Raw genomic sequence first — 69,865 nt, forward strand, 5'->3', positions numbered from 1 at the left:
TCCTGGCAAGTGCATTGAATGGAGAAGAGCTGTCCCTTAATGTAAAAGCCCCATGAGATTGTTCACAGTTTTCTTTGATATCTGCAATGTCTCTATGATAAACTGCTTAAATTTGCTCTTTTTTATTTTTTAGGATTAAGACTTCTTTAACCTTTTTATGGCAGAAGGCAATGGCAAGCCACTCCAGTACTCTTGCCTAGAAAATCCCATGGACGGAGGAGCCTGGTAGGCTGCAGTCCATGGGGTCGCTACGAGTCAGACATGACTGAGCGACTTCACTTTCCCTTTTCACTTTCACACATTGGAGAAGGAAATGGCAACCCACTCCAGTGTTCTTGCCTGGAGAATCCCAGGGATGGGGGAGTCTGATGGGCTGCCGTCTATGGGGTCACACAGAGTCGGACACGACTGAAGTGACTTAGCAGCAGCAGCAGCAGCAACCTTTTTATGATTGACTGGTAAGGATTTTTATGTTATTACAAAGTGATCATGAAAGTCAGCTTATGATTATGTGACAGGTTATTTTCAAATTCAAGGCTCAGGACAAATCAGAAGGATCTTAGGAAATGGTGCTCAGTGTTTGGACATTTATTACACAGTTGTCGGAGGAACCAGGTAATAAGTGAGGAAGTGGTTTTTAAACATGAAAGTATTGTTTTACTCTGCTCACAAAAATCGTAGATGTGAGACCATGGGTTTAGCTTCTCTCACCTTCTGTTGTTCAGTTGCTCAGTCGTGTCCGACTCTTTGCGACCCCATGAACTGCAGCCCACCAGGCCTCCCTGTCCATCACCCACTCCCAGAGTTCATCCAAACTCATGTCCATTGAGTTGGTGATGCCATCCAACCATCTCATCCTCTGTCATCCCCTTTTCCTCCAACCTTCAATCTTTCCTAGCATCAGGGTCTTTTCCAGTGTGTCAGTTCTTCCCATCAGGTGGAAAAAGAATTGCAGTTTCAGCTTCAGCATCTGTCCTTCAATGAATATTCAGGTCTGATCTCCTTTAGGATGGACTGGTTGAAACCTTAGCCGCCTCTTTTTCTCCAGTACCAGCGGCAGGATGGAAAGTCACCTGGCGTGCATCCATGACGTGGCCTGAAATGCCTCCATCTCGTGAACAGGATCTGTCGGCTCATCTCTGACCCCTGGGGGCAAATGAACTTGCTCAGGGACTGTGGACGGTCAAGCACTGAACGGGCCTCTGACCACAGACCCTGCAGTGCAGACCCAGCAGCTCGGGGATGGACTTCTCCCGGTCTGGGTCCACGGCCTCCCCTCTTCTGCTGGTTTCTGGAGGGCTCTCCTTTGGGGGTCTCTGAGGCCCACTCCCCCTCCCCACGGCTGCCGTAGCCTCTGGTTTGCTCTGTTCTCAGGAGCAGGGCCACTGAGCAGAGGAGACAGGGAAGCCCCGCTCATCCTTCCAGGCCCGGAGCAGACAGCACTCTCCCCGAGGGCCTGGATGGGGCGGGCGGAGGGAGGACCCAGAGAGCAGGCAGCCAGTGCTCCTGACCGGCGGGACCACCGAGTGCCCGCCTCCGATGGCAGCTGCAGCTCTGAGAAGGCACAGGACACAAGGACACAGAAATACACACACACAGGCGATCTCGATCAGCCCTTTATTTGTGGACCTTGCCAAGGTCACCTGGGGTTCCAGCTCTTTGCAGAAATCAGGGAGAGCAGTGAGCAGCACGGGGGGCCCCACCTCGTCATGGCGAGCAGTAGCGGCCGCAGAACAGGATGGCCCCGGTCTTGCCGTGCTGGATGAAGAAGAGGAAGGGGCGGTCGGCACAGAACCGGGGCAAGATCCTCAGGATTCTCGGGGTGATCCTGGCCACTGTGGCGGCCGCGGCCTCCGTGCCCTCCTCGGTGACCTCCACGAAGGACTTGTGCACGATCTTGGACAGGTGCAGGTCTTGCCCGGACGACATCCCGCTGAAGTCGGCCTGGGCCGCCTCAAAGGCGTCGGTCATGCCCAGGTCTCGGAGGACGGCTTCCATGTCGTAATTCTCCTCCAGCGTGAACCGGGGCAGAAACACCTCCACCTCCTCCTCGGCGATCACATCCAGCTTTGTCCAAGTGATGAATTTCTCATAGGTCAGGGCCTTCTCCACCTGGAGGAGAAGATAGAAGATCTCAGGGTCTACAGCAGAGCTGCCCCAGGGACCATCCGCTGTGACCCACACTCTGCGCCTAGCGGGCCCGGGGCGACCTGCCGGCTGCAAAAGTTCCCGGAGCCCAGTGCCCGGCAGGGATCTGGACGAGACCCCGGGCCTTGGAGCCACGGCTGCACAGTTACCGTGTTCAGGTCAGTGCTTTCACCAGGCAGCAGAATGACCATGTTCAGTTCTTTGCCGACATAGGGAAGCACGAGAATCTGGGTGCTTATTTCTCCAATGTAGGTCATTTTAAAGGTGGACTTCTTAAACATCATTTGCACAGGTTTCTCCACGTTCTATAAAGGAAATGGATAAACCTTAAGTTGAAACAAGACCCATGGACACGCTGGACGAGTCATCAGATCCGTCCACCTGCGCCCACACACTCTGTCCTGTCTTCCAGACCCACCCCACCTCCATGTCCTCAGCTTGTCTGATCGGCTCCAACTCCCACCCCTGGTTCCCACCTCTCAGGCCTCAGGCTCCTGTTCTCCTGCTGACCCAGGAGGTCTCCACTCGGACATTCCCGGCAGGACCTCTCCCACAGCTCGCGCCTACCTGACATGTGCATCTGGATGCAAAGGAGCCTTCAGTTCGGCTCGCACACTGGCGGCTCGTGTTGCCCTCTACACCTGCTCACTCTATACTTTCCCATTTCTGCTCATGGCGACACCACACATCCCACAGTCAAACCCGGGAGTGTCCTGGGCCCCTGTCCTTCCCACCCACAGCTGACCCATGAACAACCATGTTGGCTCTACTTTTAAAGACAACAGGGCTTCCCTGGTAGCTCAGGGGTAAATAATCCGCCTTCCAATGCAAAGACGCAGGCTCCCTCCCTGGTCTGGGAAGACCCCACAGCCCAGGGGCTCCTAAGCCCACACGCCACAACTACCGAGCCTGGGCTGAGCACCGGGAGCCGCAGCTCCTGAGGTCACGGGCCTGGAGCCCGAGCTCTGCCCCAAGAGAAGCACCAGCTGGGGAAGCCCGAGCCCTGAGCCGAGAGGGCCTCCGCCAGGGCAGCGTCAGGAAAGGCTTGCGGCAAGAAGACCCGGCACAGCCAGAAATAAACAGATGCGATTATTAAAAGAAATGCGAACCAATCTGACTTGTGCTTCCTACGCCCACCACTCTCAGCCCAGCCACCGTCATCAGGAAAACTTCCAAGTAACCTCCCTGGTCCTGCACTCGGGCCCGAGGGGCTCTGGGAGATCAGAGCCACAGTGAGAGGCCATGGGCTCTGTGAGAGCTCAGAGGAGGGACACAGGAAGCAGGAACCCAGGCTGGGGAGACCGCTAGGGAGGCTTCTGGACGGCCCTGCAGAGGAAGGCATCTGTGTAGGTAGCTACGGATGGGCTGGGGACAGACGGTGGGATCCAGGCCCAGAGAGTGTCACAGCCACAGTCTGGAGTTTGAACTGGATCTCGGGAGATCTGGGGAGCCCAGAGACCTGGGAGATGCCCCGTGGGATATGTGCTACAAGATGGAACCCCCACAGCACAGAACGCCCCTGATGATACAGCAGAGGAGGAGCAGGGGCAGAGGAGGCCAGGGTTTGCCTGGATCCACCTCTGGGCTGCCAAGGCCACGAGAGGCACAGGTTCCCTGAGGTCAGCCTCCTCGCACGCTCCGTAAACCAAGGGGACCCAGGGACCGTTTCCAAGAACCTCCCTCGCTTTATGAAACATTCTTGTTCACCTTGCTGACTTTGAATGGCCTTTCCTTGGTGTGCTCTTTGTTAAACTGTTTAGCCCAGTTTCCTTTGAAGTAGATGGCGTTCACGAGAACCAGACGTGTCATGGAGTTAACTGAATTTTCAGAGAGCAAGTCTCTAATTTTATCTGCAAAGAAGATTTAAAGAGCCAGTTAGCTAACGGTTTCCTGGTGGAGATGCTGGGCACAGTGATAATGGTCTGTCCTCTGGAGGAGTCAGTGGGCAGAGCAGAGGGTTCACTGTCGCCCAGACAACCATGAACAGGGAGTTGTCTGGTTACTTGCTAAGTTGTGTCTGACTCTTTGTGACCCCATGGACTCCAGCCCACCAGACCCCTGTGACCATGGGGTTCCCCAGCTAAGAATACTGGCAGGTTGCCATTTTCTTCTCCAGGACATCTTTCCGACCCAGGGATCCAACCAGCCTCTCCTGCACTGGCAGGTGGATCCTTTACCATCTGAGCCACCAGGGAGACCCATACAGGAGCCTGGCCCCTAAAGGAAAATCAGCAAGAAAAACCTTAAAATCACTGCTCAGAAAAATACCATGAGTTGCATAAAACACATAAAATGAACAAATAATAAGAGCAGAATAATTCACAGTGACAGAAAAATGAATGTTCGGTCTACAACGTGAGGGGACTGTCCTGAAGGGGAAAGGTCAAAGCCAGTGTGGAGAGCATGAAAACGAAGAACCGCAGGTGGACCAGGGCTTGACCGAGTGTCCTGCGGTGATGCTCAGCGACCCGCGGACAGGCAGGGAGGTGGAGCCCGCATCCAGAGTTTTCCTTCCACCCTTTGTGAAAAGGCAGACTATATGAACATTAACTGCAACAGCCCAGAATCAAAGTGCGATTGCTCTGGAAGAGGTGCACCAAATATTGATGAGGAGGGGAAAAGCTAGAGAAATGGATTACTGACTACATTTCAGAAGTGGATTTGAAAGCTTGCAGTTCTTTAAGATAAAAGCCCTTTCTGTTCACATGTGATGGTCTTGGGAAGGAACTGATGGATAATAAGGCTGATTCAAATACTGTGCAAACAGAACTTGTGACACGTCCTCACCTTCTGTCTTTTCGGCTACCCAGGTGTTTATGTGCTTCCTGGCCTCCTCCGAAGCGCAGACAAAGTCCAGCTCCTCCATCTCTGCTTGGTAGAATATGCGGCACGAATCTTTGAAAGCCTAGGAGAGACGGAATGAGAGAATCACATGGCTACAGAAGCAGACAACGCCAACAGGTTACTCCTTCACTGCGCCAAACCTCAACACTGATCATTTGATGGTTACTTGTGTAATGTACAAACGAATGTGCCGAATTAACCTTCAATCCGGTTTCTCAGTTTTCAGCTACATTGAATAAATAACTGTGTAAAATAACAGGCTTCCCAGGTGGCACAGTGGTAAATAATTCGCCTGCCAATGTTATAGACGAGGGTTTGATCTCTGCGTGGGGAAGATTCCCTGGAGAAGGAAATGGCAACCCACTCCATTATTCTTGCCTGGACAATCCCATGGACAGAGGAGCCCTGTGGGCTACAGTCCATGGGGTCGCTAAGAGTCAGACACAACGTAGCGACTAAACAACAAGAAAACAACCTTTCAAGTGAGGCAATCTGGCAACACTGCCCCCAGCACAAGTTCTGGGCTTCACTCCTGTGTGACCCTGGAAAGGCTGCTGCGTCTCTCTGGCTTCCTTGCCCCCGGAAGCAAGGACACAGCAGCAGCGCCGTCTCAGAGGTGACTGAGGACCAGGAGAGCTTGGTCTGTCCGGGGTCTCGTGACTGAGCTCTCCCCACACCGTGGACGCCGTACCTCGTGGTCCAGGCGCCTCATTTCATAGAATCCTCACACCATTCAGGCTCTGCCAACCTGCTGCTCCGCTTCTCAATCGGGGCTTTTGAACAGATGTCAGTCTCTCAGTCTAAGAAAATAGTCTGGAAGCAAAGTGGTCACCTACAAGTCGACACCTCCTCAGACCCTTGGTGATTTCAACAGCTTTTAATAAACACATCTGAAAACAAGCACCTGCTTCTTAAATTACTATTTAGTAAGTAATGACCAGTCAAAAACAAAGGAATATCTAATTATACACTGCGATTGGTATTGGATTCTTGGAATACTCAGTCACTATGAAATAACTGACAAATATTTCTCATCTTTTGATTTTATATTCCTCATCAATATAACGTTTTAAATATCAATGCTTTTCTTGGGGCAGTCCTAAGACGGCAGAGGAATAGGATGGGGTGACCACTTTCTCCCCCACAAATTCATCAAAAGAACATTTGAACGCTGAGTCAATTCCATAAAACAACTTCTGAATGTCGGCAGAGGACATCAGGCACCCAGAACAGCAGCCCATTGTCTTCAAAAGGAGGTTGGGAAAATATATAAAAGATAAAAAGAGAAACAAAAGAGGTCGGGATGGATATCCGTCCAGTGAAGGGAGTCTTGAAAAAGAAGTTTCCAAACACTAGGAAACACTCTCAGTGGCGAGTCTGTGGGGAGCCTTGGAACCTCAGAGGGCAACTAACCAGGAGGAAAAATAAATAAATAATTAAAACCCACAGATTACGTGCCCAACGGCAACTCCCAGTGGAGAAGCAGTGCAGATGCCCGCATCCCCCACTAGCAAGCGGGGGCTGGGCAGGTGGGCACGGGCTGCATTGCTTAGAGTAAGGACCAGGGCTGAATGTCCCGAGGGCAATCTGAGGGAGCTAACTTGACATAGCAAAGCAGACTGTGGGATAGCTACCCTGCGAAAGGTCCTAATCTAAGACACAGCCAGGGCTGCTCAGAGAACAAAGGACTGAGTGGAGCTGGCCGGCTGCGGACCAGCCTATCCTCCACCCGAATCAGGCAGGGAAGGGCAGCCAGAGCCAGAACGGGACAATCATGGCCCCAGAGAGGCATCATTTACCAAACTGCAAGCAGGCTTTATTCCTAACCAAGACTTCTTGGGATTCTGGATGGTTGACATCTGCCAGGAGGGTCGCAGCCAGAGATCAGCTCCCCAGAAGAGACACACGGCACACCTGAGAAGGTGTGCCGGTTTTACACCCAGAAAGCCGAGTGGCAGGGGTGCGGGAGGTGATAAATCACAGCCTTTAACTGGGTGCAACTGTGCTCACCAAACACCTGGTTACCTGAACTGCCCGGACCTGGGAAGGGCACAGAACGCAGGCCTAACCAAGTCTGCGCCTTTGAGGAGTACCCGAGTACCCGAACCTGAGCGGCTTAGACCTGGGAAGTGCACACAACCCAGGGCCAGCCTCAGACACTTCCCGGCAGAGCGACCTAGAGCCTGAGCAGTATAGACAGGGAAAGCACACATGCCGTGAGCAGGGCAAACCCAGTGTGGCCAAGACACTGCAAGCAGTCCCCACACAGGCCAGTGATATTTGTTTGCAGCGTTCCTCCCTCCCCACAGCACTGCTGAACAAGTGAGCCTAAAAAAGTGACCATCACGCCCCCTTGTGTCCCGGCGGAGATTAGACACTGAAGAGACCAGCAAACAGAAGAAGCTAAAACAAACAAAGGGAACCGCCCTGGAAGTGACAGGTGCAAAAGATTAAAACCCTGTAGTTATCACCGACTACATAGGAAGGGGCCTATAAGCCTGATCCAGGAACTATCTGAAAATGAACTGACCCCACACTGTCCACAACAACACCAGAGGAAGTCCGAGATATATTTTTACTATTATCATTCTTTAAATTAAAAAAACATTAAAAAAATTTAAGTCCTCTATTACTGCTTTAATTTTCATTTTTATAACCTACTATTACTTTTCAAAAAAAGGCCATATTTTTTAAAGCAAATTTTAGATATATATATATTTTATAATTTTTGTGACTTTGTTTTTTTCTTCTTTAATACTGTATTTTTGAGAATCCAACTTCTACTCTAGATTTTAAATCTTTGCTTTTTGGTACTTGTTATCAATTTTGTACCTTTAAGAACCCAGTCTTCAGTACCCATTTTCACTTGGGAGCGAGATCACTGGCTTGACTGCTCTCTCCTCCTTTGGACTCTCCTTTCCCTCCACCGGGTTGCCTCTCTCTCCCTCCTCCTCTTCTCTTCTCCATGTAACTCTGTGAACTCTCTGGGTGTCCCTCACTGTGGAGAAACTTTCCATATTTAATCTAGATGTTTCATAATTGGTGCTGTATGGATGGAGGCTACTGTAAGAGTAAGACTGAAAACCAGAGGTAGAGGCTTCAGTCCAAATCCTGAGACACCCGAGAACTCCTGACTCCAGGGAACATTAATTGATAGGAGCTCATCAAACGCCTCCATACCCACAGTGAAACCAAGCACCACCCAAGGGCCAACAAGTTCCAGAGCAACCACACATATTCTCCAGCAACACAGGAACATAGCCCTGAGTTTCAATATACAGGCTGCCCAAAATCACTCCAAACCCATTGACATCTCATAACTCATTACTGGACATTTCAATGCACTCCAGAGAGAAGAAATCCAGCTCCACCCACCAGAACACTGACACAAGCCTCCCTAACCAGGAAACCTTGACAGGCCACCTGTCCAACCCCACCCACAGCGAGGAAACTCCACAATAAAGAGACCTCCACAAACTGCCAGAAGACGGAAAGGCCACCCCAAACACAGCAATATAAACAAGATGAAGAGGCAGAGAAATACCCAGCAAATAAAGGAACAGGATAAATGCCCACCAACCCAAACAGAAGAGGAAGAGATAGGGAATCTACCTGATAAAGAATTCCGAATAATGATAGTGAACATGATCCAAAATCTTTAAAACAAAATGAAGTTACAGATAAATAGCCTGGAGACAAGGATTGAGAAGATGCAAAAAAGGTTTAACAAGGATCTAGAAGAAATAAAAAAGAGTCAATATATAATGAATAATGCAATAAATGAGATCAAAAACACTCTGGAGGGAACCAACAGTAGAATAATGGAGGCAGAAGATAGGATAAATGAGGTAGAAGATAGAATAATAGAAATAAATGAAAAGAGAGGAAAAAAGAAAAACTAATTAAAAGAAATGAGGACAATCTTGGAGACCTCTGGGACAATGTTAAACGCCCCAACATTCGAATCATAGGAGTCCCAGAAGAAGAAGACAAAAAGAAAGACCATGAGAAAATACTTGAGGAGAAAATAGTTGAAAACTTCCCTGAAATGGGGAAGGAAATAATCACCCAAGTCCAAGAAACCCAGAAAGTCCCAAACAGGATAAACCCAAGGCAAATCACCCCAAGAGACATATTAATCAAATTAACAAAGATCAAACACAAAGAACAAATATTAAAAGCAGCAAGGGAAAAACAACAAATAACACACATGGGGATTCCCATAAGGATAACAGCTGATCTTTCAATAGAAACTCTTCAGGCCAGGAGGAAATGGCAGGACATATTTAAAGTGATGAAAGAAAATAACCTACAGCCCAGATTACTGTACCCAGCAAGGATTTCATTCAAATATGAAGGAGAAATCAAAAGCTTTACAGACAAGCAAAAGCTGAGAGGATTCAGCACCACCAAACCAGCTCTCCGTCAAATGCTAAAGCATCTTCTCTAGACAGGAAACACAGAAAGGGTGTATAAACTCGAAACCAAAACAATAAAGTAAATGGCAACGGGATCACACTTATCAACAATGACCTTAAATGTAAATGGGTTGAATGCCCCAACCAAAAGACAAAGGCTGGCTGGATGGACACAAAAACAAGACCCCCATATATGTCGTCTACAAGACCCACCTCGAAAGAAGGGACACATTCAGACTGAAAGTGAAGGGCTGGAAAAAGATATTCCAAGCAAATAGAGAAAAAAAGAAAGCAGGAGTAGCAATACTCATATCAGATAAAATAGACTTAGAAACAAAGGCTGTGAAAAGAGACAAAGAAGGACACTACACAATGATCAAAGGATCAATCCAAGAAGAAGATATAACAATTATGAATATATATGCACCCAATATAGGAGGGGGGTTCAGGATGGGGAACACATGTACACCTGTGGTGGATTCATATCAATGTATGGCAAAACCAATACAATATTGTAAAGTAATTAACCTCCAATTAAATAAATTTAAAAAATAAATAAATATCAATGCTTTTCTTCATATATCCACCAGAAAAGAAAGAAGTGAAGGAAAATTAGCCAATTCTCTGTGTTTATTGGAAATTTTGCTCTTCTGTATATCTAAGGCTTATGCAAAGATGACAATAAATTAGCATATAGCTGAGACTGATAAAAACAAAGAAACCAGGTTGTAAAAAAATTCACACCATGCTGTACAAACCTACAAATATTTGACCTCATGCTGACTATATTCACTTTACACCACCTGTTTTAAAACAGTTAGAGTCTGAAACAAGTGTGAAAAATAATGAAAAAGTTATATAACAGAATAAGATCACTATCCTAAACATACAAAAAACTCATTAAAAAAAAAAGACCTAAAGCCCGAAAGTAAAACTACACAGAGGACATATAAACAGGCAACTTTCAGAAAAGATACAAATGATTGATCAACATGAGAACTGCTCCGTCTCATGAGCAATCGGAATGTTCAGACTCAGCCCCTGCGGCGCTGAGCAGAGGGGGGAAGGGCACCCACTCCCCTTCCTGAGGACGACGGGAAGGGCTGCAGCCGTCGGGGCGGGAATGAGGCCGAATTCACTGAGATCTGAGAGCCTCCCTCTGTCCCTTCCTTCCAAAGTCCATCAGGAGTAGCAGGCACGCACAGGACAGAACCACACACACATCGTCCCTGCCGGCTCGGCCCTGGCCGGGCTCCACCCACGCCCACCCCGGGGGCAGGCGGCTGCGTCTCGGTAGAGCCACCCCTGAGGACGCCGCCACCACCGTGAGAAAGGCTGAGGCGGACACACACTGTTGCTGAGGCTGAAGCTCCAACACTGTGGCCACCAGATGGGAAGAGCCGACTCATTGGAAAAGACCCTGATGCTGGGACAGACCGAAGGCAAAGGAGAGGGGACGACAGAGGGTGAGATGGTTGGAGGCATCACCAACTCAATGGACACGAGTCTGAGCAAACTCTGGGACGCAGCAGAGGACAGAGGAGCCTGGCCTGCTGCAGTGCACGGGGTCAGACAGAGTCGGACACGGCTCAGCGGCTGAGCAACAGACACACGTGGAGTGAGACGCAAAGACTCTCTGTGCACAGGGGACACGCCTTACACTGAGCGTGGGGACAGGGCGTGGAAGAGCGTTTGGGAGGTCTCTGGCTCTGCCTGCATTTTTATACAATGAGAACAGGTTACTTGAGCTGTTTATGAAAAAATTTTTTAAAAATGAAAGCATTGTAATTAAATAGAACAGAGTAAAAAAGACAAAAACTTTAAAAAAAATTCTGCATAGGAAAAGAAAATCAGAATATTTACATGTATAAAAAATTGAACAAGTCTCACAATGCACAAAAAACTTCCAACATGTGAAAAACAACATCAGAAATATTCTATTGGATCACTTCTTTGTTTGGGCCAACTCATCTGCAACTGGGGTATGACCCGTGTTAGTTCTGACAATCATCTCATCGAAGCTTCACGAACATGTGAACAGGCTGTTACAGGGCTCCTCTTACAGGCAATGACTTAACGGTTCCAGGAAGCGTGAGGTCGTGACTGGGGTCCCACACCCCGCCCATCGTGTCAGTCTCAGGCCACAAGGCCTCTGCTGCACAACAAGGCCCGCCTCCTGGTCCACATGACCTCGGTCTCTATCTGCTTCGGGCAAACGGGAATATGACTTACCGAGAGGAAATCGCAAGTCTTCTCTCCAAAAAGCCTGTTGGCGGTTCTGAGCAAGTACTGTGTGTCGGTCCTGTTAATTTCGCTGAGAAGGTTCTGGAAACCCTGGTGGACATCTTCACCTCCGCCACTGATCTTGCTTAGAGAAAGTGTCTGAAATAAAACCAGATAAAGACCCACCACTGCAGTACGACCTGACTACAGGACAGTGAGGCCTGTCTGTGGAGCAAGGCCTCTGGGATTCGGATCGCGGACACAGGCTCACCCACCAAGGAAACAGCATAGGCCGCCACCCAGAACCGGCTTCCCGAACGTACCTGGCACATCTGGGCTGCGGTGTTGCCCCTGGCCCCCACGAGGACCATGGCCAGGGCAGAGGAGATGCTTAGGGGCGAGATAAACACATTGTTCGAGTTTTCTTCACCCAGCTTTTTCAGAAGGGTCAAGGCAAAGGTGGCGTTTGCTTCTGACAGCGCATCCATGGTGGCGAGTCTGAAAGGACGGATTTACAATCAGTGTCACGCAAATTCAGGCCTCGGGTCGACCGCGTCTCACTCTGCTCTTAACTGTTTTTAGCACTAACGCCCTGCTTCGACGAGCAAACAGGTACACGCATAAAACTCGGTTTCCTCGGGGGGGCTCAGACCCTCCTGTGGGCTTCTAACACGTGAACATGGGTGAGAGATGACTCGGATACAGAGAGGGTGCTGGGCCATGGCCTGGGAGGGCCGGGAAGGAGCTATTTTCTTTTGTTCCCATTTCTAGAATGTGTTTGGGGCCTATAGGTATGATTTTATAACAAGAATCACTCAAAATGATCCATCCAAACATATAATTATACAGGTTGAGTGTTTTGTAAAGAGAGAGCAAGACCCCACTTAGTATAACCTGAAGCCTTGAGATAAAAGACAAGTAAATCACGTACAAAGAAGCAAGAAAGCCTTAAAGACAAGCCCCGCTGACACTCAGGTCTCCTCCTCTGGGACCTCTGCCTGTGGCAAAGCTCGAATCTGAGGCCCTGTTCCCAGGACCCTGATGCCCCAGGCCCAGGGCCTGCTCACCCTGCTTGGGACATGGGCCGTGGGACGCACCCATGAAAACCTCCAGGGCCCGGCCTCAGAGGTCTACTGCCCAGGCATGAAGGGCGTTTTGTCCAGAAAAGGACACTGTGGGGATGGGCGGGGTTGCACGAGGGTTCAGGGCCTTTCTGTGCGTGGTGGGAAGGGATGACAGCTGAGAGATCCCCAGTTCTTCAACAGAAAGCAGCTTCGGTCCTAGATACTGAGCTGGGAGAAACAGAGCAGGTGAGCCCGCGGATAAGCCCCGAAGCCGCAAGGCGTGCAGGCTGGCAGCCCCAATATGGGCCCTGCGTCAGCTCCCTGATTTCTGCTCCCTACATGAGGATGGGTTGCACCAGGTAATCTGTGCTCCTGATGGGGTGCAGGGCAGTTCACCCCAAACATTCCACTGGAGCACATTGATTGCTCTGAAGTAAAGAGACTTGAAAAACAGCTGGTGCAAAAAGCATACTCTGCCCTTCCTCTGTTCCCCCTGAAACCTGAAAATAAATCTCCACGTGGAAATATCCTCCGTCTACCAGGAAGTAGAGAGACATCTTTACACCTAAGAAGGGAATGCAAGGCTGAAAAGGCTGTACAAGAAACCAGCAAACCCTGTTACTTCATGAACTTCTACCCCAAGCAAATCCCCCTTGCTTGTTTCGTCAAATCTTCACACACACACAAAGCTGCCTGCCTTGTCACTTCTTGAATCTCATATCTTTGAGGTTCGCACTAAATTCAGAGGGATTGGGTTTCTGCTATTGATTTGTCTTGGGTGAATTTAAATGCTAGACCAGCCAGGAAGATGGTAGAGGAGAAGAAACACTCCCCCCACACACATTCTCTTCCATCTTTAATATCCAATTTGGTTACTAGCTAAGTATGTCCAACTCTTTTGTGACTCCATGGACTATAGCCTACCTGGCCCTTCTGTCCATGGATTTTCTAGGCAAGAATACTGGAGTGGGTTGCCATTTCCTTCTCCAGGGGATCTTTCCCACCCCGGGATTGAACCCGAAGCTCCTGCATTGCAGAAGCATTCTTTCCACTGAGACACCAGGGCAGGTCTTAATATCCAATACCTTAACACTAATACAAAAAAAAGGAGAAGTTCACTTGTCTTCAAAGGCCACAGCGAGGCCGCTAAAGTTCTTTTTCTCCACTGACAACAGTAGCTGATGACCATTAAAGGTGAGAGCATACCCACTCGCTGTAAAATCTCTAAACTGAAAAGGAAGGAATGAAGCATGAGGCCCAGAGGTTTATTCGGGATACTCTGACGACAGAAAGTACATCAGTCGTGAGATAAGTGAACAGCCCACAAAATAAAACAGGAAGCGATGCTTCGTGCCCTCCCCGGGGCGCTGGGGCAGAACACCTGAGGTAGCAGCGTGCTCCCGGCAGGAACTCGGGAGGGTCCTGGTACCAGGGCTGGTGAGAATTGCTCTGATAGTTCAGGCCCTGCACTCAACTCAGGAACAATGCAAAGGAAAGTTATCAGAAACAACACAAAATGAGCATAATTAGCAAACTATGTGATGGGTGACCTGCAGGGAAGCCAGAATCAAGGGAGCAGTCTTAAAACTGGGAAAAGAATGGAGCAAAATGGGCTCCGGAAAGAGCTGATTTAAAAAGCAGCCTGTTTCTGCTGGGCTCCAAGGAGCAGAGGGAGAGCTGAGCACCAGGTCATGACTCTGCAGTCCAGCCTCATCACTGCGGCAGCGCCCCCTCACCCCAAAAAAGACAGAGCGAGACGGGTGGAGAGCAAACTGAAACATCCTTCTTAAAACAGAAACTTCACAGTCGAGAACCATGCATTTCCAATACTGACAAAGGAAGATCGGAATTCCTTCTCACACTGTGCAAATGATGCTATAAAGTGGTACTCCAGTATTCCCAGTGCAATTAAGAATTGCTGTGGCTGTTTAGTCACTAAGTCGTGCCCGACTCTTTGATGACCCCGTGGGCTATAGCCTGCCAGGCTCCTCTGCCATGGGATTCTTCAGGCAGGAATACTGGAATGGATTGCCATGCCCTCCTGCAGGGGATCTTCTGGACCCAGAGATCAAACCTGACTTTCCTGCATTGGCAGGTGGATTCTTTACCACTGAGCCACCTGGGAAGCCTCAGATACATTTCAAAGTGCACAGAACAGTAAAATGGCTATGAAATGCCTTCCTGCAGCTGTACTTAGGTCAAGCACAAAGGTATTCATGAAAGTGAAAGTGAATGTCGCTCAGTCGTGTCCGACTCTTTCAACCCCAAGGACTCCACAGTCCATGGAATTCTCCAGGCCAGAATACTGGAGTGGGTAGCCTTTGCCTTCTCCAGGGGATCTTCCCAACCCAGGAACAAACCCAGGTCTCCCACATTGCAGGCGGATTCTTTACCAGCTGAGCCACAAGGAAGCCCAAGAATCCTGGAGTGGGTAGTCTATCCCTTCTCCAAGGGATCTTACTGAGCCTGGAATTGAACCAGGGTCTCCTGCATTGCAGGCAGATTCTTTACCAGCTGAGCTGTCAGGAAACCTCATTATCACCTTGAGGAAAGGTGTAAGAAGATATAACACAGATAACACAGACCCATGGACTTCCCTGGTGGCTCAGTTGGTAGAGAATCTGCCTGCAATGTAGGAGACCCCGCTTCGATTCCTGGGTCAGGAATATCTGCTGGAGAAGGGATGGGCTCCCCACTCTGGGATTCTTGGCTTCCCTTGTGGCTCAGCAGGTAAAGAATCCGCCTGCAGTGCAGGAGACCTGGGTTTGACCCCGGGGTCGGGAATATCTGCTGGAGAAGGGATGGGCTCCCCACTCTGGGATTCTTGGCTTCCCTTGTGGCTCAGCAGGTAAAGAATCCGCCTGCTTATTAATAGTCTCCCAACTTCTTACAAACGAGATGTTTCAATTAGCTTAGATAGATAATGAAATTGGAATTCCCTGGTGGCTCAGATGGTAAAGAATCCTCCTGCAATTCAGGAGACCCAGTTTCAATCCCTCGCTGGGGAAGATCATCATTAAGGGACAGCTCTTCTCCATTCAATGCACTTGCCAGGAAGAAGCATACACATTTCACAGGACCCCGAGCGGGCGCGGTGGTCCAGGATGTACACTCACAGCCTCGTGCCGTCCACCGCGCCCACCTGGTCTGAAAGGAAACCCAGCCCGGCGCGCAGCCCCGCCCGGCCCGCCCACCTTCCGCCTCTCGCAGGCTGGTGCCACGGTCCCAACACCCCACACATACCGAGCTCGGCAGGAGCAGGCTGGGCAGGGACCGCGTCGCTGGGGCCCAAATACCAAGGCACGAGGGGCGGGGCAGACTGGGCCCTGCGAGGGCGGGGCCACATGAGACCCGCACAGGGAGCAGCCCCACTTTCCTACCCCTGAGCCCCACTGGGTAGCAGAGTGGAAAACCCCAGCTCTATGTGTTGGAAGCTGATTGTACCGAGGACTCTATCAGGTCACGAAGGAGGCAAGGGATAAGACTGATCACACAAGCTCTTCCTCTTCTGTCGGTTCAGAGGGACGGGAAAGAGGTTGTGTCCTGGTGCAGCGGGTGGCGGCTCTGATGGGCACATAACCTCCCCGATGGGGACAGAGGAGCCGGGCCGAGGGAGGGGTGAGGTCCAGGGGAGGCTGGAGGAGGAACAACCAGGTGGAGTCACTGGTGGGAAAGGGCTCCCGCTCCCGGGAGGTCCACTCAGGACTGCGCAGAGTGTGTGGGCCGCGGAGCGGCCAAGGTGAGGCAGGCAGGGCTGGAAGGATTGGGCAGGGCTGGACTGGAAAGAACCGGGAGGCCGTTCTGAGGAATTGGGGATTCATCTGTCAGTCATGGGGCCCTGGTGTTGGAAAAGACTCTTGAGAGTCCCTCGAACTGCGAGGCAATCAAACCAGACAATCCTAAAGGAAACAAATCCTGAATATTCATTGGAAGGAATGAAGCTGAAGCTGAAGCTCTAATGCTTTAGTCACCTGATGTGAAAAGCTGACTCATTGGAAAAGACTCTGATGCTGGGAAAGATTGCAGGCAGGAGGAGAAGGGGACGACAGAGGATGAGAAGGTTGGATGCATCATTGACTCAATGGACATGAGTGTTAGCAAGCCCCGGGAGATGATGATGGACAGGAAGCCTGGCGTGCTGCAGGCCACGGGGGTGCAGAGTCGGACACGACTGAGGGGCCGCACGACAACATGGGGAACCTTCAGTGTGTGATCCAAACTGGACGAGTGACGGGATTCCTTCATTCACCCGTCTCCTCCCCTCCTCCCTCCCGTGTCCTTTCTGCCTCCAGCACCGGCCCTCAGCATGGACCGGGTGCAGGGGCAGAGGCCCCAGGGGCCCTTAGGACTCGGGTCTGGGGAGCAGGGCACAGCCAGGCGGGCCTGAGCCTGGGCAGTGCAGCAGTGACGGGGTGCTGCCCAGAGCTGATGAGACAGCGGGCATCACAGGATGTGAGCACCAGGTGGACGGGGGGCAAGGGGCCCGGAAAGGAGTGGAGACGCGGTGCCGTTTACTAGTCTAACTCAGGTCACTGCGCCACTGTGACGTCATTAACTAAAGAGAGTCTCCCGGGAAGGGGAGGGTCAGGGTCTAATGTAGCACTGCTGTGCTTCGTGGTCAGTCGAGTCCGACTCCCTGAGACCCCGTGGACTGCCGCGCACCATGGACTGCAAATGCACCTGTAGGGTTTTCATTTCCTGCTCCAGGGGAGCTTCCTGACCCAGGGGTCAAACCCGCATCCCCTGTCGAAGAGGACTCGTGGTGCTTGAGGAGCATTAAGTGAAGGTGTCCAGGAGACAAGTAGGAACAGAGCAGGGTATGGGACGTGGGTGCTGGGAGCCGCATGCGGGATTCACTGGCCCAGCCGCGTCTGTGTGTCAAAGAGTCACAGCTGAGGACAGAAGCTGAGGCCCCGCCAGGGTGAGAGTGAATGTTGCTCAGTCCTGTACGACTCTGCGACCCCATGGACTGTATGGTTACTTGTAGAATTCTGCAGGCCAGAATGCTGGAGGGGGTAGCCTTTCCCTTCTACAGGGGATCTTCCTGACCTAGGGATCGAACCAGGGTATCTGCCATCACAGGCCGATTCTTTACCATCTGAGCCACCAGAGAAGTCCCAAAGAGATACGCTGGGGACATGAAATCCTTCTAACACTCAATTAAAGCTCAAAAGATTTTGAAATGTTATCTTTTCCAACTAAATTTTCCCTATGTGATTGCTTATAGGAAAGTAGCATTGTATCTGAAAAGTATTTCCCTCTCTGGTTGAATCTGAAGGATACTGCCATAAAAAAAGACAAAGAAGGCATTGATCTTCTCAACCCAGAAATGCAATGAATATAACCATGATTGACCACTTCCAAGAGGGCCTTAGAGAGCATCACTATGAACAAAGCTAGTGGAGGTGATGGAATTCCAATTGAGCTATTTCAAATCCTGAAAAATGATGCTGTGAAAGTGCTGCACTCAATATGCCAGCAAATTTGGAAAACTCAGCAGTGGCCACAGCACTGGAAAAGGTCAGTCTTCATTCCAATCCCAAAGAAAGGGAATGCCAAAGAATGCTCAAACTACCGCACAACTGCACTCATCTCACACACTAGCAAAGTCATGCTTGAAATTCTCCAAGCCAGGCTTCAGCAATATGTGAACCGTGAACTTCCAGATGTTCAAGCTAGTTTTAGAAAAGGCAAAGGAACCAGAGATCAAATTGCCAACATCCGCTGGATCATGGAAAAAGCAAGAGAGTTCCAGAAAAACATCTATTTCTGCTTCATTGACTATGCCAAGGCCTTTGACTGTGTGGATCACAATAAACTGTGGAAGATTCTGAAAGAGATGGGAATCCCAGACCACCTAACCTGTCTCTTGAGAAACCTGTATGCAGGTCAGGAAGCAACAGTTAGAACTGGACATGGAACAACAGACTGGTTCCAAATAGGAAAAGGAGTACGTCAAGGCTGTATATTGTCACCCTGCTTATTTAACTTTTATGCAGAGTACATCATGAGGAACGCTGGGCTGGAAGAAGCACAAGCTGGAATCAAGATTGCTGGGAGAAATATCAATAACCTCAGATATGCAGATGACACCACCATTATGGCAGAAAGTGAAGAGGAACTAAAGAGCCTCTTGATGAAAGTGAAAGAGGAGAGTGAAAACTTTGGCTTGAAGCTCAACATTCAGAAAACGAAGATCATGGCATCTGGTCCCATCACTTCTTGGGAAATAGATGGGGAAACAGTGGAAACAGTGTCAGACTTTATTTTTTTGGGCCCCAAAATCACTGTGGATGCTGACTGCAGCCAGGAAATTAAAAGACACTTACTCCTTGGAAGGAAAGTTATGACCAACCTAGATAGCATATTAAAAAGCAGAGACATTACTTTGCCAACCATGGTCCGTCTAGTCAAGGCTATGGTTTTTCCAGTGGTCATGTATGGATGTGAGGGTTGGACTGTGAAGAAAGCTGATCGCCGAAGAATTGATGCTTTTGAACTGTGGTGCTGGAGAAGACTCTTGAGAGTCCCTTGGACTGCAAGGAGATCCAACCAGTCCATTCTGGAGGAGATCAATCCTGGGTGCTCATTGGAAGGACTGATGCTAAAGCTGAAACTCCAATACTTTGGCCACCTCATGAGAAGAGTTGACTCACTGGAAAAGACTCTGATGCTGGGAAGGATTGGGGGTGGGAGGAGACGGGGACGACAGAGAATGAGATGGCTGGATGGGATCACCGACTCGATGGACATGAGTTTGAGTGAACTCCGGGAGTTGGTGATGGACAGGGAGGCCTGGCGTGCTGCGATTCATGGGGTTGCAAAGAGTCGGACACGACTGAGCAACTGAACTGAACTGAACTGAATTGATAACCATAGTGTCAATGCAATCAATGCTTATAAGAGGTTTTCTGGAAGCTATTTCAGATGTTTTCCAACACTGTCCAGAAGGGAGGAGCTTTCTGTGTTTTTCAGTCTTTATTTCATGATCTGACTTTCAGCTCTAGAGAAGAAACAGGGTTGGTTTCTGACAAGTGCACCCTGACAGGCCTTCGTAACCCATCAGAGCACCGTCTCCCACCATCAACAAGGAGTGTCCCTCTTGGCCTCCTAACTCTCAGCCCAGTGAGTCCTGTGCGGGTATTGTTAGCAAAAGACCGTGCTTGCAGCTCTGCCTGCGGGCACTCAGATGCCATTTCTTAGCAGCCTATAAACAGAAATGCTGAGCATGGTCCTTTCTGCACAGGTTTCCGGAACTTTGAAGGCCTTTCTCCCTCTCAAATTGTTTCTTCCATGAGGGCTACAACCTTGCATAATAACGATTGTCAACTCAAATAGCAGGTATGTCTTGGCCTGTCCCACGAGCGTGGCACTGAGCTAGGTGCTGGGCACCTGTCTGAGGACACAACGTCCGACCTGAGGTGCCTCACAGGTGATGAGAACAGCAGAAGTGCTCAGAGGTACATCCTAGATGTTATGAAAACATCTAGATGGTGGCAGCCATGAACAAATTCCCCAAGAAAGTCCCTGGCAGACACTTCACTCCGGACGGGCTCTGTGGGGAAGCTTCTGTGTTCCCCACTAGGTGACTGGCCTTGCTGCTGAGTCGCTTCAGTCGTGTCCGACTCTGTGTGACCCCATAGATGGAAGCCCACCAGGCTCCCCGTCTCTGGGATTCTCCAGGCAAGAACACTGGAGTGGGTTGCCATTTCCTTCTCCAATGTGTGAAAGTGAAAAGGGAAAGTGAAGTCGCTCAGTCGTGTCCGACCCTTAGCGACCCCACGGACTGCAGCCCACCAGGCTGCTCCATCCATGGGATTTTCTAGGCAAGAGTACTGGAGTGGGGTGCCATAGGACAGCCTCATTCTCCTTGACCTGACTTTGTGTCCGTACCATCAACCGCAGTGTCTGGACTCATTTCTAAAGGGATGGTGAGGCTTCCTGGGGGATGTGATTATGTACAAATGTTAAAGCTCCTCAGCCAGACCCAGAGGGAAACAGCATTTTATATCCGGGTGATGTCAGAGAACATGTCCTCTGAGAGTGACCTGGGAGGTCACCGGAGGTGGCAGTGGGGGGCGGGGGCATGTGTCCCGGAGGGGATTGAGGAGAAGACAGTGGCAGGAAGGAGCCTTGAAATCCAAGCCAGATAGGGAAGGGCCTGCACCCAGCACACGGAACCCAGAGAAGGGCGTCTGGTGGTTCTGGGGTTCCGCACATAAAGTGCTGGACAGTCGGCTCCCCTGCTCCCTGCACCCCCTGTCCTCAAGTGTTTTAGCTTCTGGAAAGAAACAGGAGGTGACTGGGAGGGGAAGCCACAAGCCCGGGAAGGTGTCCCAGTGTTTGGCAACACTGAAAGACAGATCAGGCTGACGGTTAAAAATGAACGTTGATTAACCAGGAGATTCCTGGGTCGAGGCTGACCCAGCACCACCCCCAGTGAGGTCAAGCCCACGAAATGGCACCAGGAGCTGAGATGAAGGATGCAGGAGTCACAGAGGAGCGCGTGGCTCTGCAGCCCAGTCAGAGGCTCGGGGCCCCTCCTCCGGCTCCTTGGTCTCACCCACCACCACCCTGCATGTCACGGCAGAAAAGGGGGACTTCAGCGTGGCGGTAGGGAGGGTTTTTTCCAGACCGACAAACTTCATGAAAACTACACAGATTGAAAGCTTCAGTTTCATAAAGAGGTTTCTCTCTAAAATCCCTGTTCAGTCCTAATGTGGATTTATGATGCAGAGGAAAGGACCAGGTTGGACCTAAAGAGACACTGAAGGAGCAAGTCAAGTGATAGGGGTAAAATGCCCTGAGCCTCAGACCTGCTGCAATAGCAGTGTGACTCAGAAAGGGGTAAGAGGTCCTGGTGGGCGGTGAGGGTGGCAGTGACCTGCCCAGGAGCGGAGAGCTGGGAAGGGAGGGCCCAGGGTGGTCCTCCACCAGCACAGCGGGAACAGGGAGTCGGGGGGATGCACAGGCTGGGGTACATGGGGTGGATGTATTGGGAGTGACCCCATGAAGGGGGCTGTAGAAACAAGAAAGGAGGCAGACATAATTCAGAAGCAATATTAAAATTCAAAATCAGAGTTTCAGACGAGTGTCTCTAAGCCCACGTTTAAGACATGTGCTAGCGTTGCTTGTATTTCCTGATCATGAATGTCTGAACCTGACTTCCTGACAGCAGTTACACCTATTTGCTCCACAGAGTTGGTGGGCAGTTTCCAGAAGACCCTGCATGTCACGTTTTTTCACTTCAGGGAGAAGTGATGGGAAGCTTGTTAGACGTCTGTGTCCACCATTGTTGTCGCGAAATACCACCACTGACTTTGCGCGTGACCCACTAGGCCCCGCAGAGAAACCTCCAGACACCTCGCTGTGCTGGAGATGTGCTGGGCTCCGACGTGAAGCGGGGCTGAGTGCGTGTCCAGCCAGCATTGCTCAGAGGCAGCGCCGCTGACAAGTGGGGCCAGATGACCACTCCTCCTGTGGCTGTCTGTGCACCTCCCACTGGAGGCCAGCTGCGCGCCCTCAGTTATGACAGCAAAAACGCCTGCAGGCGCGCTGCTTGTCTTCACGGGGGTCAGTGCCCACCAGCTGAAGACGGCGTCACCAACTCACTCAGGCCAGGAGGGCAGAAATCATGGTAGCCGGAGGAAGCCAGAGAAAATCTCTCTGGGACTGAATCTAACCTGGCCTGGGGAATACAGGGAAGAGCACATGTAGACATGAAAGTGAAAATGCTTCACCAGCGATTTCATAGAATTTTCCAGACCCAGCGGAGACCTTGTCACAATGAAGATTAGGTGATTCCTGTATGCCCCCCCACCCCCGATCCCCAGCCCGGCCAGACATCACCTGCTCCATGAGCAGAACCAGGACCCCGGGGAGCCCCAGGTGGGATCCCTGGACGCATCTCAGGCGAAGGAGCCCACACCCGGGCACTAACTGCTGCCGTTAGTTACATTTCATGTGAATTATATATGTGATGTCAAGTGTGCGTTGATGTCGTGCACGCGCGGGGCCAGCACACATGCACCCTGAGTGTGCGGTGATCGCCTGTCGGAAACACCTGTTCGCTCGCAAGCAGCCAGGCCTGGGCCCCACGCTCACCACCGGTGACTCTGGCCAACAGGCTCCGGGGGCGAGAGCCCCTCTCCCTGTGCGCCAGCCCCAGCACTCTCTGAGCCGGAACCACGCACACTCAGCGCTCAGAGCCGCAGCGCCGCACGCCGGGGCAGGGCAGGTGTGACCCAGCTCCAAGCAGGGCTGATGCGCCTGAGGAGTCAGGGGGGTCTGAGCCGAAAACCTCAGTCACCCCGACTGCTGCTGGCTCGCCTGCAGGTTGCGGTCTGCACTCCCATCCAGAACAGAGTTCCGCAAAGAGCGCAGCTGTCCACAAGAAGAGCCACGTTTAAATCCCATGTCCTCAGGTGGTTCGACAGAATTTTACCTTCATTTTCCATTCGAAGGATTCCTTAACGAAAGAAACCCCTTGTTCAGTTCAGTTCATTTCAGCTGCTCAGTAATGGCCAACTCTTTGTGACCCCATGGACTGCAGCACGCCAGGTTTCTATGTCCGTCACGAACTCCCGGAGCTTGCTCTTAACTCATAGCATCGGTGATGCCATCCTATCTCATCCTCTGTCGTCCCGTTCTCCTCCTGCCTTCAGTCTTTCCCAGCATCAAGGTCTTTTCAAATGAGTCGACTGTTCTAATCAGGTGGCCAAAGTATTGGAGCTTCAGCTTCCGCATCAGTCCTTCGAATGAACCTTCAGGACTGGTTTCCTTTAGGATAAACTGGTTGAAACCTCAGCCGCCTCTTTTTCTCTAGTACCAGTGGCAGGATGGAAAGTCACCCGGCATGAATCCATGGTTTGGTCTGAAATGCCTCCATCTCGTGAACAAAACCTATCTGCTCATCTCTGACCCCTGGGGGCAACTGAAAATGCCCAGGGAGTGTGGACGTTCAAGCACTTGAACAGGCCTCTGACCACAGACCCTGCAGTGCAGACCCAGCGGCTCGGGGATGGACTTTTCCCAGTCTGGGTCCATGGCCTCCCCTCTTCTGCTGGTTTCTGGAGGGCTCTCATTTGGGGGTCTCTGAGGCCCGCTCCCCCTCCCCATGGTTGCCTCTGCTTTGCTCTGTTTCACGGACAGGGCCACTGAGCAGAGGAGACAGGAAAGCCCCGCTCATCCTTCCAGGCCTGGAGCAGACAGCGCTCTCCCCGAGGGCCTGGACGGGGCGGGCAAAGGGAGGACCCAGACAGCAGGCAGCCAGTGCTTCTTGCCGGCATGACCACTGAGCGCCCGCCTCCGATGGCAGCTAAAGCTCCGAGAAGGCACGGGACACACGGTCACAGAAACACACACACACACACAGGCGGTCTCGATCAGCCCTTTATTTGTGGACTTTTGCCAAGGTCACCTGGGGTTCCAGCTCTTCGCAGAGACCGGGGAGAGCGGTGAGCAGCACGGGGGGCCTCTGCCACCTCATCACGGTGAGCAACAGCGGCCGCAGAACAGGATGGCCCCGGTCTTGCCGTGCTGGATGAAGAAGAGGAAGGGGCGTTCAGCATAGAACTGGTGCACGACACTCAGGCTTCTCCGCCTGATCCTGGACCCTGAGGTGGCCGCGGCCTCCGTGCCCTTCTCGGTGACCTCCAAGAAGGACTTGTGCACGACCTTGGACAGGTGCAGGCCTCGCTGGCACGACATCCCGCTGAAGTCGGCCCGGGCCGCCTCGAAGGCGTCAGTCATGCCCAGGCATCGGAGGATGCACTCCATGTCGTAACACTCCTCCAGGGTGAACCAGGGCAGGAACACCTTCACCTCCTCCTCAGCCAGCACGTCCGGCTTCGTCCAAGCGACGAATTTCTCGTAGGTCAGGGCCTTCTCCACCTGGAGCAGAAGGTAGAAGATATCAGGGTCTGCAGCAGATCTGCCCTGGGGACCGTCCACTGTGACCCACACTCCACGCCGAGCGGGCCCAGGGCAGCCTGCAGGATGCACGTGAGTTCCCGGAGCCCAGTGCCCGGCACGGATCCGGACGAGACCCTGGGCCCCTGGGCCCTGGCTGCCCGGTTACCGTGTTCAAGTCAGTGCTTTCACTGGGCAGCACGACGACCATGTTCAGCTCTTGGCCGACGTAGGGAAGCACCAGAATCTGGCTGCAGATTTCTGCAATGCAGGTTATTTTAAAGGTTGACCAATTGTACATCATTGGCACACGTTTCTGCACGTTCTATAAAGGAAATGGATAAAACTTAAGTTGAAACATGACCTGTGGACGAGTCATCAGAGCCGTCCACCTGAGCCCACACACTCTGTCCTGTCTTCCAGACCCACCCCAGCTCCGTGTTGTCAGCATGTCTGCACGGCTCCAGCTACCACCCCTGGTTCCCAGCGCTCAGGCTTTAGTCTGCTGTTCTCCTGCTGACCCAGGAGGTCTCCACTCGGACATTCCCGGCAGGACCTCTCCCCCAGCTCCTGCCTACCTGACATCTTCATCTGGACGCAAAGGAGCCTCCAGTTCGGCTCGCACACTGGCGGCTCATATTTCCCTCCTTCTGCTCACTCTATACTTTCCCATTTCTGCTCATGGTGACACCACTCAGCCCGCAGTCAAACCCGGGAGTGTCCTGGGCCCCTGTCCTTCCCACCCCACAGCTGACCCGTGAACAAAGCATGATGGCTCTACTTTTAAAGACAACAGGGCTTCCCTGGTGGCTCAAGGGTAAATAACCCGCCTTCCAATGCGGGAGACGCAGGCTCCATCCCTGGTCTGGGAAGACCCCACAGCCCAGGGGCTCCTAAGCCCACGCGCAACAACTACTGAGCCTGGGCTGAGCGCCGGGAGCCGCAGCTCCTGAGGTCACGGGCCTGCAGCCCGAGCTCTGCCCCAAGAGAAGCACCAGCTGGGGAAGCCCGAGCCCTGAGCTGAGAGGGCCTCCGCCAGGGCAGCGTCAGGAAAGGCTTGCGGCAAGAAGACCCGGCACAGCCAGAAATAAACAGATGCGATTATTAAAAGAAATGCGAACCAATCTGACTTGTGCTCCCTACGCCCACCACTCTCAGCCCAGCCACCGTCATCAGGAAAACTTCCAAGTAACCTCCCTGGTCCTGCACTCGGGCCTGAGGGGCTCTGGGAGATCAGAGCCACAGTGAGAGGCCATGGGCTCTGTGAGAGCTCAAAGGAGGGACACAGGAAGCAGGAACCCGGGCTGGGGAGACCGCTAGGGAGGCTTCTGGACGGCCCTGCAGAGAAAGGCGTCTGTGTAGGTAGCTACGGACGGGCTGGGGACAGAAGGTAGGATCCAGGCCCATCGAGTGTCGCAGCTACAGTCTGGAGTTTGAACTGGATCTCGGGAGTTCTGCGGGGCCCAGAGACCTGCGAGATGCCCGTGGGATGTGTGATACAAGATGGAACCCCCACAGCATGGACCGCCCCTGATGATACAGCAGAGGAGGAGCAGGGGCAGAGGAGGCCAGGGTTTGCCCGGATCCACCTCTGGGCCGCCAAGGCCATGAGAGGCACAGGTTCCCTGAGGTCAGCCTCCTCGCACGCTCCGTAAACCAAGGGGACCCCAGGAAGCATTTCCAAGAACCTCCCTCACTTTATGAAACATTATGGTCACCTTGCTGACTTTGAATGGCCTTTCCTCCGTGTGCTCTTTGTTAAACTGTTTAGCCCAGTTCCCTTTGAAGTAGATGGCGTTCATGAGAACCAGACGGGTCATGGGGTCAACTGAATTTGCAGAGAGCAAGTCTCTAATTTTACCTGCAAGGAAGATTTAAAGAGCCAGTTAGCTAACAGGGTTTCCTGGTGGAGGTGCTGGGCACAGTGTTACTGGTCTGTCCCCTGGAGGAGTCAGTCTGCAGAGCAGAGGGTTCACTGTCGCCCAGACAACCACGTACAGGGAGTTGTCTGGTTACTCACTAAGGTGTGTCTGACTCTTTGTGACCCCAGGGACCCTAGCCCACCAGGCCCCTGTGACCTTGGGTTCTGTAGGCAAGAATACTGGCGAGTTGCCATTGTCTTCTCCAGGAGATCTTTCTGACCCAGGGATCCAACCGGCCTCTCCAGCACTGGCAAGTGGATCCTTTACCATCTGAGCCACCAGGGAAACCCATAAAGGGAGCCTGGCCCCTAAAGGCAAATCAGCAAGAAAAAACCTTAAAATCACTGCTCAGAAAAATACCATGAGTTGCATAAAACACATAAAATGAACAAAAAATAAGGGCAGAATAATTCACAGTGTCAGAAAACGATCGGTCTACAACGTGAGGGGACCGTCCTGAGGGGGAGAGGTCGAAGCCAGTGTGGACAGCACGAAAACGAAGAACCGCAGGTGGACCAGGGCTTGACCGAGTGTCCTGCAGTGATGCTCAGCGACCCGCAGGCCCGAGCTCTGCTGGACAGGCAGGGAGGTGGAGCCCGCATGCAGAGTTTTCCTTCCGCCCTTTGTGAAAAGGTAGACTATATGAACATTAACTGCAACAGCGCAAAATCAAAGTGTGATTGCTCTGGAAGAGGTGCACCAAATATTGATGAGGAAGGGGAAAAGCTAGAGAAATGGATTACTGACTACATTTCAGAAGTGGATTTGAAAGCTTGCAGTTCTTTAAGATAAAAGCCCTTTCTGTTCACATGTGATGGTCTTGGGAAGGAACTGATGGATAATAAGGCTGATTCAAATACTGTGCAAAGAGAACTCGTGACACGTCCTCACCTTCTGTCTTTTCAGCTACCCAGGTGTTTATGTGCTTCCTGGCCTCCTCTGAAGCGCAAAGTCCAGCTCCTCCACCTCTGCTGGTAGAATTTGGTGACAGAATCACATGTCTACAGAAGCAGACAACGCCAACAGCTTACTCCTTCACTGCGCCAAACCTCAACACTGATCATTTGACCATTTCTTGTGTAATGTACAAATGAATGTGCGGAATTCACCTTCAATCCGGTTTCTCAGTTTTCAGCTACATTGAATAAATAACAGTAAAATCACAGGCTTCCCAGGTGGCACAGTGGTAAAGAATCCGCCTGCCAATGTTGGAGACGAGGGTTTGATCTCTGCGTGGGGAAGATTCCCTGGAGAAGGAAACGGCAACCCACTCTAGTATTCTTGCCTGGACAATCCCATGGACAGAGGAGCCCTGTGGGCTACAGTCCATGGTGTTGCTAAGAGTCAGACACAACTTAGCGACTAAACAACAAGAAAACAACCTTTCAAGTGAGGCAATCTGGCAACACTGCCCCCAACACAAGTTCTGGGCCTCACTCCCGTGTGACCCTGGAAAGGCTGCTGCGTCTCTCTGGCTTCCTTGCCCCCGGAAGCAAGGACGCAGCAGCAGCGCCGTCTCAGAGGTGACTGAGGACCAGGAGAGCTTGGTCTGCCCGGGGTCTCGTGGCTGAGCTCTCCCCACACCGTGGACGCCGCACCTCATGGTCCAGGCGCCTCATTTCACAGAACCCGCGCACCATTCAGGCTCTGCCAACCTGCTGGTCCGCTTCTCAGTCGGGGCTTTTGAACAGATGTCAGTCTCTCAGTCTAAGAAAACAGTCTGGAAGCAAAGTGGTCACCTACAAGTCGACACCTCCTCAGACCCTTGGTGATTTCAACAGCTTTTAAACACATCTGAAAGCAAGTGCCTGCTTCTTAAATTACTATTCAGTAAGTAATGACCAGTCAAAAACAAACTAAAGGAATTTCTAATTATACATTGCCATTGGTGTTGGATACTTAGAATACTCAATCACTATGAAATAACTGACAAATATTTCTCATATTTTGATTTTATATTCCCTATATAAATAATGCTTTATATATCAATGCTTTTCTTCAAATATCCACCAGAATAGAAAGGAAGTTTAGGAAAAGTATTCAATTCTTTCTGTTTACTTGAAATTTGCTTTTTGGTATATCTATGGCTTTTACAAAATGATAATACCAGGAGAAATAAATGGCAACCCACTCCAGTATTCTTGCCTGGGAAAGTCCATGGACAGAGGAGCCAGGCAGGCTGCATTCCACGGGGTTACAGGCCTGAGCATGCGTGCATGAGGGTGGAGGGAGACGGGTTGGTAGCAATAAACTGGCAGAAACAAAAAATAAAATGACAATAAACTAGCATATGGCTGAGACTGATCAAAACAAGGAAACCAGGGTGTAAAATAAATTCACACAGTGCTGTACAAACCGACAAATATTTGATCTCATGCTGACTACATTCACTAAACACCACCTGCCTTAAAACAGCGTCTGAAATCAGTGTGAAAAATAATGAAAAAAAATCATAGAACAGAATAAGATCGCTATCCTAAACATAAAAAGAACTCATTTAAAAAAAAAAAAAAGACATAAAGCCCAAAAGTAAAACTACACTAAGGACATATAAACAGGCAACTTTCAGAAAAGATACAAATGATTGATCGACATGAAAAGCTGCTCAGTCTCATGAGCAATCGGAATGTTCAGGCCCAGCCCCTGTGGCGCTGAGCAGAGGTGGGAAGGGCACCCGCTCCCCTTCCTGAGGACGACGGGAAGGGCTGCAGCCGTCGGGGCGGGAATGAGGCCGAATTCACTGAGATCTGAGAGCCTCCCTCTGTCCCTTCCTTCCAAAGTCCATCAGGAGTAGCAGGCACGCACAGGACAGAACCACACACACATCGTCCCTGCCGGCTCGGCCCTGGCTGGGCCCCACCCACGCCCACCCCGGGGGCAGGCGGCTGCGTCTCGGTAGAGCCACCCCTGAGGACGCCGCCACCACCGTGAGAAAGGCTGAGGCGGACACACACTGTTGCTGAGGCTGAAGCTCCAACACTGTGGCCACCAGATGGGAAGAGCCGACTCATTGGAAAAGACCCTGATGCTGGGACAGACTGAAGGCAAAGGAGAGGGGACGACAGAGGGTGAGATGGTTGGAGGCATCACCAACTCAATGGACACGAGTCTGAGCAAACTCTGGGACGCAGCAGAGGACAGAGGAGCCTGGCCTGCTGCAGTGCACGGGGTCAGACAGAGTCGGACACGGCTCAGCGGCTGAGCAACAGACACACGTGGAGTGAGACGCAAAGACTCTCTGTGCACAGGGGACACGCCTTACACTGGGCGTGGGGACAGGGCGTGGAAGAGCGTTTGGGAGGACTCTGGCTCTGCCTGCATTTTTACACAATGAGAACACACAGGTTACTTGAGCTGTTTATAAAAAAATTAAAAAAAAAAATGAAAGCACTGTAATTAAATAGAACAGAGTAAAAAAAAAAAAAAACTTAAAATTCTGCATAGGAAAAGATAATCAGAATATTTACATGTATAAAAATTGAACAAGTCTCACAATGCACAAAAAACTTCCGACCTGTGAAAAACAACATCAGAAATATTCTATTGGATCACTTCTTTGTTTGGGCCAACTCATCTGCAACTGGGGTATGATCCGTGTTAGTTCTCTGACAATCATCTCATCGAAGCTTCACTAACATGTGAACAGGCTGTTACAGGGCTCCTCTTACAGGCAATGACATAACGGTTCCAGGAAGCGTGAGGTCGTGACTGGGGTCCCACACCCCGCCCATCGTGTCAGTCTCAGGCCACAAGGCCTCTGCTGCACAACAAGGCCCGCCTCCTGGTCTCTATCTGCTTCAGGCAAACGGGAATATGACTTACCGAGAGGAAATCGTAAACCTTCTCTCCAAAAAGCCTGTTGTTGGTTCTGAGCAAGTACTGTGTGCAGGTCCTGTTAACTTCGCAGAGAAGGTTCTGGAAACCCTGGTGGACATCTTCAACTCCGACACTGCTCTTCCTTAGAGAAAGCATCTAAAAACAAAAACAGATAAAGATCCACCGCTGCAGCACATCCTGACTACAGGAAATGGACACAACACTAAAGTCAGCCTAAGAACCGCACTGATTCACCCCAGCTTAAAACAAGACTCACGCAAATAAAGGCACAGCGCCTCTGGGAAGCCCCCAGGCTGCCTCCCGCAGGGGCTCAGCCAGCGACGGCGGGCGCAGACATGCCCCTTGGCTAGCCCAGGGCCCTGTGCTCATGGTCTGCCTGCAGACAGGGCCGGTGGACATGCCTCCCATCTCTGCACAGACAGGCCACGTCTTTGGGTCTGGACTGGCCTCGGGACAGGCTCTGACCAGTGGGAATCAGGAGAAGTGGCTCTTCCTGGCCCAGGCCTCCATAAAGGCCTGGCAATGCCATGTTTGCGGTCTTGCCCCCTGTGGCCAGGGTGCAGACACGCCCAGCCATCCTGCTGGGGTCTCGTGACAATGCAGGAGAGCTGGCACACAGAAGGGAGCGCCTGGCGGGATCGGGGCCACTCCTGGCTCACGAGGAGCTCAGCAGGCACCATGCGGCCCCTGTCATTCCTGGTCGTGGGAGGTTTATTCGGGAGCCAAAAGGAGAAGGTCCAGACAGATGTCTGGCCCGGTTCCACCATAACATGAAGCTAAGCCTGGCGCGGGTTTTGAACCCAGCAGCCAGCCAGGGCAAGAGGGCCAGGGGGCACCCCTTCTGGAGGAGAGGACCTCGGGCGGGAGCCCTGGAGAGACGCCCTGTGCAGGGCAGGAAGGCCGGCGGTCCCCCGGAATTGGAATCTGCACAGGAGGTGCCCAGAGAGAGGGTGGTCTCTTCAGAGCCTGGGAGAGCAGGAGGGGAGACAGAGATGAGCTCAAGAGGGGACTGCTCCCTTTTCAGCAGCACTTAAAGGGAATACATGCGTCTCCCAGGTGGTGCAGTGGTAAAGGATCCACCAGCCTGTGCAGGAGACTCAAGACTCGTGGGTTCGATCCCTGGGTCGGAAAGATACCCCGGACGAGGACATGGCAAACCACGCCAGTGTTCTTTCTGGAGAATTCCATGGACAGAGGAGTCTGGAGGGCTAGAGTCTACAGGGTCGCAAAGCGTTGGACATGACTGAGCATGAGCACTGGCGTATTTGTGTCCCAACACTTGCTGGGTGGAGAGTGCAAATGTTTCTCACTCCCAGCCTCTCCAGCTGGCAGAGGATCCTGAAATGATGGCTTAGGGCAAAGGTCAAACTCAAGGCCCAGGCTCAAGGGTGGGATCGGGACTCTGTTAAACCTGGAGAAACTCTGGATCCCAGGCCCTTGGGAGGGGTAAGGGCACCCCACATGCAGGAAGGTTGTGACCCCCAGGGGGCCAGAGGTCAGCACCCCACTGCCAATGTGGCTCAGGAGCTGACGTCCACACGCTGCACAGCCCGCCTGGGGCTGGCCCTGGACTTCTCAGCAGGACGGGCCTCGGCCAGCAGGGCCTTGGGCAGCGGGTCTGAGCAGAGGCTCGATGAACGCTTGCTCGTTCAAGCCTTTCCTGCTGGAATTGGGTGCTGCGCTGTCAGGAGCCCCAGGGCACACGCCAGAGAGACAATGGATGGGAGGCCCAGGCACGGGGCAGACGGGGGAGTGAGGCCAGTCTGTCGAGCAAGGCCTCTGGGATTCGGATCGCGGACACCGGCTCACCGGCTAATGAAAGCGCATCAGCCGCCACCCAGAACCGGCTTCCCGAACGTACCTGGCACATCTGGGCTGCAGTGTTGTCCATGGTCCCCACGAGGACCATGGCCAGGGCAGAGGAGATGCTTAGGGGCAAGATAAACACATTGTTCGAGTTGTCCTCACCCAGCTTTTTGAGAAGGGTCAAGGCAAAGGTGCCGTTTGCTTCTGACAGCGCATCCATGGTGGCGAGTCTGAAAGGACGGATTTACAATCCGTGTCACGCAAATAAGGCCACAGGGCAAGGCATCTCACTCTGCTCTTATCTGTTGTCAGCACTAACGCTCTGCTTCAACAAGCAACATGTACACGCACAAAACTCAGCTTCCTCGGGGTTTCCCCGCTGCCCCAGGCCCAGGCCCTGCTCACCCTGCCTGGGACATGGGCTGTGGGACGCACCCACGTCCACTTCCTGGGCCCAGCTTCAGAGGTCGACAGCCCCGCCACGGAGGTTTTTTGATCCGAACAGGACACTGTGAGGATGGGCGGGGGTGCGTGAGTGTTCAGGGTCTTTCTGTGTGTGGTGGGAAGGGATGACAGGTGAGAGATCCCCAGTTCTTCTACAGAAAGCAGCTTCGGTCCTAGATACCAACCTGGGAGAAACAGCAGGTGAGCCCGTGGAAAGGGCCCAAAGCCGCAGGGCGTGCAAGCTGGCAGCCTCGCTCCGGGCCATGGGTCAGCTCCCTGATCTCTGCTCCCTGTATGAGGATGGGTGGCACCAGGTAATCTGTGCTCCTGATGGGGTACAGGGAAGCTCACCCCAAACATTCCACTGGAGCACATTGATTGCTCTGAAGTAAAGAGAATTGAGAAACAGCTTTTGCAAAAAGCAGACTCTGCTCTTCTCTGTTCCCCCTGAAAGCAGAAAATAAATCTCCACGTGGAAACACCCTCTCTGTCCCAGGAGGTAGAGAGACATCTTTACGGCCAAAGAGGGGAAAGAAAGGCTGAAAAGGTTGTACAAGAAACCAGCAAACCCTGGTACTTCATGAACTTGATACCCCAAGCAAAAACCCCTTGCTTGTTTCGTCAAATCTTCACACACACACACAAAGCTGCCTGCCTTGTTACTTCTTGAGTCTCGTATCTTTGAGGTTCGCACAAATTTCAGAGAGGTTGGATTTCTGCTATTGATTTGTCCTAGATCAATTTAATTACTAGACCAGCCAGGAAGATCATAGAGAAGAAACACTCCCCCACACACATTCTCTTCCATCTTTAATGTCCAATTTGGTTACTAGCTAAGTCGTATCCGACTCTTTTGTCACTCCATGGACTACAGCCTACCTGGCCCCTCTGTCCATGGATTTTCCAGGCAAGAACACTGGAGAGGGTTGCTACTTCCTTCTCCAGGGGATCTTTCCCACCCAGGGATTGAACCCGACGCTCCTGCATTGCAGAAGCATTCTTTCCACTGAGACACCGGCCTTAATATCCGATATGTTAACACTAATACAGAAAAAAGAAGTTCACTTGTCTTCAAAGGCCACAGCGAGGCCGCTAAAGTTCTTTTTCTCCACTGAAAACAGTTGCTGATGGTCATTAAAGGTGAGAGCATACCCACTCCCTGTAAAATCTCTAAACTGAAAAGGAAGGAATGAAGCATGAGGCCCAGAGGTTTATTCGGGATACTCTGACTGCAGAAAGTACATCAGTCGTGAAATAAGTGAACAGCCCATGCTGACGCAGGCCCCAAAATCAAACAGGAAGCGATGCTTCGTGCACTCCCCGGGGCGCTGGGGCAGAACACCTGAGCCAGCACCGTGCTCCCTGGAGGAACTCGGGAGGGTCCTGGTACCCAGGGCTGGTGAGAATTGCTCTGATGGTTCAGGCCCTGCACTCAACTCAGGAACAATGCAAGGAAAGTTATCAGAAACAACACAAAATGAGCATAATTAGCAAACTATGTGATGGGTGACCTGCAGGGAAGCCAGAATCAAGGGAGCAGTCTTAAAACTGGGAAAAGAATGGAGCAAAATGGGCTCCGGAAAGAGCTGATTTAAAAAGCAGCCTGTTTCTGCTGGGCTCCAAGGAGCAGAGGGAGAGCTGAGCACCAGGTCATGACTCTGCAGTCCAGCCTCATCACTGCGGCAGCGCCCCCTCACCCCAAAAAAGACAGAGCGAGACGGGTGGAGAGCAAACTGAAACATCCTTCTTAAAACAGAAACTTCACAGTCGAGAACCATGCATTTCCAATACTGACAAAGGAAGATCGGAATTCCTTCTCACACTGTGCAAATGATGCTATAAAGTGGTACCCCAGTATTCCCAGTGCAATTAAGAATTGCTGTGGCTGTTTAGTCACTAAGTCGTGCCCGACTCTTTGATGACCCCGTGGGCTATAGCCTGCCAGGCTCCTCTGCCATGGGATTCTCCAGGAAAGATCACTGCAGTGGGTTGCTTCGCCCTCCTCCAGGGGATCTTCCTGACCCAGGGTTCAAACCCATGTCTTTTACGTCTCCTGCACTGGCAGGCGGGTTCTTTCCCACTAGCGCCAGTGGGGAAGCCCCCGTGGTGGATTAAGGGTGTCCTAGTGAAGGGAGCCGCTCTCTCTGGAGGTTTGGCTCCTTTGTTGTCCCTGCCTGGGGGTGGTGGTGGTGGTGGTGGTGTGTGTGTGTGTGTGTGTTTGTTCTAATGTGTAATCGGATGGTCTCCGCCTGGTGTGTGTGTGTGTGTGTGTGTGTGTTTGTGAAGGGTGTCCTAGTGAAGTGAACCGCCCGCTCTGGAGGTTTGGCTCCTTTGTTGTCCCCGCCTGGGGGGTGTGTGTGTGTGTGTGTGTGTGTGATCTAATGTGTAATCGGATGGTGTGTGTGTGTGTGTGTGTGTGTGTGTGAAGGGTGTCCTAGTGAAGTGAACCGCCCGCTCTGGAGGTTTGGCTCCTTTGTTGTCCCCGCCTGGGGTGTGTGTGTGTGTGTGTGTGTGATCTAATGTGTAATCGGATGGTTCCTTCTACTCTACAGGTTTACTGGGGGATTACATCAACTGACGCCTGGCCCACAGTCGGTGTTCAATAAACGGTGAACAGACTGCACACGGTTTTCCTTCTTCTCATGTCCCGGTCTCGGCAGGTCCAGAACCCTTGGCGGTGTAAGGTGTGTGGCCTCCCCGGGCTCTGATGACAAGCCCTTTGTGTGATGCCTGCTCTCAGTGCAAACGGAAAAGCACGGTGGCTCCATTACTCGCATTTCGTGCTACTGTTACCGGCTGGAGCTATCAGGCCAGAAGCTGAGTGTCATACAACACTGTGGACTGGCATTGGCCTCGTGTGGTTCGAAATACTTAGTTACCATGGCCAAGTATGACTAAACCCGCGACCTTTCTCTGGAGTGGCATAACGCTGAGGGTGCAGTTAGTCAACAGTTGTGGGGAATCCTGGACACGCCACGCCCCAGAACACTGATAACCACAGCCCTTCCTGTTCACGGGGACCTCAGGCCAAGGGTTACTTTTCACATGCCCTCTCCACCTCGGTCCTAAAGCACACCAGCGGGGAAGCACACAGTGTGGCCAAGTACCATTCGGCCGGAAGCCAAGGTGCCAGCAGGACCCGGCCTCCCCCAGCAGCTCAGTAGTCCTGGCAGCATGTGAAGGTTCACTTCCCACACTTATTTTCCCCTCAAACTAGAGCTTTACGGGGTGGGGGGCGGGTAGAGAAGAAAGAAACTCAAGTGCCAACTTATCTAGTACCCAGGTGCGACTAAAGTTTCTCCCAGGCCCTCTCAGCCCTGAAGATGCCAACTCTCGGGATATTTCGCCTGCAGCCGCTCTAACGAAGACAGAAGCAGCGTAACAAGCTCTGAAATGGTCCTCACGATTGTCCTCGCAGGCCGGTGGGAGCCCGCTGGGCGCCGGGTCCGCCCGGGCACCCAGGCCGGCTCCTGCGCGGCCTCCACCCCGGTCCCCCGGGTCCCCAGCGCCCGGCGCTCCCCGAGGGTCCCCTGGGCGCCGCCCCCAGGCGGGTCCTCCGGTCCCGGTCCCGGCCGGCGGCACCGCCACACTCACCGTGTCCTCACGTCCGCCGCGCCCGCCTGATCCGAAAGGAAACCCAGCCCGGCGCGCGCCCCGCCCGCCCGCCGCCCGCCGCCCGCCTCGCCCGCAGGCCGGTCCCGCGGCCCCGACCTTCACGCACTCCCCGAGCGCGGCCGGAGCGGAGGGCGGGGCCGAGCGGGAGGGGCGGGGCGGGGGAGTCCGGTGGGCGGGGCAGGTGGGAGGGGCAGGGCGGGCCTGAGGGCGGGGCCGAGAGGAGGGGCGGGGCCGGGGAGCGGGAGGGGCGGGGCGGGCCGGAGGGCGGGGCACAAACTCCGCGGCGGGAGGGGCGGGCCGGGCGCCAGGTGCGCTGCGGGTCCCGTCCGGCCCCAGTGCGGGGATCGCTCCCCGGGGCCGAAGGCGCGGCTGGAGCAAAGGCCCGGCCCTCTGGAGGCCTTCCGCGGGCAAGCCCGCGCTCCTCCCGGGCGCACGGGCTAATGCTTGGTCCGGAAGGGCGCAGCCCCGGCGTCTGGGCTTGAGTCTGCGCGCAGTCAGGCGGGGCACAGAGGCCCGTGTGAAACAAGCACAGTGGGGCCTTGGAGGGCGGACAGGGCGCGGGTGACCACAGTGGGGAAAGTGCCAGCCTCGTCCGAAACAAGACAGGTTCAGTTTGGAAACCTCGGAGAGCTGGGGGCGTCCCTGGTGGCTCAGACAGTAAAGAATCCGCCCGCACCATAGAAGGCCCAGGTTCGATCCCTGGGTGGGGAAGACCCGCTGGAGAAGGAAAAGGCAGCCCACTCCAGTATTCTTACCTGGAGAATCTCATGGACAGAGGAGCCTGCGGAGCTACAGGCCATGGGGTCGCAAAGAGTTGTCCAGGATTGAGCGACTTTCACTAGACTTCTCTAAAGGCCCACTGGTGGGCTTCCCAGGTGGTGCTGGTGGTAAAGAACCCACCTGACTAATGCCGGTAGACCGGCAATCCCTGGGTTGGGAAATCCCCTGGAGGAGGGACTGGCAGCCCACTCCAGTATCCTTGCCTGGAGACTCCCATGGACAGAGGGGCCTGGCAGGCTACAGTCCACGGGATCACAGAGAGTCACACAGGACTGAGCAACTCTCACCTTTAGATAGCTTAGTGCCTTCTCTGCCCTAAAGCCTAAGCCAGGGCTGTCAACAGCGACCCTGCACTCACCTCTGGCCGGATAATTCATTGCAGTGGGAGGCCCCTCCACCCACTAGGTGCCAGCCGCAAAGCCCTGGTGTGAGTGCCTTAGTTTTATTTTTGGAGCAGTAAACACTGAGGGAGGCTCAAATATCTCGCTTCTACCCTTAATTTCTCCAGCCCTTTGCACCCCAGGTTTGTTCACTGGGCTCTACCCTTCCCTCCTATCTTTGTCCAGAAATAAGCAACGTGTTGTAAAATGAGAAATAAAATTGAGTCACTGTGACAAGGGGTTTTAAGCAGAGCTAAAAGTCCATCAACGAGATGGACTTAGGCCTCGGCCTTACCAGGTGGAATCAGGAATGTTTGAACTGGGCCAAACCGCAGACACTCCAAGGACTCTGCAAGGACACCTGCAAAGGGTCACAGGAAAGGACTTTCCCCTTCCTTGCTTGATGGCCTTAGCCATCCCCTGGCCAGCCCCTGGCTTCTGAAGCATCTTATGACTTGCAAGGTGAAGCAAACAGCATTGCAAAAGTTACACCAGAGTTCTATTTTTGAGTGCGAAGTGATGATATCAGTTTGCGGCTTTTGATTATAAGCAGGAGCCCTGAAAACTGCAATCTGAATTCTCGCCCATGGGGTGGATGCACCGCCAGGGACCTTTTCCCAACTGGGACTCCAGATAGCCGTTATTCGGGACTCCCAGCGCTGTTCAGGGCGTCCCAGGTGGCACTAGTGCTGAAGAACCCGCCTGCCAATGCGGGAGATGTAAGAGATGCAGGCTCAATCCCTGGGTTGGGAGGACCCCCTGAAGGGCGTGGAGACCCACTCCAGTGTTCTTGCCTGGAGAATCCCAGCGTCGGGAGACCCTGGTGGGCTGCCGTCTATGTGGTCACACAGAGTTGGACACCACTGAAGCGACTTAGCAGCAACAGCAGCAGTAGCAGTAATGTCTGCATGTTGAAATCAAACCAGATGATCTTCTATTAAATATTGAAATCGTTTATTGTGTATAACGAGTGGTTTCTTTTGTTAATGAATCCTTCAAACCTAAAACGCAAGTAGAACTTGCAACAAAACAATTGGTGTCTCGTATTTAGAGAATTCACTACAAGACCTAGAACTAACACCCAAAAAAGATATCCTTTTCATTATAGGGAACTGGAATGCAAAAGTAGGAAGTCAAGAAACACCTGGAGTAAAAGGCAAATTTGGCCTTGGAGTACAGAATGAAGCAGGGCAAAGGCTAATAGAGTTCTGCCAAGAGAACGCACTGGTCAGAGCAAACACCCTCTTCCAACAACACAAGAGAAAACTTTACACATGGACATCACCAGGTGGTCAACACCAAAATCAGATTGATTATATTCTTTGCAGCTGAAGATGGAGAAGCTCTATACAGTCAGCAAAAACAAGACCGGGAGCTGACTGTGGCTCAGCTCATGAACTCCTTATTGCCAAATTCAGACTGAAATTGAAGAAAGTGGGAAAAACCACTAGACCATTCAGGTATGATCTAAATCAAATCCCTTATGACTATACAGTGGAAGTGAGAAATAGATTTAAGGGACTAGATCTGATGGACAGAGTGCCTGATGAACTATGGATGGATTGTACAGGAGACAGGGACCAAGACCATCTCCATGGAAAAGAAATGCAAAAAAGCAACATGGCTGTCGGAGGAGGCCTTACAAATAGCTATGAAAAGAAGAGAAGCGAAACGCAAAGGAGAAAAGGAAAGATATTCCCATTTGAATGCAGAATTCCAAAGAATAACAAGGAGAGATAAGAAGCCTTCCTCAGCGATCAATGCAAAGAAATAGAGGAAAACAACAGAATGGGAAAGACTAGCCATCTCTTCAAGAAAATTAGAGACACCAAGGGAACATTTCCTGCAAAGATGGGCTCGATAAAGGACAGAAACGGTGTGGACCTAACAGAAGCAGGAATGGTCATCTGACGCCAAACGTCCGCAGTGCGGCCTTTGGGAAATGCTGGCTGGGCACGTAATCAGCCCCCTTTCACTTCGGAACCCACCACCCTGGACCCTCCCTTCCCTTCCCTTGGTTCCTGGGCAGGTCACCACCCCCCCACCGTCCCCCCTGCCCCCAGGACCTGTTACCCCCTTCTGAGTCACACTGCTATGGCCTCAGCTCTCAGTCAGGAAATCTTTACCCTATCATTTGAATTGCTTCTTAAGTGTCTCTTTAGGTCCAGCCTGGTCCTGTTATTTGAGTTGACAATCTTCATTATGGATGGATGCAGCCCTCATGGAGGAAACAAGTTTAGATGGAGAAAGGTCTTCAAAGTTAAGGAAAAAACAAGTGTACAGGGAGAAAGACCTTCAAAGTTCCGGAAAACTTTGCAGAACAGGGCCATATTCAACATTGCTCTTTGTAGGCTGCTGAGACATGGCATCTGAGTGCTCGCAAGCAGAGCTGCCGGCATGGTCTTTTGCTAACAATACCCGCACAGGACTCACTGGGCTGAGAGTTAGGAGGCCAAGAGGGACTGACCTGGTTGGTGTTGGGAGACGGTGCTCTGACGGGTTACCCAGACCTGTTGGGGTGCGCTTGCCAGAAACCAGCTCTGTTTCTTCTCTAGAGCTGAAAGTCAGACCATGAAATAAAGACTTTGAAAAACATGGAAACCTCCTCCCTTCTGGACAGTGTTGGAGAACTTCCCAAAATGCTTCCTTCTAGGGGCCTTATTTTTCTTTTTTTTTTTTGGCAGGATCCTTCAGATTCAGTCAGATAGGAAAATATTTTTCAGATACAATGCTACTTTCTTAAATATAATCAGATAGGGAAAAATCAGATGGAAAAGCCAGCATTTCAAAATCATTTGATTTTTAATTGATTGTTAAAAGGATTTCATGTCCCCTATGTATCTCTTTGGGACTTCTCTGGTGGCTCAGATGGTAAATTATCTGCCTGCAATGCTGGAGATCCATGTTCAGTCCCAGGGTTGGGAAGATCCTTGGAGAAGGGAACGACCACCCACTGCAGTATTCTTGCCTGGAGAATCCCATGGACAGAGGAGCTGGCGGGAGACAGTCCATGTATCTACTGTTGGGAGAAGACGCAGAAAGAAATGAAAAGCATTTTTTCTCATTTCGAGGTCAGTTTATTCAGCCTCGGTTAAACCCGTCTTCTACCACGGGGATACACGACGGGCGGAGGGAGTCCCTCGGGCCTTGGACACAGAGGCTGCCCACGTCCACATTAGAGGAGAGAGCCCTCTTCTCAGGAGCGCGAAGGCCCAGAGCTGAGGACGAGCGGGCGGAGGCCCCTGGGTGCGCGCACAGCGGGGGTGAGCATCCTGCTGCCTCCGGTGGAAGCGCCCTCAGCGAGGCCTGCAACGCCTGGGCCCCGAGCAAGTGTCTCTGAGAGCGGGCAGGGTGCCGCGTGGCGGGGCTGCGGATCTCCTGCTTCTTCTCCTGGGGTCGGAGGCATTCCCCCAGCGTCTGCCCTGACAGCTGTGAACATCAGGGGATGCTGGGGCCGGTGCTGCATCCAGGCAGCTGCCCCTGAATCAGGGCTCACCTGGACCTTTCGCGGAGAGAGAGGCCCCGGGGCAGGACGAAGCCCCCGCCTCCATCCTTCCTTGTGGACACATCGAACAGGGCCTGGCTCCCAGATGGCTGGACACTAACTCCTGGGCAGGCAGACAGCTGGCGTGTGGGCCCAGGGATGCCCAGAGCTGCGAGCCTCTCTGGGAAGAAGCACCCCATTCAGGGGGTTGCAGGGACCCCGACACCCTTCTCTTCCACTTCGGAGTGCTGAGCCGTGACCTTTGCCCTTCCTTGACACACCACCTTCTGACTCGGAGAACTCTGCATGACACGAACAAATAAATATAATAAATCCAGATATTGCCTAGGAGCACACTTGAAAAAACATACTAAAGGAGTTTCAGGCAAATCTTTCTTTTTAAAATCTCCGCTTGCTCTGGGTGCTCTCTGTCCTACCCTTGTGTTCATAGGGCAGGAACACCCGAGAATCTGGGATGGGTCCTGCAGTGTCTCTGCACAGAAAACAGTCTGTGGATCATCTTGAAGCAGAGCCTGCCACGCACATGCTCTGAGGTGTGGGGGTGAGGAGCTGGGCGAGGGGGGGATGAGACAGGTGTTCGGGACAGACGAGGTCTTCTGGATTTCAGGATCTGACCGGTGTTCCAGGTGGACAAGCGCTTACATGTGAGAGGTTCCGAGCTGGGACAAATCCAGAAAACTGAAGTCACGTTCAGGAGGTGCACGGAGGGGGAGCCGACTGCCCAGCACTTTATGTGCAGAACTCCGGAACCACCGGGCGCCCTTCTCTGGGTTCCGTGTGCTGGGTGCAGGCCCTTCCTGATCTGGCCCGGCTTGGGTTTCAAGGCTCCTTCCTGCCACTGTCTTCCCCTCCGGGACCATGCCCCCGCCCCCCAGTGCCACCTCCTGGGACCTCCCAGGTCATTCTTAGAGGACCTGTTCTCTGACATCACCCGGATCTAAAATGCTGTTTCCCTCTGCGTCTGGTTGAAAAGCTTTAACATTTGTACCTAATCACATCCCCCAGGAATCCTCACCATTCCTTTAGAAATGTGTCCAGACACCGCATTTGATGGTAGAGACAAAAAATCAAGTCAAGGGGAATGAGCCTGTCCTAAGGCCAGTCACCTAGTGGGAACCATACAGAACACAGAAGCTCCTCCATAAAGTCCGTCCAGAGTGAAGTGTCTGCCAGGGACTTTCTTGGGGAATTTGTGTGTGGCTGCCACCATCTAGATGTTTTCTCATAACGTCTAGGAAGTACCTCTGAGCACTTTTGGTGTTCTCAAAACCTGTGAGACACCTCAGGTTGGAGGTCGTGTCCTCAGCCAGGTGCCCAGCACCCAGTCCAGTGCCATGCTCATGGGAGAGGCCGAGACATCCCTGCTATTTGAGTTGACAAAGGTAATTATGCACGGTTGGAGCACTCATGGAGGAAACAAGTTTAGAGGAAGAAATGTCTTCAAAGTTACAGAAGAAAGAAGTTGAGAGGGAAAAAGGTCTTCAAAGTTAAGGAAAAATCAAGTTTATAGGGATCAGTTCAGTTCAGTTCAGTCGCTCAGTTGTGTCCGACTCTTTGGGACCCCAGGAATCGCAGCACGCCATGCTTCCCTGTCCATCACCAACTCCCAGAGTTCACTCAAACTCATGTCCATCGAGTTGGTGATGCCATCCAGTCATCTCATCCTCTGTTGTCCCCTTCTCCTCCTGCCCCCAATCCCTCCCATCATCAGGGTCTTTTCCAGTGAGTCAACTCTTCGCATGAGGTGGCCAAAGTATTGGAGTTTCAGCTTTAGCATCAGTCCTTCCAAGGAGCACCCAGGACACATCTCCTTTAGGATGGACTGGTTGGATCTCCTTGCAGTCCAAGGGACTCTCAAGAGTCTTCTGCAACACCACAGTTCAAAAGCATCAATTCTTCGGCGATCAGCTTTCTTCACAGTCCAACTCTCACATCCATACATGACCACGGGAAAAACCATAGCCTTGACTAGATGGACCTTTGTTGGCAAAGTAATATCTCTGCTTTTTAATATGCTATCTAGGTTGGTCATAAGTTTCCTTCCGAGGAGTAAGCGTCTTTTAACTTCATGGCTGCATTCACCATCTGCAGTGATTTTGGAGCCCCCCAAAATAAAGTCTGACACTGTTTCCACTGTTTCCCCATCTATTTCCCAAGAAGTGATGGGACCAGATGCCATGATCTTTGTTTTCTGAATGTTGAGCTTTAAGCCAACTTTTTCACTCTCCTCTTTCACTTTCATGAAGAGGCTTTTTAGTTCCTCTTCACTTTCTGCCATAAGGGTGGTGTCATCTGCATATCTGAGCCTATTGATATTTCTCCCGGCAATCTTGATTCCAGCTTGTGCTTCATCCAGCCCAGCATTTCTCATGATGTACTCTGCATATAAGTTAAATAAGCAGGGTGACAATATACAGCCTTGACGTACTCCTTTTCCTATTTGGAACCAGTCTGTTGTTTCATGTCCAGTTCTAACTGTTGCTTCCTGACCTGCATATAGGTTTCTCAAGAGGCAGATCAGGTGGTCTGGTATTCCCATCTCTCTCAGAATTTTCCACAGTTTATTGTGATCCACACAGTCAATGGCTTTGGCATAGTCAATGAAGCAGAAATAGATGTTTTCCTCGAACTCTCTTGCTTTTTCGATGATCCATTGGATGTTGGCAATTTGATCTCTGGTTCCTCTGCCTTTTCTAAAACCAGCTTGAACATCTGGAAGTTTTAGGTTCACGTATTGCCGAAGCCTGGCTTGGAGAATTTCGAGCGTGACTTTACAGATGGCTGCAATTGTGCGGTAGTTTGAGCATTCTTTGGAATTGCCTTCCTTGGGATTAGAATGAAAACTGACCTTTTCCAGTCCTGTGGCCAGTGCTGAGTTTTCCAAATTTGCTGGCATATTGAGTGCAGCACTTTCACAGCATCATCTTTCAGGATTTGTAATGATTCAACTGGAACCACATCACCTCCACCAGCTTTGTTCATAGTGATGCTTCCTAAGGCCCACTTGACTTCGCATTCCAGGGCGTCTGGCTCTAGGTGAGTGATCACACCATTGTGATTATCTGGGTCATGAAGCTCTTTTTTGTACAGTTCTCCTGTGTATTCTTGCCACCTCTTCTTAATATCTTCTGCTTCTGTTAGGTCCATACCATTTCTTTCCTTTATTGAGCCCATCTTTGCATGAAATGTTCCCTTGGTATCTCTAATTTTCTTGAAGAGATCTCTAGTCTTTCCCATTCTGTTGTTTTCCTCTATTTCTTTGCATTGATCTCTGAGGAAGGCTTTCTTATCTCTCCTTGCTATTCTTTGGAACTCTGCATTCAGATGCATATGTCTTTCCTTTTCTCCTTTGCTTTTCGCTTCTCTTCTTTTCACAGCTATTCGCAAGGCCTGCTCAGACAGCCATTTTGCTCCTGTGCCGTCCGTCGCGGCCTGGAGCTGGCGGTTGCCACCCCTGATGTTTCAGAGGGATAAAGGTTTTCAAAGTTAAGGAAAAACCAAGTTTAGAGGGAGAAAAGGTCTTCAAAGTTAAGGAAAAACCAAGTTTAGATGGAGAAAGTTCTTCAAATTAAGGAAAAAACAAGTTGAGAGGGAGAAATATCTTCAAAATTAAGGAACAAATAAGTTTAGAGGGAGAAAGCCCTTCAAAGTTCTGGAAACCTGTGCAGAACAGGGCCCTGCTCAGCTTTGCTCTTTGTAGGCTGCTGAGAAATGGCATCTGAGTGCCTGCAGGCAGAGCTGCAGGCACCGTCTTTTGCTAACAATACCCGCACAGGACTCACTGGGCTGAGAGTTAGGAGGCCAAGAGGGACACTCCTTGTTGATGGTGGGAGACGGTGCTCTGATGGGTTACGAAGGCCTGTCCGGGTGCACTTGTCAGAAACCAACTTTGTTTCTTCTCTAGAGCTGAAAATCAGATCATGAAATAAAGACTTTGAAAACACAGAAACCTGCTCCCTTCTAGACAGTGTTGGAAAACTTCTGAAATAGCTTCCGGTAAACCTCTTATCAGATAAGTGCTGATTGCACTGACACTATGGTTATACTTATTGCATTCCTGGGTCAGGAAGATCAATGCCTTGTTTTTCTTTTTTTGGGGCAGGATCCTTCAGATTCAACAAGATTGGGAAATATTTTTCAGATACAATGCTACTTTCTTAAAAGTAAAAACATAGGGAAAATATTTGGAAAAGATAACATTTCAAAATCCTTTGAGCTTTAATTGAGTGTTAGAAGGATTTCATTTCCTCTGTGTATCTCTTTGGGGCTTCACTGGTGGCTCAGATGGTAAAGAATCGGCCTGCGATGGCAGATACCCAGGTTTGATCCCTAGGTCAGGAAGATCCCCTGCAGAAGTGAAAGGCTACCCCCTCCAGCATTCTGGCCTGCACAATTCTACACGTGACCCATACAGTCCATGGGGTCGCAGAGTCGGACGCGACTGAGCAACATTCACTCTCACCCTGGCGAGGCCTCAGCTTCTGTCCTCAGCTGTGACTCTTTGACACACAGGCGCGGCTGGGCCGGTGAATCCCGCATGCGGCTCCCAGCACCCACGTCCCATACCCTGCTCTGTTCCTACTTGTCTCCTGGAAACCTTCACTTAATGCTCCTCAAGCACCATGAGTCCTCTTCCATAGGGGATGCGGGTTTGACCCCTGGGTCAGGAAGCTCCCCTGGAGCAGGAAATGAAAATCCTACAGGTGCATTTGCAGTCCACGGTGGGCGGCAGTCCATGGGTTCTCAAGGAGTCGGACTTGACGGGAGCGCAGTGATCTGAGTTAGACTAGTAAATGGCACCGCGTCTCCACTCCTTTCCGGGCCCCTTGCCCCCCGTCCACCTGGTGCTCACATCCTGTGATGCCCGCTGTCTCATCAGCTCTGGGCAGCACCCCATCACTGCTGCACTGCCCAGGCTCAGGCCCGCCTGGCTGTGCCCTGCTCCCCAGACCCGAGTCCTAAGGGCCCCTGGGGCCTCTGCCCCTGCACCCGGTCCATGCTGAGGGCCGGTGCTGGAGGCAGAAAGGACACGGGAGGGAGGAGGGGAGGAGACGGGTGAATGAAGGAATCCCGTTACTCGTCCAGTTTGGACCACACAGTGAAGGTTCCCCATGTTGTCATGCGGCCCCTCAGTCGTGTCCGACTCTGCGCCCCCGTGGCCTGCAGCACGCCAGGCTTCCTGTCCATCATCATCTCCCGGGGCTTGCTAACACTCATGTCCATTGAGTCAATGATGAATCCAACCTTCTCATCCTCTGTCTCCCCCTTCGCCTCCTGCCTGCAATCTTTCCCGGCATCAGGGTCTTTTCCAATGAGTCAGCTCTTCACATCAGGTGACTAAAGCATTAGAGCTTCAGCTTCAGCATCAGTCTTTCCAATGAATATTCAGGATTTGTTTCCTTTAGGATTGTCTGGTTTGATTGCCTTGCAGTTTGAGGGACACTCAAGATCTTTTCCAACACCAGGGCCCCATGACTGACAGATGAATCCCCAATTCCTCAGAACGGCCTCCCGGTTCTTTCCAGTCCAGCCCTGCCCAATCCTTCCAGCCCTGCCTGCCTCACCTTGGCCGCTCCGTGGCCCACACACTCTGTCTGGTCCTGAGTGGACCTCCCGGGAGCGGGAGCCCTTCCCACCAGTGACTCCACCTGGTTGTTCCTCCTCCAGCCTCCCCTGGACCTCACCCCTCCCTCGGCCCGGCTCCTCTGTCACCGCGGGAGCCCAGTCCAAGCCCCATGGCATCACTAGCTCCATCCCTCTGGCCCCATCGGGGAGGTTATGTGCCCATCAGAGCCGCCACCCGCTGCACCAGGACACAACCTGTTTCCCGTCCCTCTGAACCGACAGAAGAGGAAGAGCTTGTGTGACCAGTCTTATCCCTCGCCTCCTTCGTGACCTGATAGAGTCCTCGGTACAATCAGCTTCCAACACATAGAACTGGGGTTTTCCACTCTGCTACCTCGTGGGGCTCAGGGGTAGGAAGGTGGGGCTGCTCCCTGTGCGGGTCTCGTGTGGCCCCGCCCTCCGGCAGGGCCCGCCCCGCCCCGCCTCTCCAACCAGGGTATTTGAGCTCCAGTGCTGAGGTCCCTGCCCAGCCTGCTCCTGCCGCTGTCCTTACAGTACCTGTGGGGCAGTGGGGCCTGGGCACAGGCCTGCGCGAGGTGGAAGACGGGCGGGCCGTGCGGCAGACATCACGACGCTGTGAGTGTGGATCCTGGACCCCCACGGCCGCTCGGGGTTTTGTGAAATGTGTATGCTTCTTCCTGGCATGGGCATTGAATGGAGAAGAGCTGTCCCTTAAGAGCTGTCCCTCTAGTGTAAACTAGATTGTTGATATTTTTCTTTGATACCTGCAATGTCTCTATGATAAAACTGCTTAAGTTTTGTCCCATGTTTTTTTTTCTTTTTTAGGATTCCGATTTCTTTAATCTTTTTATGATTGACTGGTAAGGATTTTTATGTTATTACAAAGTTATCATGAAAGTCAGTTTATGATTATGTGACAGGTTATTTTCAAATTCAAGGCTCAGGAGAAATCAGAAACATCTTAGTAAACGATTCTCAGTGCTTGGACATTTATTTCACAGTTGTCGAGGAACCAGGTAATAAGCGAGGAAGTGGTTTTTAAATAAGAAAGTATTGTTTTACTCTGCTCACAAAAGTAGTTTGTAGCGGTGTGACCACGGGGTTTAGCTTCTGTCTGTGGTGCTGTTGTTCAGTTGCTCAGTCTTGTCTTACTCTTTGCGACCCCATGGACTGCAGCCCGCCAGGCCTCCCTGTTCATCACCCACTCCCGGAGTTCATCGAAACTCATGTGCATTGAGTCGCTGATGCCATCCAGCCATCTCATCCTCTGTCGTCCCTTCTCCTCCCGCCTTCAATCTTTCCCAGCATCAGGGTCTTTTCCAGTGAGTCAGTTCTTCCCATCAGGTGGCCAAAGAATTGGAGTTTCAGCTTCAGCATCCATCCTTCAATGAATATTCAGCACTGATCTTTAGGATGGACTGGTTGGAACTCCTTGCAGTCCAAGGCACTCCCAAGTGTCTTCTCCAACACCACAGTTCAAAAACATCAGTTTTTCGGCGCTCAGCTTTCTTTATAGTCCAACTTTCACATTCATACACAACTACTGGGAAAACCATAGCTTTGACTAAACAGACCTTTGTTGGCAAAGTAGTGTCTCTGTTTTTAACATGCTGTCTAGGTTGGTCATGACTTTTCCTCCAGGGGGTAAGTGTCTTTTCATGTCATGGTTGCTGTCACCTACTGCAGTGATTTTGGAGCCCCCCAAAATAAACCCAGCCACTGTTTCCCCATCTATTTGCCATGAAGTGATGGGACAAGATGCCATGATATTAGTTTTCTGAACATTGAGCTTTAAGCCAACTGTTTCACTCTCCCCTTTCACTTTCATCAAGAGGCTTTTTCGTTCTTCTTTACTTTCTGCCATAAGAGTGGTGTCATTTGCATATCTGAGGTTATTGATATTTCTCCCAGCAATCTTGATTCCAGCTTGTGCTTCATCCAGCCCAGCATTTCTCATGATGTACTCTGCATATAAGTTAAATAAGCAGGGTGACAATATACAGCCTTGACATACGCCTTTCCCTATTTGGAACCAGTGTGTTTTTCCATGTCCAGTTCTAAATGTTGCTTCCTGACCTGCATATGGATTTCTCAAAAGGCAGGTCAGGTGGTCTGCTATTCTGATCTCTCTCAGAATTTTCCACAGTTTATTGTGATCCACACAGTCAACAGCTTTGGCATAGTCAGTAAAACAGAAATAGATGTTTTCCTAGAACCCTTTTGCTTTTTCGATGATTCAGCAGATGTTGGCAATATGGTCTCTGGTTCCTCTGCCTTTGCCATGGCCTGTGGTTGCTGTGACTAGTACATTCTCTTGGCAAAACTCTATTAGCTTCTGCCTGGCTTCATACTGAAAGGAGGGGATTACAGATCCCATGGGACGATCCAGCCTCTACCCTGCCTGCTGCCAGACCAGGGAGCTCCTCCATTTGCTGGTTCCTTCAGTTCAGTTCAGTTCAGTCGCTCAGTCGTGTCCGACTCTCCGCGACCCCATGAATCACAGCACGCCAGGCCTCTCTGTCCATCACCAACTCCCGGAGTACACTCAAACCCATGTCCACAGAGTCGGTGATGCCATCCAGCCATCTCATTCTCCGTCGTCCCCTTCTCCTCCCGCCCCCAACCTTTCCCAGCATCAGAGTCTTTTCCAGTGAGTCAACCTGTCGCATGAGGTGGCCAAAGTATTGCAGTTTCAGCTTCAGCATCAGTCCCTCCAATGAACACCCAGGATTGATCTCCTTTAGAATGGACTGGTTGGATCTCCTTGCAGTATAAGGGACTCTCAAGAGTCTTCTCCAACACCACAGTTCAAAAGCATCGATTCTTCGGCGATCAGCCTTCTTCACAGTCCAACTCTCACATCCATACATGACCACGGGAAAAACCATTGCCTTGACCAGACGGACCCTTGTTGGCAAAGTAATGTCTCTGCTTTTTAATATACTATCAAGGTTGGTCATAACTTTCCTTACAAGGAGCAAGCGTCTTTTAATTTCATGGCTGCAATCAGCATCTGCAGTGATTCTGGAGCCCAAAAAAATAAAGTCTGACACTGTTTCCACTGTTTTTCCATCTATTTCCCATGAAGTGATGGGACCAGATGCCATGATCTTTGTTTTCTGAATGTTGAGCTTCAAGCCAACCTTTTCACTCTCCTCTTTCACTTTCATCAAGAGGCTTTTGAGTTCCTCTTCACTTTCTGCCATAAGGGTAGTGTCATCTGCATATATGAGGTTATTGATATTGCTGGTTCCTTAGGAAAAAAAAAAAAACCTGCTAAACCATAGATCACTCACATCCTGCCATGTAAACAATTTCCAACCCTGTTTTGTGTCTTCTCCTTAATATCACGAGCATCCCAGAATTGTCAGGCATTTGTGGAAAGCCTGTGTATGACTGAGATCCTAATATTATAAACACCAACGGCAGCAACAAAACCCCAGGAGAAGAGAGACGACACGAGCAGCAGAAGACAGCACGGCAGACGGTGACCGACGTTCTCCAGGGAACTGGCGTGGAGGGCAGGGAGGGACAGCAGAGGCCGAGGCTTTAGCAGTTAGGGATATAACGGCTAAGGCTGGAGAAAGGCAGGCAAAAAATTGGAAGAGAAAGTCAACTGTGTCTTCCAGAAAATGAAGCAAAACATCATGGAGATGGAAAATGCAGGAGAGGGAGGCAGATGAGAGCAGAGCTCTCTGCCCGCAGAAGGCAGCCATGCCTTCCCAAGTGCCCTGCAGATAATAGCTTCTGCGCGTGCCGGTAGGAGGTGCAGAAAAGAACAGTCGGTCCACAGGGGTGACAAGGGCCTTAAGAGTTCCCAGAGGGGAAGGGGAAGTCTCTTGAGTTGCCAGGTTGAAGAAGGCAGAGGTTAGTCACTCAGTCGAGTCTGACTCCTTGGGACTCCATGGACTGTTCCTTGCCAGGCTCCTCTGTCCTGGACAGAGAATTTTCCGGGCAAGAATACTTGAGAGGGTTGTCATGTCCTTCTCCAAGGGATCTTCCTGACCAGGGATCGAACTCAGGTCTCCCGCTTTGCAAGCAGATTCTGTACCATCTGAGCCACCAGGGAAGCCAGGTTGAAAGGGCCCTCCAAGTGCACAGCCCAGTGAATAAATTTGGCCCATTGCGGGTAGACATTGAAAATATCAGGGGTAGGGTCATAGGTCAAGCGCTTCCACCTACTGGGGAGGCGGAGGACGGCCGGGACTGGGGTAGCCGTGTCCTCAGACTTCAGGCTGGGAAGCCACAGAGCAGCGCCTCTAAGGTCCAGTCCAGAGGCACCGTGACTCCGGATGGTGCCACGCTGTCCGTCGCGAGGCTGGAAGAAAGACGTGTGCAGTCACGCTGGAAATCAGGATGTGCGTGTTCTTAGAACATCCTTGGACCCTTCGCTTCCCCACAGGACCGAGGCAACCGCGCAGCGGGGAGCGCGGGCCCGGCGCAGGAAGCAGGGGCGGGGGTGCAGGGTGGACGGAGCGCACCGCGCCGGGAGGTGACCCGGAGCCGCCGCCCGGAGGAGGAGGGGCACGCCGCCGCGCCCGGGGCGCCTGCGAGCGCGGAAGGCCGCGCAGAGCGCTTCGCGGGGCGGCCCGCCTCCAGGCCGCGTGTGGCGGCTTGGAAGGAGACCTCTGCCCCGCTTGGCCTCGGCAGCACCAACTCTCCCCGGCTCCTTGCGGACTCGAGGATGCAGTTTGCGCGTTACAGCTTTTCCACTAAAAGGGACCTAGAGAGGGCCTTCCCTGGCGGTCCAGGGGTTCCGGCTCTGGGCCTTCACTGCCGAGGACCTGGGTTCAGTCCCTCCTGGGGGATAGTTCAGTTCAGTTCAGTTCAGTCGCTCAGTCGTGTCCGACTCTCCGCGACCCCATGAATCCCAGCACACCAGGCCTCCCTGTCCATCACCAACTCCCGGAGTTCACTCAAACTCATGTCCACAGAGTCGGTGATGCCTTCCAGCCATCTCATTCTCCGTCGTCCCCGTCTCCTCCCACCCCCAACCTTTCCCAGCATCAGAGTCTTTTCCAGTGAGTCAACTCCGCGCATGAGGTGGCCAAAGTATTGGAGTTTCAGCTTTAGCATCAGTCCTTCCAATGAACACCCAGGATTGATCTCCTTTAGAATGGACTGGTTGGGTCTCCTCGCAGTCCAAGGGACTCTCAAGAGTCTTCTCCAGCACCACAGTTAAAAAGCATCAATTCTTCGGTGCTCAGCTTTCTTCACAGTCCAACTCTCACATCCATACATGACCACGGGAAAAACCATAGCCTTGACTAGACAGACCTTTGTTGGCAAAGTAATGTTTCTGCTTTTTAATATACTATCTAGGTTGGCCATAACTTTCCTTCCAAGGAGTAAGCGTGTTTTAATTTCATGGCTGCAGTCGGCGTCTGCAGTGATTTTGGATAAGTTCCCCCCTAAAACGAAAAAGAGAAACCAAGGGGGGGGTTGATACTTGGTGTCTTGGGAGGTGGAAAAGCATTCTAAGTGGATGTAAAGCTTTGTTGTTGCAGCGAAGGGAGGGTGCTGGAGATCACCGTCGCAAGATGTTTGCCAAAAGTGATTTAAGGAGACCCCCACTAGCCTAGTTAGGACAAGTTGAGCGCCAAGAAGCATACAGTCGTAAATTGGTACTCCTGTTGAAATAGCTAATTTAATTATCTGTCCGCTTTAATCTCACAGTCATGTCTGACTCTTTTTGATCCCATGGGCTGTAGCCTGCCAAGCCCCTCTGTCCTTGGGATTCTTCAGAAGAATACTAATGTGGGTAGTCCGTCCCTTCTCCAGGGGATCTTCCCCACCCAGGCATCGAACCTGGGTCTCCTGCATTGCAGGAGGATTCTTTACCATCTGAACCACCAAGTAAGTACAATTTCATTATCTATCTAAGCTAATTGAAATATCTTGTTTGTGAGAAAGCCTGAGACTGTTAAGCTCAGGATGAGGGAAACAAGATGAGCTCTAAAAAGGCACAAGAAGATTTCAGTCCTGTTTCAGAAAATGCTGTCTGAGACCCCTCTGTGATTGCTGCGTGAAAGTGCTTATTCCAGGTTGCGAGGCTCACAGCACAGCAGTTACACAAACCAGCCTAAAGGCCTAAGATTTAAGCTGAGAGACACATAGCCACATTATATGATGAAACCCTGCGTTGTACAACCCAGATAGGGGGAAACTCAATACTTCACTTTAAGGAAAGACGTTGGTTTGCAGGGAACTGAAAATCAGTATTTGCTCAAGGCCTGGTAAAATCCCATGAAGGGGGAACTGAAGCTCAGATGCCCTATCTCCTCCTTGCCTGTTCCTGGCAGTCAGGATGAGTGAGGTTTGGGGCACCTGGGATGGCACAGTGCCCTGTGTGGCAAGGGGTAGCCCGTTAAGATTACTTTAACGCCAGAGAGTCTTTAAAACAAGCTTTACTGTCACTGGAAAAGGTCAGTCTTCATTCCAATCCCAAAGAAAGGCAATGCCAAAGAATGCTCAAACTACCGCACAATTGCACTCATCTCACACGCTAGTAAAGTCATGCTCAAAATTCTCCAAGCCAGCCTTCAGCAATATGTGAACCGTGAACTCCCAGATGTTCAAGCAGGTTTTAGAAAAGGCAGAGGAACAGAGATCAAATTGCCAACATCCGCTGGATCATGGAGAAAGCAAGAGAGTTCCAGAAAAACATCTATTTCTGCTTCATTGACTATGCCAAAGCCTTTGACTGTGTGGATCACAATAAACTGTGGAACATTCTGAAAGAGATGGGAATCCCAGACCACCTGACCTGTCTCTTGAGAAACCTGTATGCAGGTCAGGAAGCAACAGTCAGAACTGTACATGGAACAACAGAGTGGTTCCAAATAGGAAAAGGAGTACGTCAAGGCTGTATATTGTCACCCTGCTTATTTAACTTATATGCAGAGTACATCATGAGGAACGCTGGGCTGGAAGAAGCACAAGCTGGAATCAAGATTGCCGGGAGAAATATCAATAACCTCAGCTATGCAGATGACACTACCATTATGGCAGAAAGTGAAGAGGAACTAAAAAGCCTCCTGATGAAAGTGAAAGAGGAGAGTGAAAAGGTTGGCTTGAAGCTCAACATTCAGAAAACAAAGATCATGGCATCTGGTCCCATCACTTCATGGGAAATAGATGGAAAAACAGTGGAAACAGTGTCAGACTTTATTTTTTTGGGCTCCAAAATCACTGCAGATGCTGACTGCAGCCATGAAATTAAAAGACGCTTGCTCCTTGGAAGGAAAGTTATGACCAACCTTGATAGTATATTAAAAAGCAGAGACATTACTTTGCCAACAAGGGTCCGTCTGGTCAAGGCAATGGTTTTTCCCGTGGTCATGTATGGATGTGAGAGTGGGACTGTGAAGAAAGCTCATCACCAAAGAATTGATGCTTTTGAACTGTGGTGTTGGAGAAGACTCTTGAGAGTCCCTTGGACTGCAAGGAGATCCAACCAGTCCATTCTAAAGGAGATCAATCCTGGGTGTTCATTGGAGGGACTGATGCTGAAGCTGAAACTGCAATACTTTGCCCACCTCATGCAACGAGTTGACTCACTGGAAAAGACTCTGATGCTAGGAAAGGTTGGGGGCGGGAGGAGAAGGGGACGACTGAGAATGAGATGGCTGGATGGCATCACCGACTCTGTGGATATGAGTTTGCGTGAACTCCGAGAGTTGATGATGGACAGGGAGGCCTGGTGTGCTGTGATTCACGGGGTTGCGGAAAGTCGGACACGACTGAGCGACTGAACTGAACTGAACTGAAAGTCACTCAGTCATGTCCGACTCTTTGAGACTCCATGGACTATACAATCCTTGGAATTCTCCAGGCCAGAATGGTGGAGTGGGTAGCCTTTCCCTTTTCCAGCAGATTGTCCCAACCCAGGGGTCAAACCCAGGTCTCCTGCACTGCAGGCGGATTCTTTACCTGCTGAGCCACAAGGGAAGCCAAGAATCCCAGAGTGGGAGCCCATCCCTTCTCCAGCAGATATTCTCGACCCAGGGGTCAAACCCAGGTCTCCTGCACTGCAGGCGGATTCTTTACCTGCTGAGCCACAGGGAAGCCAAGAATCCCAGAGTGGGGAGCCTATCCCTTCTCCAGCAGATTGTCCCGACCCAGGGGTCAAACCCAGGTCTCCTGCACTGCAGGCGGATTCTTTACCTGCTGAGCCACAGGGAAGCCAAGAATCCCAGAGTGGGTAGCCTATCCCTTCTCCAGCAGATTGTCCCGACCCAGGAATCGATGTACAGTCTCCTACATTGTAGGCAGATTCTCTACCACCTGAGCAACCAGGGAAGTCCATGGGTCTGTGTTATCTGTGTTATATCTTCTTACACCTTTCCTCAAGGTGATAACGAGCTTTCCTGACAGCTCAGCTGGTAAAGAATCTGCCTGCAATGCAGGAGACCCTGGTTCAATTCCAGGCTCAGTAAGATCCCTTGGAGAGGGGATAGACTACCCACTCCAGGATTCTTGGGCTTCCTTGTGGCTCAGCTGGTAAAGAATCCGCCTGCAATGTGGGAGACCTGGGTTTGTTCCTGGGTTGGGAAGATCCCCTGGAGAAGGCAAAGGCTACCCACTCCAGTATTCTGGCCTGGAGAATTCCATGGACTGTATAGTCCATGGGGTCGAAAGAGTCAGACACGACTGAGTGACATTCACTTTCACTTTCATGAATACCTTTGTGCTTGACCTAAGTACAGCTGCAGGAAGGCATTTCATAGCCATTTTACTGTTCTGTGCACTTTGAAATGTATCTGAGGCTTCCCAGGTGGCTCAGTGGTAAAGAATCCACCTGCCAATGCAGGAACGTCAGGTTTGATCTCTGGGTCCAGAAGATCCCCTGCAGGAGGGCATGGCAATCCATTCCAGTATTCTTTCCTGGAGAATCCCATGGACAGAGGAGCCTGGCAGGCTATAGCCCACGGGGTCATCAAAGAGTCGGACAGGACTTAGTGACTAAACAGCCACAGCAATTCTTAATTGCACTGGGAATACTGGAGTACCACTTTATAGCATCATTTGCACAGTGTGAGAAGGAATTCCGATCTTCCTTTGTCAGTATTGGAAATGCATGGTTCTCGACTGTGAAGTTTCTGTTTTAAGAAGGATGTTTCAGTTTGCTCTCCACCCGTCTCGCTCTCTGTCTTTTTTGGGGTGAGGGGGCGCTGCCACAGTGATGAGGCTGGACTGCAGAGTCATGACCTGGTGCTCAGCTCTCCCTTTGCTCCTTGGAGCCCAGCAGAAACAGGCTGCTTTTTAAATCAGCTCTTTCCGGAGCCCATTTTGCTCCATTCTTTTCCCAGTTTTAAGACTGCTCCCTTGATTCTGGCTTCCCTGCAGGTCACCCATCACATAGTTTGCTAATTATGCTCATTTTGTGTTGTTTCTGATAACTTTCCTTGCATTGTTCCTGAGTTGAGTGCAGGGCCTGAACTATCAGAGCAATTCTCACCAGCCCTGGTACCAGGACCCTCCCGAGTTCCTGCTGGGAGCACGGTGCTGGCTCAGGTGTTCTGCCCCAGCGCCCCGGGGAGGGCACGAAGCATCGCTTCCTGTTTGATTTTGGGGCCTGTATCAGCGTGGGCTGTTCACTTATCTCACGACTGATGTACTTTCTGTCGTCAGAGTATCCCGAATAAACCTCTGGGCCTCATGCTTCATTCCTTCCTTTTCAGTTTAGAGATTTTACAGGGAGTGGGTATGCTCTCACCTTTAATGACCATCAGCAACTGTTGTCAGTGGAGGAAAGAACTATTAGCAGCCTCGCTGTAGCCTTTTAAGACAAATGAACTTCTTTTTTCTGTATTAGTGTTAAGGCATTGGATATTAAGACCTGCCCTGGTGGCTCAGTGGAAAGAATCCTTCTGCAATGCAAGAACTTCGGGTTCAATCCCGGGGTGGGAAAGATCCCCTGGAGAAGGAAATGGCAACCATCTCCAGTATTCTTGCCTAGAAAATCCATGGACAGAAGGGCCAGGTAGGCTATAGTCCATGGAGTCACAAAAGAGTTGGACATACTTAGCTAGTAACCAAATTGGATATTAAAGATGGAAGAGAATGTGTGTGTGGGGAGTGTTTCTTTTCCTCTACGATCTTCCTGGCTGGTCTAGCATTTAAATTCACCCAAGACAAATCAATAGCAGAAATCCAACCCCTCTGAATTTTGTGCAAACCTTGAAGATACAAGGCTCAAGAAGTGACAAGGCAGGCAGCTTTGTGTGTGTGTGAAGATTTGACAAAACAAGGCGTTTTTGCTTGGGGTATCAAGTTCGTGAAGTAACAGGGTTTGCTGGTTTCTTGTACAGCCTTTTCAGCCTTGCATTCCCCTCTTTGGCAGTAAAGATGTCTCTCTACCTCCTGGGACAGAGAGGGTATTTCCACGTGGAGATTTATTTTCGGCTTTCAGGGGGCACCAGCTGTTTCTCAAGTCTCTTTACTTCAGAGCAATCAATATGCTCCAGTGGAATGTTTGGGGTGAGCTGCCCTGTACCCCATCAGGAGCACAGATAACCAGGTGCATCCCCGTGCTCATGCAGGGAGCAGAGATCATGGAGCTGACGCAGGGCCCAGAGCGGGGCAGCCAGCCTGCATGCCCAGCGGGCTCACCTGCTCTGTTTCTCCGGGTCAGTATCTAGACCAAAGCTGCTTTCTGTTGAATAATGGGGATCTCTCAGCTATCATCCCGTCCCACCACAAACAGAAAGGCCCTGAACCCTCATCACCCTGCCCATCCCCACAGTGTCCTGTTCTGGATCACACGTCTTCCATGTTGGGGCAGTCGACCTCTGAGGCCGAGCCCTGGAGGTGGATGTGGGCGCGTACCAAGGCCCTTGGCCCGAGCAGGGTGAGCAGGCCCTGGGCCTGGGGCAGCAGGGGCCTGGAAACAGGGCCTCGGGTTCAAGCTTTGTCACAGGCGGAGGTCCCAGAGGGGGAGACCTGGGTGTCAGCGGGGCTTGTCTTTAAGGCTTTCATGCTTCTTTGTACATGATTTGACTTGTCTTTTATCTCAAGGCTTCAGGTTATGCTAAGTGTGGTCTTTCTCTCTCTTTACAAAACACTCAACCTGTATAATTGTGTGTTTGGATGGATTATTTTGAGTGATTCTTGTTATTAAATCATACCTATAGGCCCCAAACACATTCTAGAAATGGGAGCAAAAGTCAACAGCTCCTTCCTGGCCCTCCCAGGCTGTGGCCCAGCACCGTCTCTGTATCCGCGCCATCTCTCAGCATGTTCAAAGCCCACACGGGGTACGAAACCCCTGAGGAAGCCACGTTTTGTGCGTGTACCTGTTGCTCGTCGAAGCAGAGCGTTAGTGCTGACAACAGATAAGAGCAGAGTGAGATGCCTTGCCCTGTGGCCTTATTTGCGTGACACTGATTGTAAATCCATCCTTTCAGACTCGCCACCATGGATGCGCTGTCAGAAGCAAACGGCACCTTTGCCTTGACCCTTCTGAAAAAGCTGGGTGAGGACAACTCGAACAATGTGCTTATCGCACCCCTAAGCATCTCCTCTGCCCTGGCCATGGTCCTCATGGGGGCCAGGGGCAACACCGCGGCCCAGATGTGCCAGGTACGTTCGGGAAGCCGGTTCTGGGCGGCGGCTGATGCGCTTTCATTAGCCGGTGAGCCGGTGTATGCGATCCGAATCCCAGAGGCCTTGCTCCACAGACTGGCCTCACTCCCCCGTCTGCCCCGCCCCTGGGCCTCCCATCCAGTGTCTCTCTGTCGGGTGGGCTGGGCTCCTGACAGCGCAGCACCGGATTCCGGCAGGACAGGCTTGAACGAGCAAGCGTTCATCGAGCCTCTGCTCAGACCCGCTGCCCAAGGCCCTGCTGGCCAAGATGCCCAGAGCCAGCCGCAGGCGGGCTGCGCAGGGTGTGGACGTCAGCTCCTGGGCCACAGTGGCGGCGGGGTGCTGACCTCTGGCCCCCTGGGGGTCACAGCCTTCTCGCATGTGGGATGCCTTTACCCCTCCCAAGGTCCTGGGATCCAGAGTTTCTCCAGGTTTAACAGAGTCCTGATCCCACCCTTGAGCCTGGGCCTTGAGTTAGACCTTTGCCCTAAGGCCATCACTTTCAGGGTCCTCTGCCAGCTGGAGAGGCTGGGAGTGAGAAACATTTGCACTCTCCACCCAGCAAGTATTAGGACACAAATACACCGGTGCTCATGCTCAGTCGTGTCCGACGCTTTGCAACCCTGTAGACTCTAGCCCTCCAGGCTCCTCTGTCCATGGAATTCTCCAGAAAGAACACTGGTGTGGTTTACCATGTCCTCATCCGGGGGATCTTTCCGACCCAGGGATCGAACCCACGAGTCTTGAGTCTCCTGCACAGGCAGGTGGATGCTTTACCACAGCACCACCTGGGAGACGCATGTATTCCCTTTAAGTGCTGCTGAAAAGGGAGCAGTCCCCTCTTGAGCTCATCTCTGTCTCCCCTCCTGATCTCCCAGGCTCTGAAGAGACCGCCCTCTCTCTGGGCACCTCCTGTGCAGATTCCAATTCCGGGGGACCGCCGGCCTTCCCGCCCTGCACAGGGCATCTCTCCAGGGCTCCCGCCCGAGGTCCTCTCCTCCAGAAGGGATGCCCCCTGGCCCTCTTGCCCTGGCTGGCTGCTGGGTGGAAAGCCCGCGCCAGGCTTAGCTTCATGTTATGGTGGAACCGGGCCGGACATCTGTCTGGACATTCTCCTTGTGGCTCCCGAATAAACCTCCCACAACCGGGAATGACTGGGACCGTGCCTCAGACTCTGCGGCCTGGCCACACGGTGCCTGCTGGGCTCCTCGTGAGCCAGGAGCGGCCCCGATCCTGCCAGGCACTCCCTTCTGTGTGCCAGCTCTCCTGCATTGTCATGAGGCCCCAGCAGGATGGCTGGGCGTGTCTGCACCCTGGTCACAGGGGGCAAGACAGCGAACATGGCGTGGCCAGGCCTTTATGGAGGCCCGGGCCAGGAAGAGCCACTTCTCCTGTGTCCCGCTGGTCGGAGCCCATCCTGAGGCCAGTCCAGACCTGAAGATGTGGCCTGTCTGTACAGAGATGGGAGGCATGTCCACCGGCCTTGTCTGAAGGCAGACCGCGAGCACAGGGCCCTGGGCTCGGCAAGGGGCATTTCTGCATCTGTGCGGGAGGCAGGCTGGGGGCTTCCCAGAGATGCTGTGCCTTTATTTGCGTGAGTCTTGTTTTAAGCTGGGATGAATCAGTGCGGTTCTTAGGCTGACTTTAGTGTTGTGTCCATTTCCTGTAGTCAGGGCATACTTCAGTGGTGGGTCTTTATCTGGTTTTATTTCAGACACTTTCTCTAAGCAAGATCAGTGGCGGAGGTGAAGATGTCCACCAGGGTTTCCAGAACCTTCTCTGTGAAGTTAACAGGACCTGCACACAGTACTTGCTCAGAACCGCCAACAGGCTTTTTGGAGAGAAGACTTGTGATTTCCTCTCAGTAAGTCATATTCCCGTTTGCCCGAAGCAGATAGAGACCGAGGTCATGTGGACCAGGAGGCGGGCTTTGTTGTGCAGCAGAGGCCTTGTGGCCTGAGAGGACTCGGTGGGCGGGGTGTGGGAACCCCCGCTTCCTGGAACCATTATGTCATTGCCTGTAAGAGAAGCCCTGTAACAGCCTTGTTCACATGTTCGTGAAGCTTCGATGAGATGATTGTCAGAGAACTAACACGGGTCATACCCCAGTTGCAGATGAGTTGGCCCAAACAAAGAAGTCATCCAATAGAATATTTCTGACGTTGTTTTTCACATGTTGGAAGTTTTTTGTGCATTGTGAGACTTGTTCAATTTTTTTGTACATGTAAATATTTTGATTTTCTTTTCCTATGCAGAATTTTTTTAAAGTTTTTTTCTTTTTTACTCTGTTCTATTTAATTACAGTGCTTTCATTTTTTTTTTAATTTTTTCATAAACAGCTCAAGTAACCTGTGTGTTCTCATTGTGTAAAAATGCAGGCAGAGCCAGAGTCCTCCCAAATGCTCTTCCACGCCCTGTCCCCACGCCCAGTGTAAGGCGTGTCCCCTGTGCACAGAGAGTCTTTGCGTCTCACTCCACGTGTGTCTGTTGCTCAGCCGCTGAGCCGTGTCCGACTCTGTCTGACCCCGTGCACTGCAGCAGGCCAGGCTCCTCTGTCCTCTGCTGCGTCCCAGAGTTTGCTCAGACTCGTGTCCATTGAGTTGGTGATGCCTCCAACCATCTCACCCTCTGTCGTCCCCTCTCCTTTGCCTTCGGTCTGTCCCAGCATCAGGGTCTTTTCCAATGAGTCGGCTCTTCCCATCTGGTGGCCACAGTGTTGGAGCTTCAGCCTCAGCAACAGTGTGTGTCCGCCTCAGCCTTTCTCACGGTGGTGGCGGCGTCTTCAGGGGTGGCACTACCGAGACGCAGGCGCCTGCCCCCGGGGCGGGCGTGGGTGGGGCCCGGCCAGGGCCGAGCCGGCAGGGACGATGTGTGTGTGGTTCTGTCCTGTGCGTGCCTGCTACTCCTGATGGACTTTGGAAGGAAGGGACAGAGGGAGGCTCTCAGATCTCAGTGAATTCGGCCTCATTCCCACCCCGACGGCTGCAGCCCTTCCCGTCGTCCTCAGGAAGGGGAGCGGGTGCCCTTCCCCCCTCTGCTCAGCGCCGCAGGGGCTGAGTCTGAACATTCCGATTGCTCATGAGACGGAGCAGTTTTCATGTCCATCAATCATTTGTATCTTTTCTGAAAGTTGCCTGTTTATATGTCCTTTGTGTAGTTTTACTTTTGGGATATATGTCTTGTCTTTTATTTTTAATGAGCTATTCATCTGTTCGGATAGCAATCTTTTCTGTTACATGATTTTTTTCATTATTTTTCACACTTGTTTCAGACTCTATATTAACTGTTTTAAAACAGGTGGTGTAAAGTGAATGTAGTCAGCATGAGATCAATTTTTTATTGGTTTGTACAGGTCGGTGTGAATTTATTTTACAATCTGGTTTCCTTGTTTTTATCAATCTTCAGTTCAGTTCAGTCACTCAGTCGTGTGCGACTCTTTGCGACCTCATGAATCGCAGCACGCCAGGCCTCCCTGTCCATCACCAACTCCCGTAGTTCACTCAAACTCATGTCCATCGAGTCAGTGATGCTATCTAGCCATCTCATCCTTTGTTGTCCCCTTCTACACCCGCCCCCAATCCCTCCCAGCATCAGAGTCTTTTCCAGTGAGTCAACTCTTCGCATGAGGTGGCCAAAGTATTGGAGCTTCAGCTTTAGCATCAGTCCTTCCAATGAACACCCAGGACTGATCTCCTTTAGGATGGACTGGTTGGATCTCCTTGCAGTCCAAGGGACTCTCAAGAGTCTTCTCCAGCACCACAGTTCAAAAGCATCAATTCTTTGGCGATGAGCTTTCTTCACAGTCCAACTCTCACATCCATACATGACCACGGGAAAAACCATAGCCTTGACTAGACGGACCTTGTTTGGCAAAGTGATGTCTCTGCTTTTTAATATGCTATCTAGGTTGGTCATAACTTTCCTTCCAGGGAGTAGTGTCTTTTAATTTCATGCCTGTAATCACCATCTGCAGTGACTTTGGAGCCCCCAAAAATAAGTCAGTCACTGTTTCCACTATTTCCCATCTATTTCCCATGGCGTGATAGGACCAGATGCCATGATCTTAGTTTTCTGAATGTTGAGCTTCAAGCCAACTTTCTCCCTCTCCTCCTTCACTTTCAACAAGCGGCTTTTTAGTTCCTCTACACTTACTGAGAGTCCCTTGTACTGCAAGGAGATCCAACCAGTCCATTCTAAAGGAGATCAATCCTGGGTGTTCATTGGGGGGACTGATGCTAAAGCTGAAACTGCAATACTTTGGCCACCTCATGCGACGAGTTGACTCACTGGAAAAGACTCTGAAGCTGGGAAGGGTTGGGGGCGGGAGGAGAAGGGGACGACAGAGAATGAGATGGCTGGATGGCATCACCGACTCTGTGGACATGAGTTTGAGTGAACTCCGGGAGTTGGTGATGGACAGGGAGGCCTGGCGTGCTGTGATTCATGGGGTCGCGGAGAGTTGGACACGACTGAGCGACTGAACTGAACTGAACTGAACTGAACACTTACTGCCGTAAGGGTGGTCTTATCAGTTTTAGCGACATGCTGGTTTATTGTCATCTTTGTATGAGCCTTAAATATACAGAAAAGCAAAATTTCCAATAAACACAAAGAACTGGCTAGTTTTCCTTAACTTCCTATTTTTCCTGGTAGATATTTTAAGAAAAACATTGGTATTTAAATGGTAATTTTGATATGGATTATAAAATTAAAAGATGAGAAATATTTGTCAGTTATTTCAAATTGATCGAGTATTCCAAGGATCCAACACCAATGGCAATGTATAATTAGATATTCATTTAGTTTGTTTTTGACTGGCCGTTACTTACTGAATAGTAATTTAAGAAGCAGGCACTTGTTTTCAGATGTGTTTAAAAGCTGTTGAAATCACCAAGGGTCTGAGGAGGTGTCGACTTGTAGGTGACCACTTTGCTTCCAGACTGTTTTCTTAGACTGAGAGACTGACATCTGTTCAAAAGCCCCGATTGAGAAGCGGAGCAGCAGGTTGGCAGAGCCTGAATGGTGCGCGGGTTCTATGAAATGAGGCGCCTGGATCACGAGGTGCGGCGTCCACGGTGTGGGGAGAGCTCAGCCACGAGACCCCGGACAGACCGAGCTCTCCTGGTCCTCAGTCACCTCTGAGACGGCGCTGCTGCTGCGTCCTTGCTTCCGGGGGCAAGGAAGCCAGAGAGACGCAGCAGCCTTTCCAGGGTCACACAGGAGTGAAGCCCGGAACTTGTGCTGGGGGCAGTGTTGCCAGATTGCCTCACTTGAAAGTTTGTGTTGTTGTTTAGTTGCCAAGTTGTGTCTGACTCCTTGCAACCCCATGGACTGTAGCCCACCAGGCTCCTCTGTCCATGGGATTGTCCAGGCAAGAATACTAGAGTGGGTTGCCGTTTCCTTCTCCAGCGAATCTTCCCCACGCAGAGATCAAACCCTCGTCTCCAACATTGGCAGGAGGATTGTTTATCACTGTGCCACCTGGGAAGCCTGTTATTTTACTCAGCTATTTATTCAGTGTAGCTGAAAACTGAGAAACCGGATTGAAGGTGAATTCCGCACATTCGTTTGTACATTACACAAGTAACCGTCAAATGATCAGTGTTGAGGTTTGGCGTGGTGAAGGAGTAAGCTGTTGGCGTTGTCTGCTTCTGTAGCCATGTGATTCAGTCACTCTGTCTCTCCTAGTGTTTCAAGGATGCCTGCCGCATATTCTACCAAGCAGAGGTGGAGGAGCTGGACTTTGTCTGCGCTTCGGAGGAGGCCAGGAAGCACATAAACACCTGGGTAGCCGAAAAGACAGAAGGTGAGGACGTGTCACAAGTTCTTTTTGCACAGTATTTGAATCAGCCTTATTATCCATCAGTTCCTTCCCAAGACCATCACATGTAAACAGAAAGGGCTTTTTTCTCTAAATAACTGCAAGCTTTCAAATCCACTTCTGAAATGTAGTCAGTAATCCATTTCTCTAGCTTTTCCCCTCCTCATCAATATTTGGTGCACCTCTTCCAGAGCAATCACACTTTGATTCTGGGCTGTTGCAGTTAACGTTCATATAGTCTACCTTGTCACAAAGGGTGGAAGGAAAACTCTGATGCGGGCTCCACCTCCTTGCCTGTCTAGCAGAGCTCAGGCCTGCGGGTCGCTGAGCATCACTGCAGAACACTCGGTCAAGCCCTGGTCCACCTGTGGTTCTTCGTTTTCGTGCTGTCCACACTGGCTTCGACCTCTCCCCTCAGGACGGTCCCCTCACGTTGTAGACCAAACATTTGTTTTCTGACACTGAATTATTCTGCCCTTATTTTTTGTTCATCTTATGTGTTTTATGCAACTCATGGTAATTTTCTGAGCAGTGATTTTAAGGTTTTTCTTGCTGATTTTCCTTTAGGGGCCAGGCTCCCTGTATGGGTTTCCTTGGTGGCTCAGATGGTAAAGGATCCACTTACCAGTGCAGGAGAGGCCGGTTGGATCCCTGGGTCAGAAGATCCAGTGGAGAAGGAAATGGCAACCTGCCAGTATTCTTGCCTGGGGAAGCCCATGGTCACAGGGGTCTGGTGGGCTAGGGTCCCTGGGGTCACAAAGAGTCAGACACAACTTAGCAAGTAACCAGACAACTCCCTGTTCGTGATTGTCTGGGGGACAGTGAACCCTCTGCTCTGCCCACTGACTCCTCCAGGGGACAGACCAGTAACACTGTGCCCAGCACCTCCACCAGGGAACCCTGTTAGCTAACTGACTCTTTAAATCTTCGTTGCAGATAAAATTAGAGACTTGCTCTCTGCAAATTCAGTTAACTCCATGACACGTCTGGTTCTCGTGAACGCCATCTACTTCAAAGGAAACTGGGCTAAACAGTTTCTTAAAGGGCACACCGTGGAAAGGACATTCAATGTCAGCAAGGTAAACAAGAATGTTTCATAAAGTGAGGGAGGTTCTTGGAAACGGTCTTTGGGATCCCCTTGGTTTATGGAGCGTGTGAGGAGGCTGACCTCAAGGAACCTGTGCCTCTCGTGGTCTTGGCAGCCCAGATGTGGATCTGGGCAAACCCTGGCCTCCTCTGCCCCTGCTCCTCCTCTGCTGTATCATCAGGGGCGGTCTGTGCCGTGGGGGTTCCATCTTGTATCACACATCCCATGGGCAGCTCGCAGGTCTCTGGGCCTCCCAGAACTCCTGAGATTCAGTTCAAACTCTAGACTGTGGCTGTGACACTCTCTGGGCCTGGATCCTACCTTCTGTCCCCAGCCCGTCCATAGCTACCTACACAGACGCCTTCCTCTGCAGGGCCGTCCAGAAGCCTCCCTAGCGGTCTCCCCAGCCTGGGTTCCTGCTTCCTGTGTCCCTCCTCTGAGCTCTCACAGAGCCCATGGCCTCTCACTGTGGCTCTGATCTCCCAGAGCCCCTCAGGCCCGACTGCAGGACCAGGGAGGTTACTGGAAGTTTTCCTGATGACGGTGGCTGGGCTGAGAGTGGTGGGCGTAGGAAGCACAAGTCAGATTGGTTCGCATTTCTTTTAATAATCGCATCTGTTTATTTCTGGCTGTGCCGGGTCTTCTTGCCGCAAGCCTTTCCTGACGCTACCCTGGCGGAGGCCCTCTCGGCTCAGGGCTCGGGCTTCCCCAGCTGGTGCTTCTCTTGGGGCAGAGCTCGGGCTCCAGGCCCGTGACCTCAGGAGCTGAGGCTCCGGGCGCTCAGCCCAGGCTCGGTAGTTGTGGCACATGGGCTTAGGAGCCCCTGGGCTGTGGGGTCTTCCCAGACCAGGGAGGGAGCCTGCGTCTCCCGCTTTGGAAGGCGGATTATTTACCCTTGAGCCACCAGGGAAGCCCTGTTGTCTTTAAAAGTAGAGCCAACATGGTTGTTCATGGGTCAGCTGTGGGGTGGGAAGGACAGGGGCCCAGGACACTCCCAGGTTTGACTGCGGGCTGAGTGGTGTCGCCATGAGCAGAGATGGGAAAGTATAGAGTGAGCAGAAGGAGGGAAACAGGAGCCACCAGTGTGCGAGCCGAACTGGAGGCTCCTTTGTGTCCAGATGAAGATGTCAGGTAGGCAAGAGCCGGGGGAGAGGTCCTGCTGGGAACGTCCAAGTGGAGACCTCCTGGGTCAGCAGGAGAACAGGAACCTGAAGCCTGAGCGCTGGGAACCAGGGGTGGGAGCTGGAGCCAAGCAGACAAGCGGAGGACGCAGAGCTGGGGTGGGTCTGGAAGACAGGACAGAGTGTGTGGGCACAGGTGGACGGCTCTGATGACTTGTCCACAGGTCATGTTTCAACTTAAGTTTTATCCATTTCCTTTATAGAACGTGCAGAAACCTGTGCCAATGATGTACAATTGGTCAACCTTTAAAACAGCTTGCATTGCAGAAATCTGCAGCCAGATTCTGGTGCTTCCCTACGTCGGCCAAGAGCTGAACATGGTTATCCTGCTGCCCAGTGAAAGCACTGACTTGAACACGGTAACCGGGCAGCCATGGCCCTGGGGCCCGGGGTCTCGTCCGGATCCCTGCTGGGCACTGGGCTCTGGGAACTCACGGGCAGCCTGCAGGCTGCCCTGGGCCCGCTTGGCGTGGAGTGTGTGTCACAGTGGATGTTCCCCGGGGCAGCTCTGCTGCAGACCCTGAGATCTTCTACCTTCTGCTCCAGGTGGAGAAGGCCCTGACCTACGAGAAATTCGTCGCTTGGACAAAGCCGGACGTGCTGGCTGAGGAGGAGGTGAAGGTGTTCTTGCCCTGCTTCACCCTGGAGGAGTGTTACGACATGGAGTGCGTCCTCCGATGCCTGGGCATGACCGACGCCTTCGAGGCGGCCCGGGCCGACTTCAGCGGGATGTCCTGCCAGCGAGGCCTGCACCTGTCCAAATTCGTGCACAAGTCCTTCGTGGAGGTCACCGAGGAGGGCACGGAGGCCACGGCTGCCTCAGGGTCCAGGATCAGCCGGAGGAGCCTGAACGTTGTGCAGGAGTTCTTTGCCGACCGCCCCTTCCTCTTCTTCATCCAGCATGGCAAGACCGGGGCCATCCTGTTCTGCGGCCGCTACTGCTCGCCATGACGAGGTGGGGCCCCCCGTGCTGCTCACCGCTCTCCCCGATCTCTGCGAAGAGCTGGAACCCCAGGTGACCTTGGCAAAAGTCCACAAATAAAGGGCTGATCGAGATCGCCTGTGTGTGTGTGTATTTCTGTGTCCTTGTGTCCTGTGTCTTCTCAGAGCTGCAGTTGCCATCAGAGGCGGGCACTCGGTGGTCCCGCCGGTCAGGAGCACTGGCTGCCTGCTCTCTGGGTCCTCTCTCCGCCCGCCCCATCCAGGCCCTCGGGGAGAGTGCTGTCTGCTCCGGGCCTGGAAGGATGAGCGGGGCTTCCCTGTCTCCTCTGCTCAGTGGCCCTGCTCCTGAGAACAGAGCAAACCAGAGGCTACGGCAGCTATGGGGAGGGGGAGTGGGCCTCAGAGACCCCCAAAGGAGAGCCCTCCAGAAACCAGCAGAAGAGGGGAGGCCGTGGACCCAGACTGGGAGAAGTCCATCCCCGAGCTACTGGGTCTGCACTGCAGGGTCTGTGGTCAGAGGCCCGTTCAGTGCTTGACCGTCCACAGTCCCTGAGCAAGTTCATTTGCCCCCAGGGGTCAGAGATGGGCCGACAGATCCTGTTCACGAGATGGAGGCATTTCAGGCCACGTCATGGATGCACGCCAGGTGACTTTCCATCCTGCCTCTGGTACTGGAGAAAAAGAGGTGGCTAAGGTGCAAGGAGATCCAACAAGTCCATTCTAGAGGAGATCAGTCCTGGGTGTTCATTGGAAGGACTGATGCTGAAGCTGAAACTCCAATACTTTGGCCACCTCATGTGACAAGTTGACTCACTGGAAAAGACTCTGATGCTGGGAAGGATTGGGGGCAGGAGGAGACGGGGACGACAGAGAATGAGATGGCTGGATGGAATCACCGACTCGATGGACATGAGTTTGAGTGAACTCCGGGATTTGGTGATGAACAGGGTGGCCTGGTGTGCTGTGGTTCATGGGGTCGCAAAGAGTCGGACACGACTAAGCGACTAAACTGAACTGAAGGTTTCAACCATTCCATCCTAAATGGAACCAGTCTTGAAGGTTCATTGGAGGACTGATGCTGTTGCTGAAGCTCCAATACTTTGGCCACCTGATGCAAAGAGCTGACTCATTTGAAAAGACCTTAATGCTGGGAAAGATTGAAGCAGAAGGAGAAGGGGACAACAGATGATGAGATGGTTGATGGCATCACTGACTCGATGCACCTGAGTTTGAGAGGAACCCAGGAGTTGATGATGGACAGGGAGGCCTGGCGTGCTGCAGTCCATGGGATTGCAAAGCTCGGACTCGACTGAGCGACGGAACTGCACGAAGGTTTTTGCAGCCACACCACGTGTTCCCTGCTGAGACGTGGGGCCCGCGTCAGCCGATGCCGGGGTTCAGGGGGAGAGTGGTGCGGTGTCCACTGGCCTCCCTGTGGCGTCATCAGGAGCTGGGCTCCCTCTAACCTGACGGTGTGACCCACATCCTCAGCCTGTCTCTATCCGCTGTCTCTGCTGTGCCCAAGTCAGCGCCTGAGCCTTGAGGACAGACAGGCTGCGGAGACGCTGCCCTTGGGAGCGGGCGGGCGGGCAGGCCAGTGGCGTCACTGCCACCCCCAGCCTTTGCGCACTGTCGCCTGACGTGAGCCGTCTGTCCGTCCAGGGTCCGAGGCGCCTGTCCTTCGTCTCCTTCAGGCCGTCAGCAGGAAGCTGTGACGATGGACGCAGTGGTCCCGTGTGTTACAGAACCTGTCACACAGCTCGACCTCTGAGCATCTCTTTCTTAGCTGGTCCACTGCATTAAATGTCATCGGCATTTTCCTCAAAACTGTTTTTCAATATGAACTTTTTCAAGTTGTTGAAGAGAATTGCCTTATAATCTCCTGTGCGTTTGTTATCGATCAACTTGGAATTCCCGTCCTCATCATAGTCCTTCCCTGGTGGCTCAGAACAGGCAGAATCGCCTGCAGTGCGGGAGGCCGGGCTTCGACCCCGGGTTGGGACGGTCCCTGGAGACACTGGCTCCCCACTCCGGATTCTGGCCTGGAGATTCCATGGCCTCTCAGGGTCGCAGAGCCGGACGTCACTGAGCCACTCACAGTCACTTCCTGACCTCCAGTTGACCTTGTCTGTGACCAGCTCTGACTTCAGGGAAGTGTGGCCGGTGGGCCTCCCTGGGCCCCCAGAAAGACCCCCGGCTCAGCGCTCTGCTTTCACTGTCTTCAGATTCTTAACAGCGTTTGAGCAGAGGGTCCTGCATTTTCATCTCGCACCAGACCCTGCCAACTACGGAGCCAGTCCTGCCGTGGACTACAGTGTTTTTATTGAGAAAAATAGACTTTTTTTCAGATGCTGAGTACCAGGTAAGCTCAAAGCAAATCCTGAGAAATGAAAGGTCTTCTCAGTCCAATCTTTTCACATTAAAATATATAAACATTTTGGTCAGGATATTTCCATAGTTGGCTTTTGAACTCCACACAGCATGTGTTTCCATGAGAGAAAGAAGTAGACCAGTTCAGTTCAGTTCAGTCTCTCGTTCGTGTCTGACTCTTTGCAAGCCCATGGACTGCAGCACGCCAGGCCTCCCTGTCCATCACCAACTCCCGGAGTTCACTCAAACTCATGTCCATCGAGTCAGTGATGCCATCCAACCATCCCACCTCTGCCGTCCCTTCTCCTCCTGCCTTCAATCTTTCTCAGTATCAGGGTCTTTCCCAGTGAGTCAGCTCTTCGCATCAGGTGGCCACAGTATTGGAGTTTCAGCTTC

General features: G+C 51.9%; 2 protein-coding genes and 1 pseudogene across 6 annotated transcripts; 1 reads left to right on the forward strand and 2 right to left on the reverse strand.

Moving 5' to 3' along the window:
* Positions 1-1,707: 1,707 nt before the first annotated feature.
* LOC129543793 (serpin B6-like) lies at positions 1,708-12,125 on the reverse strand. The gene is made up of 6 exons (XM_055407105.2): positions 11,957-12,125; positions 11,643-11,792; positions 4,936-5,053; positions 3,856-3,998; positions 2,298-2,453; positions 1,708-2,112 (listed from the first exon to the last, which is right to left on the reverse strand). The coding sequence occupies exons 1-6, from the start codon at positions 12,119-12,121 to the stop codon at positions 1,708-1,710; spliced, it is 1,137 nt and encodes a 378-aa protein (XP_055263080.2). The 5' UTR covers positions 12,122-12,125.
* Positions 12,126-24,074: 11,949 nt separating this feature from the next.
* LOC129543441 (serpin B6-like) lies at positions 24,075-34,962 on the reverse strand (annotated as a pseudogene). The gene is made up of 7 exons (XR_016036005.1): positions 32,802-34,962; positions 32,228-32,402; positions 30,348-30,501; positions 27,421-27,530; positions 26,326-26,468; positions 24,777-24,932; positions 24,075-24,589 (listed from the first exon to the last, which is right to left on the reverse strand). The product of XR_016036005.1 is annotated as a serpin B6-like (transcript).
* Positions 34,963-57,797: 22,835 nt separating this feature from the next.
* On the forward strand, positions 57,798-67,207 carry LOC129543439 (serpin B6-like). Of its 4 annotated transcripts, XM_088831046.1 has the most exons (7): positions 57,798-58,065; positions 59,644-59,662; positions 59,814-59,932; positions 63,757-63,874; positions 64,826-64,968; positions 66,370-66,516; positions 66,704-67,207. In XM_088831046.1, exons 1-7 carry the CDS (start codon positions 57,901-57,903, stop codon positions 67,106-67,108), a joined length of 1,116 nt encoding a protein of 371 aa, XP_088687172.1. In that variant the 5' UTR covers positions 57,798-57,900; the 3' UTR covers positions 67,109-67,207. The 4 variants fall into 4 exon arrangements, with proteins under 4 accessions (XP_088687172.1, XP_088687170.1, XP_055262519.2 ...); XM_088831044.1 differs by lacking the exon at positions 59,644-59,662 and having other exon boundaries at positions 59,783-59,932; positions 64,826-64,978; positions 66,374-66,516; XM_055406544.2 differs by lacking the exon at positions 59,644-59,662 and having other exon boundaries at positions 59,783-59,932; positions 66,361-66,516.
* The last annotated feature ends 2,658 nt before the right edge of the window (positions 67,208-69,865 follow it).

Source organism: Moschus berezovskii, chromosome 23 (assembly GCF_049115385.1).
Source record: "Moschus berezovskii isolate FMDL1 chromosome 23, NW_MosBer_1.0, whole genome shotgun sequence".
Lineage (NCBI taxonomy): Eukaryota > Metazoa > Chordata > Mammalia > Artiodactyla > Moschidae > Moschus > Moschus berezovskii.

What these genes read in the sequence shown, in the direction of transcription:
- LOC129543439 (XM_055406544.2), top strand. Translation starts at nt 57,901, where the DNA reads ATGGATGCGCTGTCAGAAGCAAACGGCACCTTTGCCTTGACCCTTCTG. An exon ending in CCGCGGCCCAGATGTGCCAG is followed by an intron (nt 58,066 to 59,782) that starts GTACGTTCGGGA and finishes GTTTTATTTCAG; the next exon opens with ACACTTTCTCTAAGCAAGAT. An exon ending in AAAGCACTGACTTGAACACG is followed by an intron (nt 66,517 to 66,703) that starts GTAACCGGGCAG and finishes CTTCTGCTCCAG; the next exon opens with GTGGAGAAGGCCCTGACCTA.
- LOC129543793 (XM_055407105.2), bottom strand. Translation starts at nt 12,121, where the DNA reads ATGGATGCGCTGTCAGAAGCAAACGCCACCTTTGCCTTGACCCTTCTG. An exon ending in AGACTTGCGATTTCCTCTCG is followed by an intron (nt 5,054 to 11,642) that starts GTAAGTCATATT and finishes CGTCTCTCCTAG; the next exon opens with GCTTTCAAAGATTCGTGCCG. An exon ending in GGCCATTCAAAGTCAGCAAG is followed by an intron (nt 2,454 to 3,855) that starts GTGAACAAGAAT and finishes TTTCCTTTATAG; the next exon opens with AACGTGGAGAAACCTGTGCA.